This window comes from Grampus griseus, assembly GCF_964374135.1.
Source record: "Grampus griseus genome assembly, chromosome: 19".
In the NCBI taxonomy this organism is placed as follows: domain Eukaryota; kingdom Metazoa; phylum Chordata; class Mammalia; order Artiodactyla; family Delphinidae; genus Grampus; species Grampus griseus.
The window spans coordinates 49,947,731-50,019,819 of record NC_139013.1 but is presented as its reverse complement, the minus strand read 5'-3'; positions in this window follow the sequence as shown (position 1 = coordinate 50,019,819).

Here is a 72,089-nt window from a genome sequence, read left to right as displayed (position 1 = left end):
AATTAAAAGCGCCTCAACCAGCTTAAGCATAACTGAGGCATTCCTGAAACCAAGCCCCCAGGCACCAGTCTTCGAGGGGCGGCTGAACTGGATCGTGTTTAATTTCATGTTGTGTCAGGACGGAGTGGGGGGGTGTTCTGGTGCTAGTTCCATTTTCATAGTTGAAGCCGTATATCCGGAATCGGAAAAAAAAAAAGAAAAATCTTTGACATGGGGGAGAAAATGAGTGATAGGACGTGATTCTGCAATTACCAGTGGGACTTCCTAAAGCAGGCTGAGCTGTCGTTAACGTGCCGTGCTGCGGCCGTGATGTTAGGAACAGTTAAACCCCAGCTAAATCCCAACTGCAAGAACACGACTACGTGACTTTACCCCCTGTCCAATGCACACACGCGCGCGCACGTGCACGGAGGGAGAACCTTTCGAAAGGCTTGTAACAGAACAAAGCACGGTTTTTACTATCACAAAATCTTTATGGATTGCCGTCCTTGAGGTGAAGTTATATCCTTTATGGTCACATTTTGGTAGTTTCCTTAAATTATTGAAGGCATTTCGTGGGGCCTGCGCTCTTGGAACGGAGCTGGAAAAGACGCCCCCGTCCCCCATCTGGAGGTGGGTTAATGATGGCACGCCTTGTGCCACGCGTCCAGGACACAGAGGTTAATAAAACCCGTAGCTCTTCTTCATGGGTACCAGGGGATGGTTAATGTTCAAGCCTGTGCAGGACCTCGGCTTAATGTTCCACATGAAGGGTGGTGCTGCCAGACGACACCCTCCCTGGTGCCATATTACTACGTGCTGGAAGCGGGCTGAGCACATCCGGAAGCCTTAGGTGCTGCTCTCTGAGCTGTGTGTGATGAGCCGGCAGCCTGCTCTGTTTGCCGGGAGCACGGACGAAGCGTTGGGAGAGCCTGCACCCGGCCCCTACCAGCCACGGGGTGTCCAGATCTGATGTCTCTCTGTCCTCCGACATCCAGCGAAGGGCATGAGCTGCCTTCTACGCTCCTGGGGTCTGTGCAGAACGAGGTCTGGGGGACTGTAAGCTAATACATCGGTTCTGTGGTTACCAATACAAGCCTCTCGGGGGTCATGGGAAACTTGCATCAGATCTGGGTCACCCTTACCCCTGTACGCCTTGGGTGAGTTGCCTGACCCCTCTCTCTCGGTTTGGCTTCTGCCAGAAACAAACCCTGAGACAAGGATTTGAAGGCAAGTAGTTTATTTGGGAGGTGATCCCAGGAAGCAACAGGGAAGGGAAGGGTGTCATGAATAGCACATCGTCAAGCAAGTTTCTGGGAGGTGGCGAAGGATACGGACCTCAGAGCCTTCCCAGCTGAGCGGCAAGGGAGCTGGGGTATTTATACACCACCTTCTGCCGGTCATTGGCTGAAGGCGGCCCCAGCGGCCCCTGGCCTGCCATGCCTGTTCACCAAGTGGGCTCCTACAATCAGGGCAAGCCTCAGGCACAGAGATCCAGCTGGTGGCTGGAAGTGTGGATGGCATGCGCTGAAATGGTAAGGCTCCGGGCAGAGATGAGAGGGAAAGACTCACCGTCCCTCCTCTCCAAAATGAGGCCAGCACCTCCTACCTACTAGCATTGTCATGAAGATTAAATGAGATAATGCAAGAGCCCAATAACTGTTAGTTGTGATTTACTGTGACCCTGAAGGGCAGGTACATTTATTGCCATGAAGGCCATAAACTAGACCTGGGTGAATTGCCCACAGTTGAAAGCTTCCTTCAGGACTTAACTCTTTTGGTATTTGGGAAAATAAACTTGACTGTATGTTTGGTATCAAAGGGAGTGGATGGGGTAAACGAGGTAGGTCAAAGGATGTGCTTTTCCTTCCTGAGACCAGGAAGCGAGGGAAGGAGTAACTTCCACGTTTACGAGGAGAAGGAAAGGGACCGTGTCGCCCCAGGTGGGGTAAGCGACTTCATCCACTCCTGAGCGTCGGCCATGCGGTCTGTTTGTTGTCACCCCGAGTTGCTGCGCATACATCCTTCGTTTCCTAGAACATTTGCAGCGTTGCTTCTGCAGTGCAGTGGGTCAGCGGGATTTCTTCATCAGACCGTGAAGCAATGTCCCTGCGTATGTGCCCAGAGCCTCTTGCTTAAACATCACTGGGAAGTGGGGAGACATGCCAGAGTGTTCGTCTCTCAGAATGGCCCCTCCATGCCTCAGTCTTTGCCCCCTCCCGTGGGGTCCCAGGATACATTCCTTGGAGGGACAGTCAGTTCTTAGCGTGGACTCCCTGCTTTGACACGGATGGGGCACCTCCGCACAGCTGTGTTGGGGACCTTTGTGTCCACAGGGTCACCCTCTCTCAGGAGGGACTCCACAGCAGGTGTCCACGACTCTGCATCTAACCTCCCCATTGCCCAGTGATGCTGTCGCCCCTGTGAGGTGTGTTTATATAGTCACGGATGAGCCGACGGTGTCTGCAGTCTGTAGATGCTACTCCCTAAGTCCATGTTGGCTGAGTGAATGAATGAAACAAGGAATGTGGACATGCACAGGGAGGTGGGTGGGGGGCATTTCTCATGGGAAAAATAGGTTTGGGGATTTGCAGCTTCCTTTCCTGCTTCCCTCCACGGTTGCGCTAGCCACCAGGAAGCCAGGCTGACATTCCATGTAAATCGGAGACTTCCCTTTTCGGTTTCGCAAATTCGTTTCTTGCCTTGCTGTCATCCACTGGGGAGATGTCCCCAGTCTGACTCACAGTTAAACATAAATAGTGCTCAGGCTGCTAAAAAAAAAAAAAAGAAGGAAAGAAAAAGAAAGAGGGAGATTGCAGCGCATCTGATTGCAATGTACATCATAATTGACTCCGCGGGGTTGGGGGGATCTGCTGAAGGCACCGGGCATAAATTGGTCCCTTCTCCCTGCGACCTTCTGCCGGCTCTCAAAGGGGAAGATTCTCTTTTAAAGCAATCCAGACACTACAGTGCGTTTCAAGAGCCCTCACGAATCAGACATCTTCACGATGGGGTTTAACAAATAATGGAAACAGATCCAGGTGGAAAGTGCTTCAGAACAAGCTCAAGTGTTTCTGGAAGCACACGGGGCTTGTGTGGTCCGCACTGCATGCATGGCACTGAGTTTGTTTTCACGATTCTTCCACCTCCACTCGGCCCCAACTCGTGAGTTTTTCAGGTGAGAAGCATCAGGGAATGAAAACTCCCTGCTCATCCTCTCCAGGAACCCAGGCCACCACGAGAGACATCCTGGCAAGTCTGTCTGACCCACCAGGGTCCTGAACCTCTGATGTCTATGGTGGCATTTGGTGTCTGACTCACCCTCTTGTTATTTTGTTCAGAAATATATACACCAAGTGCTTATTCCATGTTAGGGCCTGTTTTCTGTGATGTCCCCGCCCCAGAGATTTCTTGTTTCGTAAAGATGAAGTAAAAGATCTCAACGGGGTGCGACTCTGGTGAGACTCTAGAGGCCGGTGAGCACCTTGTCCAGCCTGATGGGTTAGGCGCGGCTCCCTGAGGAGCAGGAATCTGGGTGAAAACCTAGAACAGCCTTCAGGGAGGCGAAGCTGGGGGCAGGCACGGCCAGGAAGGGTGTTCTTGGCAATGAACACACGCACAGGTCGGGAGGTGAGAGTCTGGCTCGAGACCAGGACCATCCTGATTCCCTGGACAGCAGAGCAGTCTTGAGGCTGAGCCCTTCAAATCCGATGTCATCTGGGGACTCAGAGCTTCCTTCCTTCTCAGTCCACTCATCCTGAGTGAGAGCTGGTGGTTCCCACCCACACGTTCGCTTAGAAGCACGGAGGCCCTCCTGACTCTGGGGCCTCTCTTAGGTACGGATGATGGGGAACTGAATGAGACTGGGTCCTGGTTTTCAGTGGGGAGCACGGCTGTGTTAGGAAACCCCGATTTTGGAACAAACATGTTAGAATGTGCTGGCTATTCTCCCCCACTCTGGACAACACCTCTGGAGGCATTCACTACAATTATGCCCATTTTACAGAGGAGGAAACTGAGCGCAGGTGAGGTCACCTGCCTCACCGGGCTGGTAACAAAGGCAGCAGGCTCCAGGCCTCCAGACATCCCTGACTCAGACCCATTCCTGGCTTCCAGGCTCATCCTGAGGAGGTGGGTTAAGATGCACATCTCAGAGCTGCTCCCAGGCCTGGACAGTCTTGAGTGTGGGCCCCCAGGGAAGGTGGAGGAAGAGGGGCCACCATCTTGCCTCAGCTCCAATGAGCCTCCTCCCTCTCGATTTAGGAACCTGCCCTGCCAGGCAGCTGGGCCTCTGGCCTTTATCCAACCCCATCCCCGGCACCTCCACCCGTTCCCCTCGTGCCCGGCTGGCCGACCTTGGCCTGTCTCTGGCCTCAGCCCGGGCGCCAGGCCTGCTCCTGGAACCCGGCCAAGCCCTACCCCACAGACAGTCAGGCACTCCAGCTCTCGGGCAGGCCGAGAGCTCACGGGCGGGCCGAGAGCTCACGGGCCAGCCTTACGCCAGGGTCCCCGGTGATGCGCCCTCTGCCCAGCGTGGCCTGCAGGTGTGAGAGGCCCACTTGGAGGTACCTGCCTAAGTCTGAAAGGGGGAAGAGCTGGTCTGAACCTTCCGAGAAAGGATCTCTTCTTCCCCAGCTTTCCCAGGTCAGCTGGCTGCTGCTTCCCCGCTCCCAAAGGCCCCTCCCCAAACAAACACACACACCTCGGGCTTAAACCCTGGAGAACAGCTGCTTTTCACCAGTTGTTTCTGTCTTCCAGGTACTGTGTCAAGCTACCCTCATCGTCCCATTTAATCCTATTTTCCCAAAAGGTCTCACAAAGCAAAGACCCCCACGTCCCCATTTTATAAACACATAAACTGACGCTCCAATTAAAGCAGTTTTGCTCCAAGTCTCAGATAGCTAGTAAGTGAGAGAGTCTGAATTAAATCCAGGTTCTTCTGACTCCACAGCCCATGCTTCTAGACACTCACTAGCTGTGTGACTTTGCGATAGCTCTTGGCCTCAGTTTCCTCATCTGTAAAATGGGTATAACAGTAACGCCCAACTGGTGAGGCTTCTGTGGAGGTTGAATGAACTTACTGATTGGGTGTGTGGAGCACGCTTAGACTAGCTAGCTCCTGGCCCGGGAAAGTCGCTAATAAGTGGTGGGCAACATTGGTGTGTGTACCATTGTCATTGGCCCCGGATAAGCCCATCCTGCTTGGGGGCACCCGTGTCAGCTTCCCAGCTGGTGCCTCAGCATCTTTTGTCCCAGCCTCTGTCCTGTCTTTCTTACCTTACAGCCACGGATTGCTTTGTTTCCCTTCTGTTCTGATTTCACATCCTGAATGCTACAAGCCCCAAAGATTTCTGGGCTGATCTTTACTATTTCTGTGAGGGTACTTGCCAGGATGCCAGAGTGGCCACTTGGCATCGTCGTTTTCCCCCAAAGCTCATCCATACATTTTCCCCAACTAATTTAACGTCTTGCACCAGACTGGCTTATTCTGCAGCAAGGTGGACCCTTCAACGTGAGGAGCTCTCACAACTTCAAGTAAAATAGATGAAGCGCTTTGTCAGAAGAAACTGGATTTAAATGCCAGTCCTACCACTTAGAAGCTGTGTGACTCTGGGCAACTTACTTAACACCTCTGAACTGCATTTCCTTTTTGAATTGGGACCGAAGGATGAGATGTGTAGAATGGTCTTCACAGGGTTTTGGAGAGAGTTCAGTGAGAGACTGGCAAGCAGGGCCCGGCATAGTAGGTGCTCAATAAAATGCTAAGCCAGAATCCAGTTGAAACAGAGTTCAACAGTACAGTTAGTTTTGGTAGAAAGAAAGGAAAGAAAGAAATGCACTTGGCTTGGATAAACCCACTGGGGAAGATGGGGCAATGGACTCGGAGCTGAGGACCCAGTGCCACACTGTGTCCCAAGCAAGGCAGGTCCTTGGGAGATTGAAGAGGGCAAGGTCCAAGGCTCCTTTGGAGCCGACCTCTCAACTTCCTGGTGAAATCTGCAGCTTTCCTTGAAGGCAGGGCCGAGTCTCCTTATCGGTGGGCTCAGAGTCCATGGCACCAGGGCCGGAAGCCTGCGTGCAAGAGGCTGCAAGTGTTTATCAGGCCCCTCCCTGCGACGGGCGGGTCAGATGCCCAGACTTTGGACACGGTTGGACTTGCACGTAACTGCTCTTCCTTCCCCCTGGGGGTGCTCCAGCACTATTCCCAACATTCATTCCCAGTTCAAAAAAAGGGTTGAAAGTTGACTGCTGGGGTTTCACAAACATGTTGGCCAAGGATGAGATTCTGCCTGGGTGTCAGGACTCCTGGCTCTTACTTCCGGCCGTGGGGTCCCCGTCGCATCCCATTGCAGGGGCGATAATGTTGGACCTACTCACTTTGCAGCGTGGTCCTGGATCAGATCCGCATTGACGGATGCTTTAACACAGGTCCCCTCTTTTTCATCCCTAGAGGAAGCCTGCGAGGGGGTGTTACTCTATCCATTTTAGAGTTAAGGAAGCTGAGGCACAAATGCCATGCTCCCTGGGAAAGAGTTTCCCCAAGAGTGCAAACTCTAACCAACGCCTGTGGTGCTTACATACAAGCCCCGGCCCCGTGCTGGGAGCCCAGCATGGTTAGGTTATGTCACTACATCCTCCTGACGTTGGGCCTCTCCTTACTCCACTGGATGAAAAAGAAATGACACTGAGAGAGGTTTAAAATTTGCCCTCCTTTACCCAGCTAGCAAGAGTTGACGTCAGAATTCGAACCTAAACAGTTGGTCTCAGACCCTTCCCACCACTGCCAAACCGTGAAGGGAGGCTCCCTGGCCCACAGTCTCCCAGCTCTGACACTACTGACATTTTGGAATAAGTCATCCTTGCCGTTAAGGCTGGCCTGTGTGTTGTAGATTCTTAGCAGCACCCTAGGGCCTCTACCCATTAGATGTCAATAGCCAACCCTCACCCCAGTTTATGACAACCCAGAATGTCTCTGGACACCATCAGCTGTTGCCCCTGGGAGAACCACTGCTCTAGACTGAGGTCAGGTATTATGATTGTTATACATGATTATGTTATACTTGGGGGTGTGGTGGTGATTATGAGGTCACTGCCAGTGTCCAGTTTGCATGTGGGCAAGGACTGCCTCAGGCAAGCTTCAACACATAATTTAGGGTCCAAACTAGAACACTTTAGAGATGACAGTGGGGGCAATTAATAATGAGGAGAGAATACAGACACCATTGCAGGCAAACGGGGATGAATGTCTGCCCTGCCTTGGCAACCCCCCGTTCTACCTGACTGCCAGGTAAGGTAGCCGGATGTGTGACTCTGTAGCTTCTTTGCTGTTGATGCCCTCATGCAGGGGGCTTTTCCTGGCTCTTAAGGGCCCTGGGAATCTTCGGACTGGCTCCTCCCACCTTCCCCTCCTATCCCTCCCCCGGCCCCAACCCCCGAGAGACCCCGGACCGTGGCACATCCGCAGACTAGCTACTGATTTTCTTAGATTGGTTGAAAAACAGAGGTGACCTCAAGGGGTTGGTGCCAGTTTTCTTTGCTCTCCGGCTGAGTCCTTACTGGTAGGGCTCTCCGTATGTTCACCTAAATTCTGGAGACCTAGGTTCCACTTGAGAGCCACAGTTAGTGGAATGTCTTTCTGGTCAACCCTGCTGAACTTCCTCTCATCCGGAGAAGGCAAGCCGTGCTCCCTCCTTCGGGGGCGTGTGATGGTGATGGTGATGGTGGTGGTGATGATGAGTTAATGATGACTGAGCGTTTGCTGTGCGCTCGGTTTTGTCACGAGCGCTTTACATGGATTATTCCATTGCACCCTTCCTATAGGTCATGATGCTATCTGTGTCGCCATTTTATGCGTATGGAATCTGAGGTTTCAGGAGGATTAGTAACTTGAGCAAAGTCAGACAGTTGTCCAAGGATAGAGGCAGAATTCGAGGGCAGATCAGTGGATTCCAAAGCCCACGGAGTACCACCTCTCAGTGGAGTATAAGTTCGGTGATGTCAGTGGTTAGCTGTCTGTTGAGCGCCTGTTCCAGGCACGATGCTACGGAAGGAAGGATGCAGAGACAGATGAGCGTCTCTCTCCCTGCCCCTCAGGAGCCCACAGGCCGGTCGGTATAAGACACAGACCACTCAGCAGGCGGTGTGTCTTCTCTCAGAGGGGAGTTGGGGAAGAAGGGGGAAGACAGCGCCAGGCGGGGCGTGGGAGCCGGGAGTGGTGGTGGTGCAAGCAGACTGGAACGTTGGAGAGGCGTGGTTCAGGGTGGGGGGAAGGAGGGTCAAGTCCGAGGTTGGGGCCCTAGAAGCCTTGTGACAGTATAGCACGCAACACACCCACACATACACTCACGCTCGCGCGCGCGCGCGCGCACACACACACACACACACACACACACACACACACACGAAATTCAGCCACAAGCTAATCCCATCAGACCCCTCCTAGGACTAAGGTATCAGAGAGTTCTGAATCTGCCACTTGGGAACATTATCTCCATCTTTCCATTTCTCTTCCACTATAGGCAAAGTAACGCCCCTCCTTTTTCACAGATGCCTGCGTCCCTGGGGACTCCGTGAACATGAATTATGGGGATACGGTAGGTTATGAGTGTGTTACAGGGAAGTTAGAGTTGTAGATACAATCAAGGCTCGTAATCACTTGACCTTGAGATGGGGAGATAATTCTGGATTATCTGGGTGGATCCAGTCAGAGAAGGAGATGTGAGGACAGGCAGGGGTTAGAGCCATGTGCTTTGAAGATGGAGGAAGGGCCACAGCCACGGAGTGCGGGTACCTCTAGAGGCGGGAAAAGGCCAGGAAGCAGACTCTGCCCTGGAGCCTCCACAGCCCTGCTGACACCTTGATTGTAGCCCAGTGAGACCCAGGTCAGACTTCTGACCTCCAGAACTGAGAATATATTTGTGTGGTTGTAAGCCACTCAGTGTGTGGTCATTTGTTACAGTAGCCAGAGGGAACTCAGACAGCCTCCTTTCTAGAACCAGTTCTGTTCTTCAGTCTCTGCAAGGTGAACTGCGGTCACTCACAGCCCGGGCAGGTGTACACTGTGGGCGCCCGCCTCCTTTTATGCCAAACTCTTGGGGTCCTAAAGGAAGCCCTCCCTCCACCTGGGCCCCCGGCTGGAGGTGAGACCCAACCCTGGAGCCATCCAGGCCCTAAGGCATGAGAGTACCTCTTATCAGTGGCCGTAGCCACACCCAGGAGAGCTATGATATCCGGGGGCCACAGGCAAAGGAAACAACAGGTCCCAAGGCTCAGGAATTCCACACGTGGGTCCCTCCAGCCAGTCTGCCATGATCTCACCTACCCCCCCAACCCCCTGTTTTTTTTTTTTTTTTTTAACAAAAACGACAATGTTATGTTCAGGCAGCTGGGTTTTTATTATTCATACAGATTTCTAAAAAGGAACATTCTGGCTTTAATTAGAATGAAAGATATGAGTGGTAGAAATACTCGAACATCACACGGCTTCATTATTTACACCATTGATTTCAACAGGCAGATAGACACAGAGTAAGACATGGGCTCAGCACTCTTTCAAGAATAGAGCAGCATTAATCTGCTTCTGACTCTCCACCCATTGACGGGACCCTGCTTTTCCCTCTCCAAGGGCAAGACCACCGCAGTAAAGGCTCGCGACGTGTGGCCTTGCTGTAGCAGGAGAGACAGATTGCAGAAATCGAATGAAAGGAATGATGAATTGGGACAGTACCCTGTATTTAATACCATGTGTCAGATGTTCAGTAAATGTCTCTGCAGCCGTTTGCTCGCTTCATCCTGGCAATTTATCCGAATGACGTGAGTGTCTTAGTCTCCCTTTACAGATAAGTAAACTGACTTAAGAGAGGGGCAGTGACTTGTGCAGCCACAGGGCCACAGGGTGGTAGCTATTTGTATGAGGCTGCCTGGCCCCAGGAGCTGCCGAGTGTGGGCTCGGACAATGTGTATTAAGTGCTTTAGGCCAGTGGTGTCCAAACGAGGCTGCGCGTTAAAATCACCCGGGGAGCTCTCAAAACCCAGTGCCTGGGTCGCGCCCCAGACCTATTAAACCAGAACGTCTCGGGGTGCGAGGCAGGCGTCAGTGCCTTTTAAAGATCCCCAGGTGACCCCAAAGCGCAGCCAGGGTGGGGGGACACTGCTGCTTTCTGCACGTTCCCTCCTCCAAATCCTCTGTGCCCCTGTGAAGAAATTACCGTTGCTGACCCATTTTAAAGATGAGAGACCTGAGCCTCTGAGAGGTCACGTGACCCCCCCCACTGAGTGGGGATGTGAACCAGAAAATTCCAGAACCCTCATTTGTAACCACTACACTAAAACGCCTTCCTAGGGGGAGACTGTTAGTGGGTCAAAAGAGGCTTTTTCCAGGAGAATGCTTTGTGCCTTGGGGATGTGTAAAAATTGAATCAAGGTTTTTCCCATCTTGTGGTTTCCAGTTCTTTGAACAGCCGTGAAAGTTGAAACTCCTTTTGCTGTGAGCATTCCCCCTTTTTCCTCTGGACTTCGAAACCCCTAATTGAATCTGCTTAAACCTATATGTTTTCCTTAACAGTCGCAGCAACTCACAGGTCCGGGGTGGGCCCAGGGGATCCAGGAGGGCTTCTGCTTCCAAGCCCCCAGGAGTGTGGGCTCCTGGTACCTCCAGCCTTGACCTGTGTCCCCGGGGACCCTGTCCTGCAGGATGAACTTCCCCCGCCAGGGTGGCCCAAGTTCTCAGAGCAGTGCCTAGTGATGCCGAAACTCAGCCTCTGTGCACCAGTGCTGAACTGAGTCTTGGAAGCAGAGTTCTGGGTGAAGTAGCAAAGAATAGCTTTGTCGCTTTGCCAGGCAGAGGGGGCACACAGCAGGCTAACGGCCCCAAAACTGTGTGTCCCAATCCGGGGGAATTTGGTGAGGAGTCTTACAGCAATGGTTCAAGGGTGGGACTGCCAGTAAGGATCCGGGTGTGTGCAGGGCCTCCTTTAGTCTGGCCTCAGGTTGTCTTCTGATGAGCTTCTGTGGTTCTCGAGGTTATCACACTATGACCTTCCCTCTGGAATGGAGAACGCTTCATCAAGTAGTTAACATCTTCCATCTATGGGGATTTTAGTTCTGCAGAAGAGCTCAAAGATATTATGTGTGGCCCCTTAGGTGGAACCAGGACCCTGCCCCACGGCGGCACTAGTGTTGCTTGACTACTCCTCCCTTGTCTCTGCGTCCCCTTCCCTGCCTGATTAGCAACTGTTTGAACCTGCCCTTGGGAACTCGGGGCTGAAGCCTATTCCCTACAAACAAGAAACGGGGGCCACAGAAAGGCCTCCGTGCCCAGGATCCCCACAGGGTCATGCTTGGTTTCACTAGCATCCTCCATGCAGAAGAGATGGGGGTCATTTCCTCCTTTAGCTTGTAACTGTGCAGGGGCATGACTGCTATAGACTCCCAGACATTGAGCAAAAGCCTCCCCTCGGTAGCTTGGGGCTGTGGCATCACTCAGTGTGCACACAAGCAGGGAGCACGCACCTCCAGGTCCCCTTTCCCCCTCCCCGCCGCTCCCTTCTCTCCATCCGTCTCCCTCCCTCCCATCATTCCCAGACCACATCCTCTGACTCTGTTCACTTCTTCCTGCTGCTGTAACCCCATGCTTAGTGGCTTCAGACAACACGAATTCATTCTCTCACAGTCCTGGAGACCAGAAGTCCGACCTCAGTGTGTGGGCAGGGTGTGGCGCTTTTTGGAGACTCTGGGGGAGAACTCTGTTCTGTGCCGCTCGCCAAGCTTGGGGTGGTGACTGGTGACCCTTGAGGTTCCTGGGTGTGAGGAAGCATCGCCCCAGTGTCTACGTTCCATCACGCGCTGTTCTCTCTGCCCCGTGTGTCTCTCTGAGTCATGACATGTACTTTATATAATGACACTGCTCTTTGGATTAGGGTCTACCCTAATCCAGTGTGATCTCACTAATTACAATGGCAAAGATCCTGTTTCGAGATAAGCTCACATCTGGAGGTTCCTGTGGACACGAACTTTGGGAGGACGCTGTTGAACCCAGGACACCTCCTTTACGTCTTGCCAAACCCGTGCTGCTCAGCTGTGTGATCTAAAGCACGTGCTGGAGCATGAGTCACCCCACCCTTTGATAACCCTTTCCATTGACCTCAGGGTCCCATCTGACTCCTTAGCCCCCAGGCTCTCATAAGCTCTTTCTCTAGCTGCCTCTTCACCTTCTGCCTGAAGCGTATTTCCCAAGGCCCACCACACTGGCCTCCATCCTGTGCCATGTTCACACCTCCAGGCTCCTGCCCTTCCTGTCCCCTCTGCCCGGAGCACCTGCCCTGCGGCCCTACTCATAGCTGCGTCCTCCTTCTCCAGGCCTCAGCTCAAATGGCATCTCTTTGTAAATTCCTTCCCCGACTACCCCCTCTAAGATAGTCCCCCTTTATCACACTTTGCAGTTTTATTTTCTTCCTAACGCTGATCGCCGTGTGAAATGATCTGGACCTCATCTGTGTCATGTTCGTCGTCTGTCTCCTGGTTTCTCTCTGGTTCATGGCTGTGTCTCCAAGGCACAGTCTAGGAGCCAGGGAAACACTGAACTAATGATAGCATCACCACCTCGAGACTCTGCGTTGAGTTCGCTTCTCCCATCCATCTGCCACTCAGATTCTCTGAGTCCTCACTATGTACTGGGCATTATCCCTGATGCTGGGTGAACGAAGTCACCATTCTCTCTTGTATTCTAGAGAGGGGGCACGAAACACGCACATTGATGTGCGCTCAAGGCTTTCCATAGGGCGTCAAAGATGCTTCCTCTAAGCTTCCAAATCACACTCAGCTCAAACCTTGCTTTTCTATCTTGTGAAACCAGCGAAGTTCCTGGGCTTTTTTCAGTGCCGTTGGCACTGAGCACCTCTGGGATGCTAATTGAAGTCCCCCCCCCCCCCGTCTCCATGGCTTTTGTTTCTTTGGTCCAGGCTCAGCCCCACTGCTGTCATTTTCTCTGGGTAAAGTAGGATCAGAGACGAGACACCATTGTAAGGTCACTGAAGGAGCCCAGCACCTGAAGACTGAGCTTGTGGCTTTCAGGCCAGTGATTCCAAGCAGCTCTGAAAGGTCACCTGCCCTCTCCAGTTTGGCGCCCTCAGCCTCAGATTACATGGATCGAGATGGCCAAGGTCTTTTCCAGCCTGCACTTTATTATTTTTTTTTTGACTAATTACTCATTTGCTGCAGTCACTGTTTTTACTCATTACTAATTTGCTATAATCATGACTAGCTAGCTAATCTTCTGTTCTGCTTAGCATAGTGGTTCTCAAATTTGTCTGCACAGTAGAATCACCTGGACATCTTTCATAAACCCCCCAAACCCAGGCCAGAATAATTGATTCTAAATCCCTAGAGATGAGACACAGTCAATAGTTTGACGTTTTCCAGATGATCCAAATGTGCAGACAACTTTGGGAACCACTGACTTAGACCAGGAGTCAGCAGGTTTTTCTGCAAAGGGCTGAGGGTAAAGATTCTTGGCTTTGTGGGCCGCAAGATCTCTTTCACAACCGTGCAGCTCTGCTAGTATAGCATGAAAGCGGCCATAGAAAGCACGTCAATGAATGAGCGTAACTGTGTTCCAATAAAACTTTATTTATACGAAACAAGCAGAGGGCCATCTTTAAGCAAAGGGCCATATTTGGCTCACGGACCATAGTTTGTATCCCTGTAGCCTAGGACAATTCCTGACACAATATCAGATGGATATTATATCAGATGGATGAATGAATACGTTCAACAAGCGTTTAATAAACAGCTACTGTATATCCGGCTCTGTGCTGCAAGCTGGGATTCAGAGAAGAAGGTGTGTCCTGTCTAGTTGGGGAAAAGGAGCCGTAAACAAATAATCAAAATGCAGTGAGACTGAGGCAGTTAAAGATGTATGAGCTGGCTGCCAGGGAGGCCCAGGGGAGGGAGGAACCAATTTGGCTTGTGGGATAAGGAGGAACTCAGGGAGAGTCTCCCAGCAGAAAAGACATTTAAACAGAGTCTGGGAGGAAGATTTTCAGTCTGACTCCCAGCTGCCAGGAATAGAGATTCCAATCAGGTTACCACAAGGATGGAAGGAGGCTGTTTGCTCTCCCAGGTCACATCTAGATGGGATGGGGTCTGCGGCAGCTCCCAGCCGGGCCAGCTCCGTCTGTGATGTGTCTCCCTTCTGGATTCTTGCTTGCTTTTCCTCTATTGAGAGCTTCATGGGTGACCGTATAGAGAGAGTGATGGTATTATTAAAAAAAAAAAAAAACAGTTGGCTTTAGAAGAAGATGCGCTTGGTAAATTAGTTAATTTCCTTATCTGGGAAAACAGGGAGCGTCGCAAACATACTTCAGAGTGTTTTGGCGAGAAGGTCAAATGAGGTGAAACAAAAAGATGGTTGGGACCGCACGTGGCACCTGTGAGTACTCAAAAACCTTCGTGTTGCCACGATTGTTGTTCCTTTCATTCTTAGCCCTTTCTTCCGTTTGCTGATTGCTTTTGCATCCTTATAAGTTTGCCTGGCCCAGCATCTATCAAGATCCTCTATAAGCACCCCCTTTCTAATTTAGGTCCTGCCAACTGCTGGCTCAGGCTTTTAATGTCCTAGTTCAAATGGCCAGAAAAGAGAGAACCTGGTGAGCCAGCATCCATGTCCCAAGTCCCCAAGTTGCCTCTGGATGGACACCCTTTAGGCCAGGGTCTCCCCTGGGTCTAGTCCCCTGGGGAGGGAGGAGGGAGCTGATACAAATGGAGCTACCTGGGCCCCCGGGCTGGGGCTGGGTCTCTGTCCCAAAGAAAGGGCTGGGAGTGGGCTGCCTCCTGCAATTGGACCAGCACAGAGAGCCAGTTGGGCAGAAGGCCCATTAGGGAATGATGTGCAAAAGATGATGTCTGCGGTCTTCTTGCATTCCCCTGTCCTTCAAGAGGGCCCCGGGGAACAAGGTCGCAAGTCAATCAAAGGAGGCAGAGGGGCTCACTGCCCCGGTGTCTGCAACCTTGCCTCTGGATCCTACCTTCCAGAAACCCAGCCAGCCCTGGGCATTGGCCAGCCATGCAGATTAGCCCCGGTCCACTGGCCCAGCCCTGCAGGGAGGGATAGCCAGCCCCCAGAGAAATCATTTTGGAGTCAAGTGTGAAGGTACAGCCCAAGGACTGTAGAAGCCTTTGTTTGTTCCCATCTGCAAGCCCAGGCTGCCAAAACATATTGGGAGTATAATGAGAAAGAACGGAATCAAAATAATGTAAAGGAAATAAGTGCTGAAGAGGATAATCAACATCCTTTCTGAATAGATTTCCTGCCAGGGAGATGGGAGCAAAGGGAATGTTTTACCCATGGGGCCAAGGCAGACAGTGGTCCTGGAAAGGAGGGGAAAAAAAATTACTTCCTGGAAGAGAGTCTTCTAATTGTTCTTTTGAGAGGGAGGCGGGAGCTGCCGAGGCCCGGAACGAGTCCTCTGTTTGGGGGGTGTCTCCGTCTGTCAGCCACGGGAGCAGCCAGACACCCCTCAACCGTGTGCACGGGCCGTGCAGCAGCGTTTTCCCTGGGAGCATCACTCAGCTTGGCACCAGGCGGGCTGCGTAAGCATCTTAGGTCTCCCACGTGCTGATGGGCTTTGGAGGTAGCCAGATGGACGTCGGCTTGGGTCCCAGCTGTGCCACCTGCCTAGCCTGGGGACGTGTGAGTTTCAGACTTTCTCCAAGTCATACTTTTTTCCCAACAAATTCTCATCCTGCTTTGTTTGCAGAACTCTCATCCGTAAAAACTCTTAGGCACTGTGCTGGCTGACGACAGCTTCAATGAGATAGTATGTGCAAGCCACAGCACATCTTAGGAGGTTCGGGCCAGGTTTATCAACTCTCTCTTGCTTACTCACTTTCGTTCTTTCTCCCCTCTCCCTGTCTCTCCTCCTCCGCTCTCTTTTATCAAGAAGTCTTGCCTCATTCGTGCATATGGGGGTCACGTTTGCTTCTCCATCCTCCCCCTAGGGAAGCAGATATTATGCCTTCGCAATAAGGGGGGAAAACCAGAAAGTCACTGTTTTTGTTTCATTTCATCCTTCTGTTCATTGTTTACTGAGCATCTATAGGATGCTAGGTTTCCACCCGGGAGCTGTCCACAGAGGGGACTTGAGCCTAGAGAGTGAAGGAGCTCCCATCCAGGGCACCCCCATTTTCCTCCCTGCCCTACTTTTCTTTGTGGTCTAACCGCAGATGTTTCTTTCCATCCTACATGGAGAAGGCTGCCCCTGGCTTTCACACCATTTCTGCCAACTCTTCATCATCATCTGAACTGCCAAGAAATAAAACCTTTTCACCTTAATAAAAATGGCAGGAAGGCACCCCTTGTGGATTCCACTGCTTCCCTCATGTCTCTAGCTGTGCTTCAGACCCCAGACCCCTCAGCTCCGTGCCAATGTCTAGGGATAAAAACAAGAAGAAACGGGCTAACGTAATAAAATAACATATTGACATTCTTCTGTGCATTGTACTTGACCCTGTTTCTTTAATTCTCCAGCCATCCTTGAGAGGCATGTGATTGTTAACCCCATTTTGCAGATGAGGAAACTGAGTCACAGAGAAGTTGAGCAACTTGCTCAAGGTCTCAGAGCACTGGGTTTCGGGGCCAGGGTTTGAAGCCACGTGGTCTGGCTCTGTAGTCTGTGTGCTGAACCGTACACTGATGGAATGTGACACTGTCCCCCAATTAGCCCGCAGGTGAGAGCAAGAAGGAGCAGAGTGAACATTCAAGCCTGGCAGTGTGCTGAGAGCCAGAACAGTGTCTAGACAATGCACTCTGTCCTGTAATCACGAGAGTATTTGAGGCTGAAACAGTAGCCCAGAAACCTCCCTGATAAGCATCTCAGGACAAGCAGGTGGCCTTTGAAAGACAGCATAAGATCCCAGGGTCTGAGCAAATCATCCTCCAACAGAAACGACCACCACACATCTAGACCTGGGATGGCCCCTGCGGTCCAGTTATCAGATGATCATACAGCACAAGGACAATTAATTTCTCTGCCCCTATCTTATCTCCCGGATCTCACAAGCCATTTCCAAGTTTAGTTGCCGGTTCCCAGTTCCCAAGCACCGGCGGCCCCATGGCAAGAGTTCAGAAACGTCTAATTCCGAGTGGCAAAAGCACACTCCCAGGCTGAACGCTGACTCCATGCCGGTTTTTCATAATTGGTTTTCAGAGCAGTGGTTCTGTGATGTGTAATTGTTAGCAGTTGTAAAAAGATAACTCACATTTTTAAAAGCTTAAAGCTTGCTCTGTGCAGATAAAAACTGTGACAAATTATGTTCCGAAAAATCATAAAAGTAGAGAGAGACATGTTAATAACCAAAGGTGGCGTTTCATTTAGAGGTCAACCAGAGCTATTAACGTGGTCCGGAATTTCAAGCTTTGGCAGTAGTGATTTGACCATATCACTTATCTCCCTCAGCCCATGCCTAAGTATCTCCCTCGGTTAAAAAAAAATAATCCACAGACAGTAATACGGGAGGTCAGGGGGAACCGGGGAGAAAAGCAGTATTGCCAAAATAAACCCAGCTTTCAAGGAGAGACATTCACATCGGCCAAGGCCATTAAATGCTTTGGTTCCCACAGTTTCACCCCCAGTATTCGAGAACATGCTTACACACGTGACCACCAACACACGTCTTATACACCCACACATCATGTAAAAGAGGCACGTGAAGATTTTCCTGCAAGGAAAAAAAAAAAAGAAAATTGATCTAAAGATTTGATGGCAAACACAACAAACAAGTGTGTGAAATGTCATCTAGTTTTCCCAAACTTAAAAAAAGTTGTTTTTTTTTTTTTTTTTTCTTTTCCTTTATCCGAGATAGAAGCAAATCCAAAAGGTGAATGACCTAAAGCCAGTGGGGGACACTCCAAGGTTTATCCACACAGTGGGAGGGGAAGAGTTGAATGGAGTCTGGCCATTGGCTGTTTTGAAAATGAGAGGTTGCCAAGCCATTGGTTGAATCCGTGCAAATGTGCGCCTCCGCGGCTACCAGGCATGTGTCAGTTTCGCTTGTGATCAATTTCTGAAGCTGAATGATTGTTTCTGAAATCGACCCATATTCCATGCCCGGGAGATTCAGATTGAAAGGGTCTCCTTAAAGGACAGTGGCAAGAAGGCAAGGTAGTAAGACCATTCTAGGACATGGGACCTCGGAAAAAAGCATGAACGGCAAGTCGAGCGAATAGAGTTTTGACTTTCTGACTAATTAGTTGGGCGCTGCTGAGCCCGTCACCTCACTTCTCTGGGTTTTCTCTCCTGTGAAATGGACAGATCCCAGCGCTGGTCCCACTGGGTGTTGTGAGAATGTGCATTGATGGTGTACTCCACGTGGACACTCTATCCCCCCTTCCCAGTTTCTTCAAGATACCCTCAGTTTTCCAGGATGTTTTCATGTCTTGTAGAGGTCGGCAAATTTCAGTCATTTCTCAAATCACTTATTTTTTTTCATGCCATTTTATTACCTCTTGTATCTTGGAAAGAGACAAGGAAAAACAAAGGCTTACAGATGGGGAAAGACCTCTGCTCTGAGAAGCAGATTGGCCCATAGTTGTGTATTTGTTTAAAAAAAAAAAAAAGATTTAATACGCATCCCCCAAAATGACAAAATGGTCTCTCCTTGTTGAAGAAAAATATCATGTGTGTTGTATATGGTGGCAGGTACGTTCACAGTGAGAGTCTTCCACTTGAGGAGGAGATACCGTGGTGAAGAATCCATCTGAGAGCAGACAGCTGGCTTTTTAAACATCTGCCTGACCTTCCTTTACCATAATGTAGAAATCACAGCAGCCAGGACATAGAAACTCAGGTTATAAAAATGCATGTCATTTATCCACAGGCTAGACCATCACATGCAACGTGGGCAGATATATGTAGCTGAGTTTAATGCATTATAAATGAACATAGTTATGCATTTTTTTATTTTCATCCCTCATAGATCTTCCATACCACTTAAGCATTGAGGAAAGAGAAGGAAGTGAAACACAGGAGGATGGATCCTGTAATTGAAGCCCTGAGGCTAAAATGGATTCCTTAACAAAATGCAGTTGAAGGTCTGAGGCCAGAATCACACCACAGTTACAAGCTCGTTGTATTTAGGCCCATTCATAAAGAAGATACCGCTGTGTGTTATTTGTTTCCAATCTGCTGTGTGCTCTGCTCACCGGGGCGTGGCTGAATAAAACTTCTGCCCTCCATAAGAAATTACCTAAATTTCTTTGGGATCTCCACGTGATGGAGACTGTCTTCTCTAATTCTTTACCATTCTTAAGTATTTGGTTTCCTTTTAAGTTACCGGAATTGCTTATTTTTAAGCAAGTATTTTAAACAACACGGTATGAATTGCAAATACTCCTGACAGATTCATTAGAACTTCAGTTTGTTCTCTTTATCCTGTTTAAACATACTGCCCTCCTCAGGGTCTGGGCATATACAGGTGATCAATAGTACCCATTATTACATTACTTATACTAAAGATTGCGTGGGCGCACACAAACACAGCCTCAGCGCGAATGCACTGGTAACCATTGCCTTATCCAACGCTCATTGACTATTCAGGTATAATGATGGACCAGACTAAGAGTCATACCAAGATGACACTAATAACTTCCATTGGGACTCATGCTTTGACCTGGTGGTTTTTGTTTTTCTCCTTTCATAGTGGATGTTGGGATCTTAAGGATGGACTCCCATCTAGCTAGGAAGCATATAAATAGATAGCTAAAAGAGAGCCTCTCTTGGCCCTTTGTGCATTAGAATGACTTTCTATCTCTTATACATGTTTATGGGAAGGGTTAAAAGGGCCGAGATGTGGGATGGCCCATCATATGCAAATGCTTGATAGCATCTCCTGCCCATTCATGGGGCACGTCATCATTCAGCATTTCATAGAAAAGAGAGAGTTCTGCTATTGCTGTGAGCTGCTGGCTTCTGGGATGGTCAGGGGAGAATCTGTTTGCTATCACAGAAGATAATAATAACGAAACCAAAAACAACAGGTGTGACTTTTTTGAGCAGATATTTATTTATTCTGGGAATTCTGCATATAAAGCCGTAGGATATAGTTAACCTTTGAGCAGCTCAGTGGGTGAACTCATGTCCAACTCTAAAGCTAGGTCACCTCTTACTTGGTTAATGTATACTTTGAGAACGTTCATCAGGCTCCCTGAGCCTCAGTTTCCTCTCCTGTACAATGGGCTTATAGTAACCAAACGGAGTTTCTATTTATAATAATTTGTAATAATCTCTCCGGTTGAAACACTGCCTTCTGTTGGCTCTTCAGTGTTTCATGGCTTGTCCTGTGGGGCTCACCTCCTAGTTCTCCTTATCAGAGTGGCATCCACGACCCCCTTAAGGGACAGGTTGTCCTTGTTATTCTCTTTCCCATTCCTGCCCCTTTCTATCATCAAATTTCACAATTAGTGATCCTATATTTTATATACTATAAATTATATCTGTGTATGAAATTGTAGACTTATTTATCTACTTATTTTCTTTCCTCTCAAAGCCCTGAGGGCAGGCTCACAGTTTCAGTCCTTGAGACTAGGCACCTAGAATGTGCTCCAGAAAAAGCTATTAAGTAAATTAATGAACGTTAAAAAACCAAAACAAGAATACAGTGTGTAAGGTATAATCTTATGTTTTTAAGACATAACTAGATACAGGCTTGCATATATTAAAAGGGAAGATTTGGAGTTTTTAATTTCATTTCAACCCTTTCCTCTATTTTTTTTTCTTCCAGAGAGAACATACAGAGTTTAAAATTGAAAAAAAATAAAAAGTAGCAGAATTTTATGCATAAAAATGAAATGAATTTTAAACCTTCACTTGGGCAGAGACAAAATTCATATTAGAATTGACAGTCTGTTAATCACTCTTCTCAGTGTAATCCAGTGAGCGACTCGGTTCCTTTTATAAGTTAAATTGATTCATACGTATTGGCAAGTTAGCTATTTTCCTCAAAGGGAGTTGAATTTATTGGGGCTGTATATTTATATCTTATTATCCTTCTTATGCACCGGTGACACGATCATTATTTCATCTCAGTGTGTTTATTAGAGTAAGTGCTTTTGGAAAGGGAAGTTGAAAAAACCCCACCTGTGCCCAGCAATCTTTCTAGGCAGGTACGTGTAGAATTCTCTGACCCGTGGCTGTAGCAGTTCTCTGCAGATCTTTGCTGACCATGTCCCCAGGGTGTGTTCCCAGCAAGCCGCAGTCAGGACATACTGTTAGAATATGACTCTGGTGTGTTCTTCAGATATGTCTTCTGCCCCTGTGCATGAGAAGGGACTTGCCTTTGAAATTTGCCTGTGGGACCCACTGTCATTGATGAACACCTGGTCAACCCCCTGCTGGAAGTCTGCTGAAATAGTCTTATAAGTGGGTCATGTTTATGTGTTGGAAGTTGGGAGGGTGGACAATGGGAATGGGTTGACCTTGGACAATTGCAACCTGTCACAGATCTACATGAGTTGGATCGCCCTCGTTAGCAACACACTGATCATCAAATTCAGCTAGGTCCCTGCTATGCAGCCAGTGACCAGTGCAAAAGAAAATCCATCTGACCTCAAGAGCCTTGAACAGTAATATGTCTTTACTGAAGCCATTTGAAGAGGAAACCAAGGGAGAATTATTTTACATAGCACAGAGCAAACCCCTGAAAAGGGCTGTCTAACCACCTTACTTTCCCAAAGCCCTCTTGTCATACCAGCTGCCCCATATCCCTTCTCCTCTGCTCCCCCCGGGCACCCTTAGCTCACCTCTTCATGCTATCTCCAGCCTTCAGATCTATCCTGTCCTTCTGTATTCTTTCCATTTTGTGACTTTGCTTTCTTCAATTCTGCATTTACTCTGAGCAGAGAAGCTGAAAATAGAATCCTCCTGGGAAGATGAGGGAAGGGGAGGGGCTGGGCTCGCTCATGCTTGAGCGTCACTGCCCCTCTCGTGATGGTTATAGCTGCCTAGTCCCTGCATTGACTAGTTGGATTCTCCCCACATTACAGATGAAGCTGTAGCAAGAAGTAACTGTCCGAATCACACAGTTGGGGGCTGGGTTGGGGTTAAGCTCCTTCGCCAGTGGTCGCATATGGCCTCTCTCTTTTGTTTTGTTTTTTTTTTTTTTGCGGTACGCGGGCCTCTCACTGCTGTGGCCTCTCCCGTCGCTGAGCACAGGCTCCGGACGCGCAGGCTCAGCGGCCATGGCTCACGGGCCCAGCCGCTCTGCGGCACGTGGGATCTTCCCGGACCGGGGCACGAACCCGCGTCCCCTGCATCGGCAGGCGGGCTCTCAACCACTGCGCCGCCAGGGAAGCCCTGGCCTCTCTTGATGAGGGTAATCAGGAAGAAGGAAATCAGCCTGAATGTGATGCCTCATCAAGGGTTTCAGGCTCATCCTCAACTGCTGCGCAAGTGACTTTGTCCCATGAAGCAGAAGTTAGAATTTGATCTTGAACTGCTGGGAGACGTTCTCAAGCTCCCCAAATCTCCTCTTCAGTGGGTTGAATTCTCAAAAGGCTGGGGCTCCTCTTTGCTTCCAGGGAGGAGATGACATGGATGGATATGAAAGGGTCAACCATGTGGGTATTTTGGAGGTGAGAGACAGGTAAGTCAGTCATCATTTTAAGACAGAAAACCTAAAACTAGAACAAATCCTCTGTTCTTCTGACCCAGACTTCCACTAGCAGGACTTTCTGCTACAAAATACCTACCATGTCTTTCCCTCCAGTGATGGAGGCCTCCCAGCTGTGTGAGAAACTCACACACTACATCATAGTTGAAAACCTTTCACTGTTAGTTTGTAACTTCTTTCCTGAATAGACATCATAGGCTGTTTAGCCTCTAAATATTGGTTCTACCTCTGTTCTCTAGAACCTTTTAACAATAAAAGTCTAGGTACTTCACCAAGTACAAGTTCTCTTGTGAAAGGAAATATTTGACCCTCCTGTATTTTCTCCCCACTTCACCCTCTCTTAGCCAGAGCCTCAAACTATGAGAGGATTCCAAGTTTTTACCAATGAGAATTCAAGGAACAGTAGTCTCCCCGTAGCACAGTGGCTCTCAAACTTTATCGGGCACCAGAATTACCCGGAAAGGTTGGTGACAGTCCAGACTGCTGGACTCCATCCTAGAGTGTCTGATTCATCGGGTCTGGGGTGGGAGAATTTGCATCTCTAGCAAGTTTCCAGGTGGTGTTGATGCTGCAGGTGCCAGGACCACACTCAGAACCACTGCCTTATCAGTTTGAGATCTCATCACATCTTGGTATGCAATTGTTCCCTGTGATCAAGTCCCTTCTACGTGAAAGGTGTGCATAAATTGGAAGACAGAATTAGGTTGAGTAGCTACACATCCACTGATAAGTCTCTCATCCATTTCACATCTCTCTATCTCATCTTTAGGTATTTCTTGAGGGACAGCATCATATGCTTTCTGAGATCAAAACATATTTGTACTGTACCATTCCCTTGAGATACTAGCTTTCCACTTTCCTTTTTCAAAATCACCTTGTTAATAATCCGTTCTTAAGTTGGGCCAATATAATGTCCTCTCTTCATTTTTTCTTTCAAAACCAAGACATTGTAAAACATGATTTTCTTCCTTTCTCCCCGTCTTCCTGATCTGTTGCCTTTCACCTGTGAATTGTTTCATTATCTCAGGATATTAATTATCCAGTTGCATGGATTTAAACTATCTAGAATAATCATCCAGAGTGACTGGATTGTTTCTTAATCTTTTGTCCCCGCTCTGGAGTTTTCATTTGCAATTTAAGTACCCCTTCCAGTTTGAATATTTCTTCCTGGTTGAGAAGACTAAAGAAAACCCCAACATAGGTCACATTTCTCTGGTGGCTTACGGTTCATCAAGTATACTACATACATTATCTACTTAGGCATAATTTATTATTTCTTCTCCTTTTATAGGTGAAGCAACTGAGATATCGTACATGGCATGTAGTAGAGATTTAGTAAATACTGAATGAGCGAATGAATGAACGCTAGAGCATAGACCTTGGGTGCAGAATGCCATGCCCCATCCCATTGGTACTATTTTGCAAAGTTCTCCCACTCTGTCTCGTCTGGTTGCATCCCACTACCTAACCCAGGCGCCAGGCCGGTTCTTCTCTTCTTCTTTGTCATGCTCCAAACCTCAACAGAAATGCACCATTTTATGAATTGAGCATCTCCTACTTTCGCTTTTTCTGAGATATGTTCAGGCCAACAAAAGTAAGGTCATGTGCAACCTGCAGACATGTTACCAGTGTTTGGGGCTGGAGAAAACAGTTGACTAGATAACTGAAATTTTTATATAAAATAAATCTTAACACTTCTTCATCCATAGTACAGTTCAGGGTCTGACCGTTTCTACCAGTCTGTACGGTACATTATCTGCATATCTGTTTAATTTTAAGTTAATTAAAATTAACACAGTATAAAATTCAGTTCTTCAGTTGCAATAGCCACATTTCAATTGTTCAATAGCCCGATGTGGCTAGAGGCTACCATATTGGACAGCCCAGAAATGGAACATTTCCGTCCTTGCAGAAGGCTCTATTGGCCAGATCCAGTGTAAACTCTATGTATATGCGTTCTCTATTAAATCAGTCAAAGGGGGAGAAGGAAGTGGATTTTAGTGTTGCATAGCAGTTGTTTTGAATTTTCCTGGTAGGATTGACCCTAATTTACCAAATGAAATTCCCAGATGAGCCAGAAGAAAAATGATTGAGTTGTGCCCAGAACAATGAAAACCCTCTGACATGTTGATATTCTAGGCCAGCGACTTTGCTTGTGGCATTTTGGAACAAGATTCAGCATCAGGGGCTTCCCTGGCGGCGCAGTGGTTAAGAATCGCCTGCCAATGCAGGGGACACGGGTTCGAGCCCTGGTCCGGGAAGATCCCACATGCTGCGGAGCAAGTAAACCCGTGCGCCACAACTACTGAAGCCCGCGAGCCACAACTACTGAAGCCTGTATGCCTAGAGCCCGTGCTCCACAGCAAGAGAAGCCACGACAATGAGAAGCCTGCGCACCACAATGAGAAGCCCGCGCGCCGCAATGAAGAGTAGCCCCCGCTTGCCGCAACTAGAGAAAGCCCGAGCACAGCGACGAAGACCCAATGCAGCCAAAAATAAAGAAAGAAAATAAATAAATTTATAAAAAAAAAAGATGCAGCATCAGGAAAGCGTCACCCATGTCGAAAGCTCCCCTGTAAGAAATGTCTCCATTTGACGTAAAGTAAATAGAAGAGGCAGGTTACAGGAACAGGAAGCAGTGGAGGATGTCTAAGTGATAAATGGTACCCTGTCATATCACATTTGACGTCTTAACAGGAAAAGGGGGCTGTCGGGCCAGGTGTGGGTTCAGGGAAGACGTTCAAACCTTTTCCTCGTCTTCATTTTGTTTTTCAAGGCGCAGGTTGAGTTCACGAGCTCAGAGCTCAGTCACGGCATATCTATCCTGCCAAATGAGAAGCCGGTCAGGGCAAATATGTTCTCCAAGGCAGCCTCGGCCCTTCCCAAGAGCAAAACGATCGCAGGGCTTCTAAGCTGTTGAGCGAGGGCGCAGCCAAGAGGGATGCTGTCCAAGGGAAGATTGCCATCAGCAGTCACGTCATCTGTGTTGTAACTACAGGGGTAGAGCGTGGGACCCCAGAGAGAGTGCCAGCCACCCTCGAGTCAAGGATGGTCTGCGCCTCCTCGATCAGGCTCTGGGGTCTCCAATCTTCATAGGTTGCGTTTCTCAAAGAAGCACCGAGGAAAAATTCAGTGCTGCATCTTTGAGGGGTCTTCCTTAGCCACGCAGGTTTCGTTTGTCTCCCGTCAGATCTCGCCCGGATCATTTCCTCATCCCCAACACATTTATCTGGGTTGCACATCGGCCTGAACGATTCGGAGTATGGATCTGTTTGTCAGACTGCCCGTCTGGCTGTCTGACCTATGGTTGTTCCCTCTCACAGAAATGCATGATGTTACCCTTGTTAAAAACCACAGTTAGTCTAAACCCTTTACAGGAAATATCGGTTTGGTAAGACCAGAGGTACTGTTAATAGGAAGTCACATGATCCGTAGGGAGCGTGGGTGCACGCAGTTGAATTTACACGATTTCTACTTATTGCTGATCTCTGGCAGCAGCTGCTGGCTACTGACTGCAAAGGTTCGCACGCGGACGGGAGCTCGCCCTCATGCTGTGTCACGAGGCCAGAGCTGGGGGTGCCCTGCCAGCCCTGGAGGCCGGAGGACTTCCAAGGGGCAGCTGGTCCCGGGTACGGGAGGCTTTTGGAAACAGTCTGTGTTCACGGATCCTTCCCATCACATTCCAACGGAAAGGAAAGACCAGACTGTTTGCCAGTCTTAAGGCTGCCCCTAGCCAGCCCAGACTTGGCAGGCAACTTCGGTTATAACAAAAGGAAGTTGCCTCACAGATGGTTAGAGAATTAGAGTCATATAAGAGCTGCAGGGCCAATGGCTGGTAGGTGTGTGGTTTGGGATTGCAACTGGTGGGCGGCTCCGCCATCTACTAGCTTTGAGGCTTTGGCCTCAGTCTCCACATCCGTACAGTGGGGCTGATACTCCTTATAGGGAGTACATTTAGTTATCAGTCTGTAGCAGTGGTGCTACTAATCATGACCAGAGACCATTGATGATTCTGTTCTAGGCACATGACTAAAGCCATAAAATATGACCATAGGAAGAGCACATCATAGCAGTTCCTTCAAGGAGGAGAAATAGTCTAATTTGGCCATGACAACATGTCTTAATCCTTCTGAGTTTTCATTTCTTTCTAAAATATAGATAATACCTCTCCCACATTGCTATGGGAAGAATTAAATGACATAATGGTTAGCACAATTCTTGGTACCTGTGAAACTTGATAGAAGCCACTACTGTTGTTAACATTATTACTATTATAACTATCATCCTCCCTGACGCTGCCTCAACTGCCCTTGAGCTAGGTGGTATTATTTTGTCCTGCAGACAAGAAAACTGAGGCTTCTCAGTCAATTAATAGCTATTATAATTAATATATTTAGAGTGTCAAGTGGAGTGCTACTGGAAAAGCCCAAATGGCGTTCAACCAATACAGAACAGATTTGTGGGAGATGTGAGCCGTGACGAACCACACCGGTTAAGGAGAAAGAAATTTAAGTGTTTGGTTGGTCCGAGGAACGTATGCCTACAAAGTACTCTATGCATTTAAGAGTTTAATTGCGAACCCCTCGACTGCCTGAAGGAGTATACACGTTCTCTAGATCTGGGAGCAAAGTAAGGACATCAGTGCTGTGTTTCATTTTTCTTTGGGTTTTTCTTACAACCTTAGAGAGTCTGTGAGCTGCTCCATCATATGGACTCATTGTGTTCCGGTGGGGTCTCAGGCCCAGTCACTGCGGCCTCATTGAGGGACCTCCCAGCTGATAGGACAAAGGCCAACTCCAGCCCAGAGCTCCTCAGCTGAGAGCAGTTGGTCTTTACATGTAGTTGCGGGCATTATATACATTTAGACCCAAGATGCATCTTCCCTCCTTGCGTTTCTCTCCCTCTCCCCAAAAGCAAAGCAGGAAGTGAAGGGCAAGACTCTCAGTCCCTGGGATTAGCACGTTTCACTATTCCTCACATCTAGGATAAATCATTTGTGTAGTAAAGAGATGCTAAAACTCAGTAAAATATAGGCGGAAAGTAAGAAAAAATGTGATATAATTATAGGATTACCTGACTTGAGCTAGGGTGTTTATATTTTAAAGCAGTTCTTACTAGGGGTGTATGTATATTGTATGTGTGTTTGCGTGTGTTTGTGTGCACTGACACAAGAAACATGCTACTTCTGCAGTCTGATCTCCCGTGCAGGTCTTAGGTATACTTTTGTTAGTTCCGCATTGGCAGCTTGTGCATAGATGGAGTGATAGAACAAGACGTCAGCAAAGTGCACCGTCATGATACTGTAGAAGAGTGCTGGCAAACATATGGCCAGAATATTGACACTCCCATTTCTGCATCATGGCAGGCATCACTAATGGATCAGGACACTCTCGATGCTCCAGCCAGGCACGGCTTCAGATTGCTTCTCAACACAGTTCTCCAGCCAGACATAACCAATCACTTACAGTTGGCAGGCAAGATGAAGGCTGTTTAGCCTCACTGAGAGAAGAGAAACTTCTCATGCCAGCTTCTATGATCCAGAGAAGATGTTACTCAACTTACTTAAAATCATTACCTGAATCTTATTTTGACAAAGCTTATGCCTTCTTTGAAAGGAGAAAATTACATTTTAGGGGACAAAGCTAGGGCAATCATCCTGAGAGAAGGTCTTAGTTTATTTTTACTTGAATCCAAATTAAAACAGATATTCACTTTATAAATAGCATCTAAAAATGTATACCAGTTGACCCAGTAATTACATGTAAATTCCTTGTAAGTAAACGCTCTTCATGTGGCGGTATTTATAATACCAATAACAGTAATCTAAATATTCAAAATAAGCAGAGATAAGTAGTATACACTCATTTGATTTACTCTGTGTAGCAACCGAAATAATGTAATTAGGAGATATATGCATTAAAATTAAATGTAAAAAGAATTGGAGGATGTAAAAATACCTAGAATGATCATCTCTGGTGGTGAGATTATCAGTAAATATTTATTCCTTTGTTCTCCTTATCACTATTTCTGTTCTCAGTAATGTGTGATTATTTTTCATTGAAATCATTATTGGAGTGTAACATACATACAGAAAAGTGCTCAAATCATAAGTGAACAATTTAATGAATTCGAATAGGGTGAATGTACCTTACAAGCTCCGGATCAAGAGGCAGAACAGCTTGGTTGTTGGTTTTGAATTTTATAATAATGGAGTCAAAAGTTGAGTACTTTTTTCTATTGACTTCTTTCCCTTAATATTGCACTCTTGCAGTTCATCCACGTAGTTGCGTTTAGTTATAGAACATTTATTTGCATTGCTGTATAGTGTTCCGTTTTGTGACTGTAGCATTGCATGATTGATGGACTTTTGGGGGCTCTTCCAGTTGCAGTGCTGCTACAAATCTTCTCATACGTGGCTTTTGATCATACGTGAGCATTTCCCTGGGAATATATCTAGGGGTCTGATTCTTTGGTCACAGGACAATAACTTTTCCAATGGAAAAAAAAAATATATATATATATATAAGTTTAAAAAATAACACTATTTAAAACTCCATTTGTCAAAGGCAAAAGCACAAAAGATTCAAGAAATCCAGATCAGGATAGAAGCTACCCTAATTTGTGTGTAATAGATACAAAGAAAAGTTAGAATAAAACTAAAGGAAAGAAGCAAACATAAAAAAACACAGCCAACTAAATTAAACCTAACTAAAACTAAAATCCTAGTACATGTGAAGAAGTAACATTTCTGGTTTTTTGCCATTATTTTTCTCTCCAACAGTACTTGGAGTAATTGCTGCTTTGCTGTTCTCCCAGGCAGTCTCAGTATTTGGAAAGAGGTGTGCTGACCAGTTTCTCAGGATACAGAAACTGAACTATAGCCTGACTTGTCTTCCATTCTGAAGGAGGCATCGTTAACCCACTCATCTTCCAGCGTGGTATTCCATATATTCTGACTCTACCCGTGTTTCCATTATTGCCTTCGAAGTTCTTCATCCTCTGCCATTATTTTGTGCTTCCCAGAACGTGTTGGGTTCAGAGGCTGGAAACCATGGGGGAGTAGACTGGGATTTGCCAAAATGTAGGAGGGCAGAGAAAGGGGTGATCCTTTGATTGGGTGTAAATTACAGTACATTTTGTGTGTGTGTCTGCAAGCTTCAGTGTCCCCATTTGTGATGAGGTGCTAAGAGTGTCTTTTTTGCTGGGTTGCCACTCTGCTGTCTAGGGCAGTGCCTGGTATCTAGTAAGTGTGTGCAAGTGGCAGCTATCACATCACACCATCACCACCACCACCACCACCACCACCACCATCGTCCCATCTGGGGAAGAATATCGAGTCAATATGGAATCATTCATTGAGCCCAGTCGCTCTCTCTTCTGCAGAGAGCCAGGCCTCTGTACAAACCAGCTGGGCACCTGGGGTCTGCATGATGGGGCATAAGCATGTGGACTTCAGGAGAGGAGGAGGGATTGTCTCTTCTCAGCCAGATAGAATCCACACCTTGAACCCTCTTATGCAGGTGCAACTCTAGAGATTCCTGCCTTCGGGTCACTAGGAATTTTCTACTCAACTCTAATCAAATTCTAATCAACACTCTCCTGCTGATGTAGGTTGATTCTTCTGAAAATACTCATGACTTTTCACGCGAGGTCAATCATTGCTTTATGCATGCATGCATTCATTCATGCATGCATGCACTCGTGCATTCCATAAATGCTAAGAACTTACTCTGTCCCAGCCCTGTGTTACATGCTGGAAGTTTGAGGATAACAAGGTTTCTGGAACTCTGCAACCTGCACCCAGTGTGGAGACGGGTGAGCTTGTGTGTATACACACGTGTGCACACTAAGAAGTCAGCCCTTGAAGGGGTGATTAAGCATCATGTTCATCTTCGTATACCCACCCCCATAGTGTCTAATATATCTTGTTTATCTGGTCCGTCACCAGATAGTGTGTTTTATGAATGAATGAATGAGACAGACAGAGCCAGAGCAGAAGGAAGGAAGGGAGGGAGGGAGGCAATACATGACCTCTTCCAAACTCCCCTGTTCCCTGTTCATCCTTCTCAGATAGCAGTCACTCCCTTCGCCTTGGAATTCCACCATTGGCTATGTACCTGTCTCTTCTGGGAGGTCACGTGCAGCCTTCTATGCCCAGTGCCTTCACAGTGGCTTTCCTGTAATAGCATCATCAATAAACACTTGCTGAATGGATGCTTTGTAACTGAGAAATATCACCAGGTGTCACTGGAAAAAGGATACCGGCAGGGGTTACTGTCAGAAGTGAGTAGGGAGGCCGTGGTGGCAATTGCGGCCATTCAGGAAAGAAATGTAGGGGAGTAAACTGAAGCCGAGGCAGAGGCTGGAGAGGAAAGAGCAAATCATGGAGAGGGTGGGGGGAAAATTCAGCAGAACTCATCGGCCAGTCGGCAGCGGAAGGTGAGAGAAGAGGTGAGAACCGAGGAGGACACTGAAGTTCTGAGCTTAGGCAGCTGGGGGGAAAATAGCGCCATTCATTCCAGCAGGTTTGGGAGGAAAGTCAGTGAGGATGATTGACGGATAAAGAGCTGTCAAGGGACCAGATGGGGGCGTGAGAGAATAAGCACCTAAAGTCACCTTTAGGTCAAAGGTCCTGGTGCAGTTTTTACATGTTATACTTTTTTCCCTTCCTTTATTTTTTTACTGAAGTATAGTTGGTTTACAGTGTTGTATTAATTTCTGCTGTGCATCAAAGCGATTCAGTTATACACATATATACATTCTTTTTTTTTACATTCTTTTCCATTATGGTTTATGAATATAGTTCTCTGTGCTGTACAGTAGGACCCCGTTGTTCCTCCATCCTGTATGTGAAAGCTCACATATGCTCCCCCCAACCTCCCGCTCCATCCCTCCCCCAACCCCCTCCCCCTTGGAAACCACCAGTCTATTCTCCGTGTACGTGAGTCTGTTTCTGTTTCATAGATAGGTTCAGTTGTGTCATATTTTAGATTCCACATATAAGTGATATCATATGGTATTTGTCTTTCTCTTTCTGACTTACTTCACTTAGTATAATAATCTCCAGTTGCATCCATCTTGCTGCAAATGGCATTATTTCATTCTTTTTTATGGCTGAGTAGTATTCCGTTGTATATATGTACCACATCTTCTTTATCCATTCCTCTGTCGATGGACGTTTAGGTTGTTTCCACGTCTTGGCTATTGCGAATAGTGCTGCTGTGGACCTAGGGGTGCCTGCGTACTTTTTTCCCTTCCTTGTTGTGTTTTCACTGATAAGCCAGTGAGGAGAGTGAACATTTCTTTGGCAATTCAAACCAGTAAGGTTAATCAAACATTGCAACGAATCCCTCCACCAAGTCTCAGGATCAGGAGGTTGAACTTGATTTTCTTACTGTGTTGGGCAATTTTTCTGGATTCATTCACCTGTTCACAGTTATTTCTTGGTTCCCTAGTCTACTAGAGGCTGTGGAGGCACTGATGAGTGAAAAGAGATGCAATCCCTGCCCTTACAGGGTTTGTAAGGGAAGCTAGAGATGTCCCATAACCGCCCGTATCCATGTAGAGCGGCTAACGCGAAAACAGCAAAGGAGAGCTAGTGGAGATCCTACGTGGAACTTGAAGGGTCTGGGGGTGCTCCAGAGGAAGCAGCTCTCCAGCAGAGACCTAGAACAGGAGAAGGCAACTAAAGGAGATGAGGGGGGAGGAAAGAATGTCCTAGAAAGAGGCAAGGATGTCTAGAAAAGGCACTGAAGTTTCTGCGGCAGGAGGGAACTTACTTACCTGTAAGTATGAGAGTCTGAAAAAGCATCCACGGGGCAGTTGCTGAGAAGGGGAGCCTGGTGGGAGAAGAGGCTAGGGGGAGGGGCCAGAGCCAAACCAATTTGGCCTTGAGGGGGGTCACACAAGAGGTCGCAGAACCTCCTAGAGGTAGTGAATCACGGCTCCTGAGGTCAGATACGAAATTTCTCAGTAATTCTGATTCACACGAACGGAGCCTGTCAGGGGTTTGCCCGCCAGACCACAGCCTGCCCCGTCGGAGTGGATTGCGAGGTGCCCCAGTAGGTCGCCATGGCTAAGACATTACAGCATCTCTCCTCATTCTTTCCAGTCTGATGTAATCTTTCCAAAGACTGGCAGTACTTGCAAGAACACTGTTTCAGATATCTATTAATATTTTAACATGCTTTTAAGAAAATTTGGCCTTTTGTCAAGCTGGTCTCAGAGCAGACATATATCACAGTTCATGATCGACATTACACTTATCCCTATTCACTGGGTCTGTTTCTCTTGTTTGGATTCATTTTTAAACATCTATTATTAAAAAAATCTTTCTTGCCAGTTATGTGTTTGCTCCTGCAGTTCCTAAGCTTGTTTACTCTGATCAAGTTACCCCTTCCTCACCTTCCCCATGAGAAATGGCATGCAGTGAATTTTCTGACCTGGACAAGCAGAAATGACCACTGTCAAATGAAGCAAAAACAAAAAACAACCAACAAAAAAACATCTGGAACTCAGAGACTAAACCAGAATGTCTAGTAACAAGGAAATGATAGTCTGCAATTGGCCTTGTACTCGGGGAAAAAACCCTTTCTCTCTCTTTTAACAAAGATCTATTGAAACTTTGCTATGCATCTGTGCTCCGTACCAGGCTTACACGTGGGCAATCTCATTCTTTTTTCTTATGACAGCCCTTGGAGGTGAATGTTGCTTATCCGTGTTTAACAGGTGCGAAAAGTAAAGCATTTTTTGGGGGGGGGGGAGGGGGGAAGTGCGGTGGTAAATAACACAGCAGTAGGCAGCACTTAAACTCATCTTCGTCCGAGAACAAGGTCTGTTCTCCCTTCCTAGCGCCATGTATTGTGTTGGCCAAAGAGTTCGTTCGGGCTTTTTCTGTACCATCTTATGGAACCCAAGTCCTGGCTCTTTCTTTCCATCTCTAAAGGGAAGCTGTTGACCATCTAGAACGTTCTAGTCTGGATGCCTTCCACGGTTGTGGGCTGAGTTCAGGGGCTCACTGGGAGAATGTGCTGGTGAGGGCCATCCGTCTAAAGCGGACACAAGAGCTCAGTCCTCACTAACAAGGGGAGCCCGCGTGGGAAGCTTTTGAGGAAGGGTGTTTCAGACGAGTGGAGTTCTGAGGTGAAAAGGAAGAGTTTGGTTTGTTTGTGGTTCAGGCAGGAGTCCCATGTGGCTGGAGGGTGAAGTGGAAGAAAGGAAATGGTGTAAGGCGGTCAGGGGCCGGTCATGAGGGCCTCGTTGGTCAGCCAAGAAAGTGGATGTCTTTCTGAGTGTGGCTGTGTGGCCAGTTAAAGACGGCTACACATTCCTGGCCACTCTTATTACCCCTGAGGGCTGGCATCTGCATCCCCTTCTTTTGAATCTGGGAGGTGCTCTGTCACCTTTGGGCAATGCATTGTGGTGGAAGTGATGCGGTGCCAGCTTCTACTCCCTGGCCTCAGGGAGGGGCAGCTTCTGCTTCTTGTTTTCAAACCGTGTCTGGGAGTCCTAAGCCACTGTGGAAGAAGCCAGATGACCTTAAGACTGGAGGCTTGGAGCGATGACACTCCAGTCAGCAGTCCCATCTGAGCCCAGCCCGCTAGCTACCACCACCAAAGCACCAAATTGTGTGAGTGAAGCCATCCTAGAACCTCCAAGCCAGGCCATCCGCCAGCTGCATACCCTCGAGTGACCTCACTTGACTCGGTATAAAGCAAAAAAACCATCCAGCAGAGCCCCATCTGGAATTGAGAGCTACGATAAAATCGTGGTGGTTTTCAACCACTGCCTTTGGGGGTAGACTGTGATACAGTGGGTACCCAGAACAGACAAGAAGTCCCTGGAGGGATGTCAGGGAGTTGTGACTTAGTGAATACCCTGTAGGAAGGTAACTGTGGCCGCTACGTAGAGGCTGAATTACGGGGAAGGAGGGTGGGGGGGGGGCTTGGAATGGGCGAGATGGATTTAGGAGTTGATTTTCCGTTGTCCAGGCAAGACAGCGAGGAATAACAGCAGGGAAGTAGTGAACCTGATAGATGCTTTGCAGAAAACAAACACGTAAAACAGAACTCACTGATGGATTGAAGCTGAGATGGTAAAGTGACCCCCCACCACGTACCCTAAGATCCTGGAGAGATGGTACTGCCTTTCCATGACAACAGAAGGACATCGGCCCTGCTTGCATCTCATGCCTTTTACAGATGCTCCGGTCTTTAGGGAGGACGGATGTGAGCCCTTGCAAGGGGCCCAAGAACAGTCTGGCCACCACTGAACAGACTTCATCGTGGGCAGGATGAGATCCACGCGGGACCTCTGTGTGTCCAAAAGTATCATCGCCAGTGGACCACCTTGCATAACAAATGCTCCAGAGCTGGGGCATTGTAAAGGCTCTGGTCTCTGACACCAGCTCACTCTGCCCATCCCTCCTTGTCCACCGTAACTATCACCAGGTAATCTGCAGTCTCGGTCTAGAGAGGAAGTACTCAGAAATAACCAACTTTCAACGTTATTTTCTCACCTGTTCCTAGCCCCGAGGATACGTCTCAATACCATTCCTTTTTCCACGTAGAAAAGCATATTGCCGAATATGCTTTTGCCAGGTAGCCCCCTGGGGAAGGAAACTTTGGGAAGACAGAGACTTCCCAGTGACCCAGTAACTTAATCGTGCGGGTAAGTCAAGCTCCTCTTATCAGCATTTTATTTCGGGTTCGCAGCCGAGTCACCCCCATGCCATTTCCAGGGAGTCCTCATGAGAGAACAGCTTCAGGAGGTCGGGAGAGGTCGCCTGTGGAGGAGGCCATCTTTGAGGACCTGGAGGCCCGGCATTTGCTGAATTTCACTTCCCTTTCAAGTTATTGCTTCACTCCAGCTGGGGCTCAGGTCAGAGCAATCTGCTCGTGTCCGAAGCTTTCACAATTTGAGATTAGCCGGGTGCCGTGTGCCAAGCCTCAAATCCATCGTGGAGGGTGGATGCGTTTGCAGTGGCTGAGATCTGTCGGCTTGCCCTCTGGCCTTAGATTTGAGGCTGCTTTCGGAATGACTGCTTTTCCAAATGTCAGTGGGAGGCCGGGCTGCAGTTTCTCCAAAGTCATTTCCATCTACACAGACTCGCCAGTTTTGGGTGTCAGCATCCCTGAGGCCACTGCAGGAAAAATAAAGAAAAGGCTTGCAGACGCATCAATGAGCTAAACATGGAAATGCGCCTCCTCCCTTTTTTCAGGATGTGTGATGACAGCGTATCCTCCTGTCTTCAGGAAGAAACAGAGCTAGTCCTCTGGAATGCAATCATATTTGCCCGCACACAGGAGGCAGTGTCACACAGTGGGAAAACATGGCCTGGGGGTGAGACAGACTTGAACTTGACTCCTGAGAACCACTGGAGTCGCTAGAACGTTCGTTCCATACAGACAGGGCTCTCACGTGTCTTGTTCATTCCTGTAGCCCAGCGCCCAGTATAGCGCAAATGCTCAACAATTATCTGTTGGAGAAATTCTGGAATGAATGTTTCCTTCTTAGTTCTCCTTCTTCATCACCTGCTCTAAGCTCGAGTTGCCTCATTTGTAAAGCTGCAAAGAGTTAATAATGAGGATTAAAGGAGAGAGAATTCATGCATTTAACAAACATTTCTTGAGCTCCTACTACGTGCCCAGCCTTGTTCGAGGTGCTGATGACATAGCAGAGAACAAAGCAGGGAAGACTCCCAGACTTTGTGGATTCTGTTTTCCAGCAGCGGAAACAGACAGTAAATAAACCAACCAAAAAAAGTATGGTGCATTAAAAAGTGAGATGTCCAATGTAGAAATGTAAACAGGATATGGGATAGAAAGTGAGAGGTGAGGGGTTCCCATTTTAAATTGGGAGAGAAGGTCAAAGAAGGCTTGTTCTTTGGGAACTGGGAAGTTGACAGGTGAGCAGAGGCTAAAGATGTAAGGAGTCGATCATGTGGCTATGAGAGAGAAGAGCATGTGCAAAGGTCCTGAGGTAGGAGCCTGAGTGGCATGGTCCAGAAGCATCAGCTAGCCATTGTGACTGGAGTGAGCAGAGGGAAGGAGAAAAAGTAAGAGATGAAGACAAAGGGTAGCAGGGGCCATATCGGTGGCATTTGGAAAAGGACTTTAGCATCTACTCTGAGAAGGGGTGTAATGCTTCCAGTAACCTGCCTGGTACTTAGTAGGTACTTCACAGATACCTCTGTGTCTCCTTTGGGAAAGCGGACCAAGATGACTTTCCTCACAGTCATGTGCTGAAAAGCATTGCTCTCAGATGCATCGCTCTGTGAGATGCACAGTCCTAGACTTGCGAGCGCGAAGGGGAAAAAAAAACTCTAAAAAAGGTCTAGAGACCTTGTCTCCGTTGTTCAAAATTAGATCGCATCCTGCTCTCTACTCCTAACGCATGCCATTCTCTTCTCTTACGGGTGCTTTTAAGCAGGCAAAACCTGGAGCCTCAAGAGCTCGGTTTATTCCGGAGTTGTTATAAAATGAGCTTTGGCGAAATGATCAAGTCCGCTCCCAGACAAGACAGAAGCCAGCGTGGCCCTCCAAACGGTTCCCAGCCTGAGTGATCTCTGCGCTCCATTCTGGAGCCAAAGCTCTCCTCCCTCCGCTGCCTCTTTGGGAGGGCAGGGAGCAGCGTGAAGGCTGGGAAGCCTCCTGCCTCGCAGCAGGCCCGCGGGCAGACACAGTGTTTCTGCAGTTGTCACTCGTTGGACAAATGTGGACACACAGCATCGCAGTTTGGCCTGGGCTAGTGTCTGCTCAAACTCTATCCTTTTCCGAAAGCACCATGTTTCTGGCAAGGCCTGTGAGAGCTGAAGAACCCTAAGAAGTATCTGGTTGTACGAAGGCCTTGCAGAAGCAGCGTGAAAGAAGGAACGAAGGGCTGGGTTATTGAGGGCCTACGACCCACTTGGCTTTTGTGTTCACTAGGTCTGTGCTGTCCAAGATGGTAGCCACCGGGCGTGTGTGGCTCTTTCCATGTGAATTTAAATTAACTAGGGTTAAATGAAGCTAAAATCCAGTTCCTTGATCACACTGGCCACACTTCAAGTGCTAAGTACCATCTTGGACAGCATAGACATACAGGGTTTCCATTATCACAGGAAGTTCTGTCGGACAGCGCTGCTCTCCGTGCTTGACCCCCCCAGTCTCCCTAAAGGCAGGGCTAGAAACACGTTTGGCAGAAGATAAAGATGACCCTCAGGGCGTAGATCCATAGTAGCAGGGCCAGGAAGAGGTGGAGTTGCTGAGGTCCTTACCTCCTGGCAAGGTCCTGCCTCTGGAAGGTGGGAAAGCCCTTGCGTTTTCAAGGTGTCTCGGAGCCAGTGGAGACTCTGACCGTGAGAGAGGGTGGTGGCAGCCCTTCTGGGGGGCGCACACTTCCAGAAAACTGAACTTTCTGTTTTTTTTATTTTTTTATTTTTTATTTTTTTTGCGGTCCGCGGGCCTCTCACCAACGTGGCCTCTCCCGCTGCGGAGCACAGGCTCCGGACGCGCAGGCTCAGCGGCCATGGCTCACGGGCCCAGCCGCTCCGCGGCACGTGGGATCCTCGTGGACCGGGGCACGAACCCGTGTCCCCTGCATCGGCAGGCGGACTCTCAACCACTGCGCCACCAGGGAAGCCCCAAACTTTCTATTTTAAACACGCTTCCCTCCCCCATTCCCTCCCTCCCTCCCTCCCTCCCTCCCTGCCTTCCTTCCTATTAGGATGACTTTTAATGTTTACCATTGTATCCCGCAATCCCATTTTAAAATGCAAATGTAGAAGCGTTTAACTCCTCTGAACTTGCCAAAGTTACATAGTTCGTATCTCGTAGCTCACACAGGCACGCGGGCTTCATCCTTATTGGACCAATGGACACGCTGTACGAAACTCAACTGTCTTTATCCCACTTCTTGATATGTGCACTCTCCACCAACACTGCCTACCTCCGTCTTACTGATGAGTACAGAGGACTAAATGCAAAAGGAACTCTGGGTTGCCCAATCTTTCCCTTTCCTCCTGTCATCATTTTCAGCCTAAGTGGTTGACTAACACAGGGAAGTAACATGAGTAAGAAAGACAGGATATGCTAGGGGCCCTTGCTCACTCGCGTTTCTTAGAATGCCATGACGTTCTTTCTGTGTTCAAAGCCAGTTCTGGTTTGAATGGAGAGCGTGGCCTGCTGCGGCTGTCGGCTCCCTCACTTGATACTCAGTAGGAGATGTACTTACCTTGTCCTTGGCTTTGAGTCTCCCTGAACCCCCACGCGTGCTGGGCCCCCTGGAATTCTGTGCACTCCGGGCAGTGAAAATGCGATATGCAAACAGGAGGGCAAGCATCAGGGGACACACACACACTGTGCATCTCTTCTGCTCACGTGCAGGCTTCATTGTCCCATGGGACTTCCCTTAGAACAAGTTCAGAGATAAAATTATTAGGCATTTGGGGACAGTGACAGCATGAAACCACACTGAGGATCCTGCTGACTGAGTGTGGGGCTCCGGGTGACTGTACAGGTTGCTTGTTCCTGAAGCCAGCCCTGTAAGCCAGTGATGCCTAAACTCGCCTGGGGAACTTTCTAAAAACTCAGATTCCTGGGCTTCCCTGGTGGCGCAGTGGTTGAGAGTCCGCCTGCCGATGCAGGGGACGCGGGTTCGTGCCCCGGTCCGGGAGGATCCCGCGTGCCGCGGAGCGGCTGGGCCCGTGAGCCATGGCCGCTGAGCCTGCGCATCCGGAGCCTGTGCTCCGCGACGGGAGAGGCCACAGCAGCGAGAGGTCCGCGTACCGCAAAAAAAAAAAAAGAAAAAAAAAAAACTCAGATTCCTGGCCCTGCCGTAGATATCCGGAATCCAAATCTCTTAAGAGGAGCTCGTGGGTTTTGTTTTCTTTTGTTTTTTGGGGTTGGTTGGTTGGTTTTTGCTTTGCTTTTACAAGTTCCCAGATAGTTATTATCATTAGGAAATCTAGAAGAAGTCAAAGCTGGGCACAGCGGATGCGGAATGGCTTTCGAGGTTGATAAGCCTGGGCTGGAACCTTAGCCCTGCTGATCGCTGGTTGGGTGACCTTGGGCTGCTTAGCCCCCTGGAACCTTCAATTTCTTTATTTGTAAAAGGGGCAAAAATTGATAATACATCTCTAGCGGAGTTAGCGTGAGAAGGTCATGAGTTCACGCGTGTACGTTTGGGAAAGGAACTCATACTCGGTCTCAACGGTGCTTAACTTACTTTGCTAAGGAGGGTCACTCTCCTAGGAGATGAGAAACTGTAAGCGTCCTGCTTAGCTGGGGCTTCATATGTGGTGACCCCCCTCCTCCTTTCCTGTGTGTTGACCCCTGGACTGTCTCTATGGATGTCACATCTTTTCAGTCTAAGACTTCTTCGCGTGCTTACACGTTAGAGGTAAAGTAAGACTTTCTAAAGCGCTAGCTTGGCTGCAAGACCTAGACCCCAGCGAGTCTGTTCTGATTGCAGACAGGCGGCCCCTAGCTTGGCTTTCTCGCTGCCCTTGGCCCTCCAGGTGGTAAGTGCAGTCTTCCGAGTCAAGGAAGGGAGGGCCCCCCCCGGCCTCCCCCAGCACTGCTAGGAGACAAGGCACAATGACAAGGTGATCATCCGAGTGAGCAGCAGGCTGGGGAGCTGCCCTCCCCAGGGAGGTCGGCACTCAGCAAAGCACCCACAGAATTGACAGCAAGAGCAGAACTCTTCCACATGCAGGAGAAACCTGATTCACAGTGCAGGAGATGGCAGACCTGGCTGCTCTCTGCTCTCGGGGAGAATCAAAGCGCAGATGAGAATGAATGATTAGGGGGAAATTTTTCTCCATCAGATAGAGGAGGAACGTTCTTGAGTATTTCGTTGCATTTTTGTGCACGTGAATTTAAATTAACTAGAATTATTTCCCCGTCTTCACGATGACGTCATCCTGCCTAGAGACCAGTTATCTCACAGGGGAGAAGTTTCTTATAACCATGAAACTTTTGATGAGGTACCTGTTCCTCAGGAAAAAGAATAACGGCAACTAATATTTATGGGGCACTTGTTACGTGCCAGGCGCTGTGAGTTGTTCTTTCTACACATGAGCTCAGGAAGTCTTTTTCAGAGTCCGTATAGGCCAGGCCACGCCGACATAACAGACAAGCCCAAATCTCAGTGGCTTAAGTAAACACCGGCTTATTTCTTGCTCACGCTGCTTGGGCAGTGGGTCAGCACGGGGCGGTCTCTGGTTCCACATCTTTCTCACTCCAGGACCCCATCCTCTCACTGGGAACCCCATCTGGAAGTTACCAGTGATGATAGGAGAGGGAAAGAAGACAGGGAAAATTCTGTCCTGATTCTCAGGCTTCCATCAGAAAAGAAACATCCTTTATTTCTACTTATATTTTATTGATCAAAGCAAGTCACATGATTATACCTAACTTCAGGGGACAGGAAAGGACAGTCTCACCACATGTCTAGAACTTCAGGAAAACTCAAAATGTGTGAAAATCCCTAATTGCACATCATCATCAACATTATTATTATCATCATCATTGATCCAATTTTTCTGCTAAAGGAAATAAGACTTAGAAAGTTTCCGAGACTTACCCAAGGTCACAAAAGCCAATAAAAGGTCAACTTGAGATTTGAACGTGGGCAATCTGGCCCTGCCCTGCCTATACTCTTAACTTCTAATTTCTACCTTAAGTTACCGAACGACGTTTGGTGCCATGAGAGTCTGGCCTGCGGTTATTATTATTTTTTTTTTAAGGTTGCCGCTCTTCCAGCTGAATTAAGTTTGCCTAGTCTCCTTCCTTGAGGTACTAATGTCCTGACACTACTCCCAGGCTCTGGCAAAGCCTGTCACCATGAGAATGACAGCTGGTAACCCAGGGGTATTCTTGGCAGCAATAAACAAGTATTTATTTTGCTAAAGGAAAAACACAATAGCACCTTAAATGGTCTTTACAGGGAAACCAGGATGAAAAGGAGATCTCAAAATTAAACATTTGGGCTTCCCTGGTGGCGCAGTGGTTGAGAGTCCGCCTGTCGATGCAGGGGACACGGGTTCGTGCCCCTGTCCTGGAGGATCCCACATGCTGCGGAGCGGCTGGGCCCGTGAGCCATGGCCGCTGAGCCTGCGCGTCCGGAGCCTGTGCTCTGCAGCGGAAGAGGCCACAGCAGTGAGAGGCCCGCGTACCACAAAAAAAAAAAAAAAAAATTTGTTGGTGGAAATATGTGCATCATAAAGAAAGTTGACTTGGGTAGGGGCAGATCAGGTCACAGTTATTGAAAGAGTCAGTTACTCCCAACAGGTCAAGTCTGCACAGACTGACGAGTCCTTAAACTCAGTCCAGGGGCTTATCTTGAAAAGCACGGCTTTAGTGTTCTTGGTTGGAATTAGTACCCACTGAGTAACTGTGAAGGAACAGGTACCTCATCAAAAGTTTCGTGGTTATAAGAAACTTCTCCCCTGTGAGATAACTGGTCTCTGGGTAGGATGACGTCATTGTGAAGATGGGGCAATAAAGACATTTGGAGCCTCTGTCGGCCAGCTCCCAACCAATCCACAGACATACAATACAAGTGAGCCCGGCTGAGATAACTCATCACAACTCCCCCTGCCAAAGAAAAGAACACCCAAAAACCCAAAACAAAAAACTGTGGTAGAGGCAAAGCCTATAGCGTTTCTAAGAGGAGAGCTCGGGCTCCTGACCTTAAAGTATAATGAAGAGCCGTCCCATCCGTCCTTCCTTTAATAGATATTTACCAAGCTGCATGTCCATCCCAGGCACCACACTAGACTCTGGAAGTCCAGCAGTCAACACGGGAGGTGGTACATGGAACCGTACTGGCCTGCTTGCCATTCCCCAGTTCCTCACACTCTCCTTTCACCCTGCAGGCATTTGTTCTTTCTGTTCCCTGGCTTAGATGCCTTTCCGTCTAGTGAGCTTCTCGTCACCCTGGACAACACGTCTCAAATCTCTTCCCTAGTTTGAAGTCTAGCCCCAGCCTCCCCAGGCAGAGTTAACCCTTCCTTCCGTTACGCTCCCACAGAGTTTACCAGGCTTCCATGTGAGTACCAATCTCACTGTATTATAATTATTTTCATATGTCTCCTCATTGAGCTGAGAATCCTCAAGGGCCCGGCACCCCCTACGCCCTCTCCTGTTGATCTTGGCCTCCCTAATGTCTTATTTTGAGTTGGGAACTTCCTAAGTGACTTACGAGATATTCAGATAAACTCAACTGGCCTCCTCTCCTGCCCTGCATGTTCCCTCTCTTTGAGGAACCCAAACTAGGCCGTAATGGAAGATACAGGAGCATTTCTTGAAGCTGGAATGGGTTCGCAGTGAATACAAAGTCCCTCTGCAAGGCTAACAAGATCAGTTGCTCTAAGCAGGGCTGTGACAGAGACCTGTGTGGGCCTTGGGTACAGCACACCTATAATGCGTCATCTGTAACTTGGAGTTTCACCTTCTTTTTTTTTTTTTTTTAATTGAAGTATAGTTGATTTACAATGTTGTAGTAATTACTGCTGTACTGCAAAGTGATTCAGTTATACATATACATTCCTTTTTTATATATTCTTTTCCATTATGGTTTGTCATAGGATATTGAACATAGTTCTCTGTGCTGTACAGTAGGACCTTGTTGTTTATCCATTCTGTATATAAAAGCTCACATCTGCTCCCCCCAGCCTCCCACTCCATCCCTCCCCCAACCCCTTCCCCCTTGGCAACCACATGTCTGTTGTCTGTGTCCCTGAGTCTGCCCTTGTTTCGCAGCTAGGTTCATTTGTGTCATATTTTAGATTCCACGTAGAAGTGATATCATATGGTATTTGTCTTTCTCTGTCTGACTTACTTTACTCAGTATGATAATCTCTAGCTGCATCCGTGTTGCTGCAAATGGCATTATTTCGTTCTTCTTTACGACTGAGTAATATTCCATTGTATATCTGTACCAGACCTTCTTTAGCCATTCATCTCTTGATGGACATTTAGGTTGTTTCCATGTCTTGGCTGTTGTAAATAGCGCTGCTTTAAACATAGAGATGAATCTATCTTTTTGAATTATAGTTCTACTTTTTCTTTAAAGAGGAGAACTTAAGGGCATGCAGTCCAGAACCTCATTGGTGGTTTTTACAGTCTGACTCACTGCATCTACTTGACCACCTCCTCTGCCTTTGTCCAGTCTTCCAGAACATTCTGTTTCCACTCTGCCAACCTGCCTTGTACGTCCATAGTTCACCCCAAACTTTCTAAATCTCGGTTTCTTCGTGATAAGACTGTTTCTAACGATGACTAATAGCAGTCACGTGCTGAGACCTTTGCACGCACCGGGTGCCGAGCCAAACACCTAAAGGATCTTAATTTAAACCTTCTAACAAAAAAAATCCATTGAGGTGAGCACGGTTACCTCCCTCTGGAAAGTGGAGAGCCTCACGTCGCAAGGTGAGAATTCATCGGAGCGAAGGTTTCAGTAAAAGAGCCTGAAAACTAGTCACTAGATACTACCCTCCAAAACAGGCCCGCACGTATGGGCCACTTACTGTGTTCCAGGCACTTAGCTAAATACTTAAATTGGATTCGCTCATTGAATTCTCTCAGTGACTTGATGATGACGTAAGCACTGTTACTATCACCATTTCAAAGAGGAGAAAACTGAAGCCTAGGGTCACCGGTAGAAAGTGGCCTCCAAGCCCAGCCGAGATTATAAACCCAGGGAGTGCATTTCCAGGGCCCGCCATTTTCAGTGGAATCATCTGCGAATGGGATTAACAACCCCTGTCTTGCAGAGTTTTGGGGACAGGGTTAAACAAAATAGTGATTATCCCACTCAAATGCTTGCTACCCCCTAGTTCCAGTACACACGTCCCTTCCATTCCATTCCTTGCCTTGCCACACACAACAGAGACATTTGGCAATGACTGTATTTTTCTCCATCCTTCCATAGTCTCTCTAAGATTAAAAATCTAAACAATGTCTGCTTAGGGGGGATTAAGCACCCAACTTCAAAAAAAAAAAAAAAAAAAAGTCCATCTTCCGAGCAGACACAATTTCTCTTGAAAGGTGACACAGTCCTTTAAAAATAGCCATGGGCTCCATTGTGCAAAGGCAGTGACAGAGACGGACAGCTTTTAGAGAGGTGTAATGTTCCCAGGCAGCCGGCTAGCAAGGCTCGCCCAGATAGAGATCAGTAATTCGATCGGGGGAGAGTGCTAAATGTTAGAGGTTAAGATGCTATGTTCTTATTACTAATCAAACTTCAGCACCGTGCCTGGGCTCCTCCGGTCCCTATAAGGAAATGGTAAATTAGGGAGAGGCTCCAGCCAGGCTCCTGGCTTCAGCGGTGCTGCCTGTTCCCGGTCACGGGTACGTCCTGCCTTCTTCTGGGTACACCCCGAGGAGGGGTTCCAAGTACTGTCTCACGATGCTGGTAGTTGAAGGTTAAGTGACTACCGGGGCAGGCACCGTGTGCTTCTCGAGTGAGCAGACAGCAGAGAGAGACACACAGATCCTTGGTGCAAACTCGGCCGGGCAAGTTCTTTGTTCACAGCAGCACGAGACAGAGGCTCCCGTAGGGTCTGGGGAATCACCAGCACCACTGATTCTTTTTCCTTGGGAACGCGAAGGTTTTTGAAGGTGAATCACATGACTTGGGTCTTTCTTTTCCGACTGTTGATGGCAGGGCTGTGCTGGAGCAATGTTTCCTTACCCGGTCTCGGTGGGTGGAGGGGCCCTAACGGGGAGCTTCTGCCAGTTGCCATGGTGTAAATGCTTCCACCACAGCTCATTTCAGGCTAACGACGTGACATTACCGAATGCACAGTTTGAAAGAGATTCGCTGTCATGGCGTGAGCCACTCCAGCACACCTCTGGGTAAAGGGCAGGTGGATGTTCCAGACCCGTCCCTGCTGGGCTGGCTATGCTCGCCTGTCCAGGGCGGTCCAAGCTCTCCTCCCTCCAGGCCTCCTTAAAGCCGATCCGGCTCCTTTCTGCAATTTGATAGAAATGCCCACAGCACTTGTAAAACAAGCAGAAAAGGCAAAACTTGCCCTACTCTGGTCTCCCAAGGTTGGGTCAGCGTGGCCCCCAAGCTCCTGGCTACAAAGAAAAAGAATCTGGTCCAATTGGTTCATTGCTGTTTCAGAAAAATGAAAGCAGATCATTCCCCAGAGCCTGTGGCCATCCACCCGTGATCTCATCTCATGCCTCACAAAGTCCTAGCGGGTTCGTGTCATCCACTCCCTGCCTCCATTTTACAGAGGAGGAAACAGACTCAGAGAAGCCATTTGTACAGGGCCACGGGGCTAAAGAGTGCTGAAGCCAAGATTTGATCTCGTATTGGTCTTCCTCTGGAGCCCATGCTTTTAGCCACTTCCGTGTCTCAACCAATCCCAGAAGAGCATCATCTAAGGACATTTGGGAGGCTGCAGATGGGAGACAAGGTCAGGTGGGGTTCCCCAGGAAAGCTGACAGAGGAACATTGAGGTACGGAGGAGGCAAGCAGGTTCCAGAGGATGGGCTGAGCCATCTCAGCGGATGGACCAGCCTTCTCAGTGGAGCTGATCACAAGCATGGGGGCAGGGTGGCCATAGAGGCAGAAACAAGACCAGGTGTGTCTTCTAGGTGTGGCTGTTCCTGTCCTGAGGCAACCATTCTAGGAGTTAGGAGTCAGAAGTTCCTCATGTGAATCTGAGGGTCACTCCCGCTCTCTTCCACCCACCTTCAGTCTCCTCCCTCTGGTTCCACTAAGAATGACACTGCCCATTTCCCTCCCCCATCCATAGCAACCCTTCACCCATCCTAAGATGGCGACCCAACATCCCAGCATCTTCCCTTCTCCAGGCTGAGGTCCTTCTCCTTGGCAGCTGTCCCACGTGTGGAACAGGTGTCGGATCCAGCAGCATCCTGGCCACCTGTTTCTTGAGTGATTCCTGAGTATCACTGTCTCTTCTTAAGATGCCCTGTGAGAACTGGGCACCTGGGTTATCGGTGTGGCCTCGCTCTGGAGCCCTCATCCCAGGAGCAAGGTGGGGTTGCTTTGGGTGATCATTTAATTGCCATCTGAATCCTCTTCCTTGGCTGGATGCATTCCAAGGACGACAATTGTGGTGTTGTCTCCCAGGATCACCCCTCCCGCGAGCTCAGGAAGCATGAGCTCCAGGTGGCTGAATGGAGGGTCTGGTGAACTTGGAGGACGGTGAACCGGGTGTAGAATCCTCTCTTCTACAAGATTCTTCAGCAAGGATGGCCTCAAAACACCGGTGTCCTATCAAAGACACTTCTTGGTGTGCCCCAGAACTTCCTGTTAAGTCACTATTAGCAAATACCACTGTCTGTAAGCTGCTCGAATTGATACCACCATCACTTCCTGAGCCCTCACGCGAAGATTTAGCACCGTGCCCTTTGGGGTGTAGGGCAACAAGATGACCTGGTTTAGGAAAGAAAGTGATGGTGTTAACACAATCTGCTGACCCTCCATTTCTAGGGCGGTGACGGCAGCCAGGGGTGATGGGTACTAGAAGATGTATGGAGGGAGAAGGGTCAGGAATCTGGAGGCTTGTTCTACTTCCAGACTCATGCCGGCCTCTCAGTGTACCTGGCTCGGTCTCCCGCCAGCTTCCGGGGACACGTGTGGGCCTAGAGCCCTGGCTCCGTTCCTGCCTCGCCTCTGCTTTATTCAGGCTTCCCTGAAAAAGTGCATGTTGTCAAAGCCTTCAGCAGCGGGAGGTAGCCTGTCCTGGTGCTCGTGGCAGTGACCGGTCCTGCTGGGAAAATCCCCCTTGCCTCAGAGCAGCCTCTGGGTCGTCCTGGCAACAAACAGACAGGCCGGTGGCTGATTCTTGGACTGCCGAGATCTTGGACTCCCCAGAACTGGGTTCCAGAGCAAAAACTCTGAGAATCTAGGAGCTGACGTGGGCTTTATCATTAGAGAGGCTCTCTTGTTTCACGGCGAACCAGACCACTTAAAAGTTCACGGCAGCGGCATCTGCTGCTTCTGTGTACCAGGCATATATACACCCTCCATCTACATTATCTCCTTTCATTTTCACAAAAATGTGAAGTCACTTGTCCAGGTTTTATGAGCGCCCGTCGAGGTGGGATTCATGTGACCCCAATACTCCCGTATCTAGGCTGCCTCATGAGATGCCCAGGCCCGGCCAAGATCTTTGGAGTGGGATGGGATCACGTAGCTGTGTTGGGCTGCCTTCTCCCCGTGAACGTCATCAAAATTAAAAAGAATCCCAGCTTGGTATCAGTGAGCAGGGAGGGGTCAAGGGTCGAGCTGCCTGTCGCGTTCTCATCACTTGGAGCTCTGACCGATGAACCTGGTACCCCCGCCTGTGGGAACACGGGCTGCCCCTGGCGAATGTCCCCCTGCAGCCTGCCGGGAGGGTGGCCACCCTGACGGCCCCCGCACCCGGGGTCCAAGCAGGCGGGCGGGATCCTCCGCCTCCAGAAGCCCAGCTCTCATCACGTGGCAGGGACTTGAAAAGCACAGTTTAGCTGTGGGCAGACAGGGCTCCCGGGCACTGGTCTTGCTGCCCCTTCCCACGTGGGCGGGAGCTGTAAACTGAGGCAGCTGTGCCCTGGAATGGCCACTCCAGTTCCTTCCACATACCCGAGAGGTGTCGCTGGTGCTGAGGTGACGGTGTCTGCACACTGGCCATTTGCATTCCTGCCTGTGGTGTCCAAGAGCGATGCTTTGGAGCGTGTCTGTACTCAGACCGCGTGTCCTGCTCAGCAGCTCCAGCCCAGGGCGGGTCGGCCGTTCAGGAGCTGGGCATGCTGACCCCCACTGAGGCCAGCAGGGCTCCGTACGAGGGGGACGCATCCAACCCCCTGTATGTGGAGCTTGTCAGACCCCGGGAGGAGAGGAGAGCGTTTCCCTGCCCGCTCACGCACGGCTCAGCGTCTGGTAGAGGGAGTGCCAGCGCATCCTACGCCCCTCCAACAGCTATTTCCTGGGTGCTCACCGGGGGAACCACTGGGCCTCGCTAGCTGCTGCGGAGTCGATCGTGTGGTGACAGATGTGGCCCCGCTCCTCATGGTGTGATGACGGAGACTGACGTCAATTAGGAAAATCACTCTCTTAACCATAAACTTTCGCCTATGCCAAGCTCAGAGAAGGGTGGCCCAGCAGTGCCAACATATCGGTCAGAAACTGGAAGCCCAGTGCCGACGAGAATTCTAGAGGCCCGTGAACATGTTTGGATTTTAAAAGTTTCTTTTAAAAGCAAGAGAAAGAAATGTGTTTAATGATTACATAATAATGAATCCAGCCTGGATCACATTTACCTGTATACCAATTTTAAATCTATTTAAAAATGTTTTTCGGTAAAGGGATTCACAGATGCCGGAGCACCCAGGGCCCAAGAACACTGTGATGTGGCCTTGGACCCAGCAGCAGTCAGGACTTTTATGAGGGTGAAATGATTAAGTCCTGAGGTTCAGGGAGACTTCCCTGCAAAGGTAATCATTAAACTGAGAACCGATGGAAAGCAAGGTTATCAGCAGGGGAAAGGGAGTGTTCCAGACAGAGGGAACCTCATGTGCAAAGGCCCTGTGGGGTTAGGAGGAACTAAAACAACACTGCAAAGAGTGGGAGGGCGCGTGGTGTGGGTCAGGGTTGCCGAGGTAGAAAATGGTCTTAGTATATAACATCAGAGCCATGGGAAATCAGCAGTGTGGATGATAGAAGTGGGGTCGTGGGGGAGGGTGGTTAAGGGCAGGTCGACCAAGCCGTCACCTTAATAATTTCGAAAACTTGCCCTGGCTGCTGTGAGAGGGTGGAACTACAGGAAACAGGCCAAGTGATTGGGAGTCTACCGCAAGAGGCCAGGCACAAGATGGTGGCTTAGACTAGGAGAATGGTGATGGAGATGGAGAGAAGGGGAAATATGAGAGCGACGTAGGAGGTGACAGGCTTAGGACTGCAGGCGATCGGAGGTGATGAAGGAGGGAGAGGGAGGGGTCAAGAGTGGCCCCCAGGGATCGCCTTATGCTCTTGGCAGGTGGAGCTGCCCTCTGGCATGTAGGGAACACTGAAGAAGCACCAGGGTCAGGGGCGAAAAACACGAGTTGGTTTGTAGTAGTGGAGGTAAGAGGAATCCTTAAGAAGTGACTGCCTTTACCTGGGCAGGGAGAGGAGTCATCATGGGAGCCTTTCAAGAAGAAGTGAGGTTTGAAGCTAAGCCACAAAGAGCTGTGAGTTTGAGGGCAGTGATAGCTCTGTATCCGCTCTTCCCGTATCCCCTGCTGCACACCTACACCCAGCTCAGAATCTGGCATGTGGGAGGCACTCAGTGAATGACTGTCCAGCAAATGCTGCAGGAATAAGGCATAGCTTGCCCGTTGGACAAGGAAGAGGCAGAAAAACAGACTCAGAGGCATGGAGGTGTGATTCCCTGGGAAATGTGGCCCCAGGCTGAGAAAACATGAGGCACAAGGTTGAGGATGTGGGAAGCAGGCGAGGCGGGTAGGGAGCAAGCCTCAGGTATCCTTCCAATTAAGTTACGAAGGTTCCACAGCAGAAGAGTTAGTGAAAGATTTATGCCCATTAAGGCCACTTGCATTGACTGCTTCTAAACCAGCAAGCGGTCGGGCTGGGTCAGACATCTGAAAAGATGATGGTGTGACCTGACGATTTCCTGCTCCTCAGTTAAAACTGAGAGTTTGCAAGAAGATTTGGGTTCTGGAGAGACATGCTGTGTGTGTGTGTGTGTGTGTGTGTGTGTGTGCGCGCGCGCGCGCGTGCGTGCTTGGGTGTGCGTGCACGTGTGAAAGTGTTAGTTTGTGTGCACAGCTGAGTGTGTTGCATGTGACTGGTGGATGCAGGCATTTGTGAGCGTATAGTGAGTGTGCGTGTGTATGTGAATGATTCCGTGCTCATACATATGTGCGAGTGTGTAGGTGATCGTGTATTGGAGTGCCATTGTGTGTGTGTGTGTGTGTGTGTGTGTGTGCATGCCTGGTTGTGTACGTGTATGTTCTGTACATATGTGCATGTGTATGAATGTGTGTGTGTGGAGGCATGGGTCCAAGGAGAAAGGAGCGGGGCATGGAGAATTCCCTAGAAATAGTAGCTGTGGCAAAGAACATTAAGAAGCTAGTTGCTTGGGATTCTTCTTTGATACTCATGTGATTTCGATCCAGAACTTCATCTCTCTTTGGGAATATGAACAGAGCGACTGGTTGCTCAAGACGCAGGACCTCAGCCACTACTGGGGACCCCACCCCTCCATTGCCGCTTCGACGGAGGCAACATAATTGTCTCCCCTGAATTTTGGCTCTCCCTGCCAAATTCCAGAGTGCAGCGTGGGCTGCCACGGGGGGAAACAGTGCCAAAATCTTTGGCATGATTTTTCCAACTACTTCCTCTTGGGAGCTAGAAACACTTCAATTTAGAGTGACAAATCATATTTGAGTCCCTACTGTGTGCTTTTCTCATTAAACTATCAAAATGTTCAAGGAGCTAGGACTTAGTTCAGTGAGGACGAGGCCAGACAGGATGGCAGATCTGGGGCTCCAAGTCATGTCCTCCAGCACCGAATTCCAGGCGCGCTTCTCTTGCGGCCCTGCGGTGTCAGAGTTCCATAGCCCTGGAAGGATCTGGAACCACCCCCTTGAACCCGTGGGGGGCTCTCATTGGCCTCCCCTGGGCTCTGCCTTTCCCACTGGGACGGGACTCCCCTAAATGTGGAGGCTTCTAAGGGTTTAAAAGAACTGAGAGGCCAGAAGGAAGGTGATGGTTGGACACGTCCCCTCCCGCTGTCCCTTTTCTCCCCCATCTCTGGGGATACCCAGATCCCAGCCCTAGCAGGGCCTTGGCTAAGCCCCCCTTGCCTTCTTCGTGCCCAGAATTCAACTCTCTGCCCCACCAACTACTCCAGCCAGAGATTGGATTCTATTTTCAGAACGTGGGATGTGTTTTCCAGGAGGAAAGGTTGTGAAATATTGGGGAGACAGCTCCAAGCACCGCCAGCGCCTGCAGGAGTTTTAATAAGGATCCTTCAAGAAGACAGACTTTGGATTAACTGTCCTAAAGTAAAGATTATTTTAGCGCTGTCGAAATGGTTGCGGGGGAGAAGGTAATCTTATCGAGAAAAGAGAAATCTTTTATATTAGAGCCAACTTTGGTTTTAAAATGTTATGAAACAATTTCTGACGGTTTCCCAAATAGGATTTTTTTCCCTTTCCCCAGAGCTCTGTCAGCTCCTGGGCTCTCTCCTCCACTGTTCGTTCCCCCCGCCAACCCCCGCCCCGCCAATCTGACACTTTCTGGATTTCTATCCACATGGTTTGTTTTGTAGGGTTTTCCCCTTTCCTTGTTTTTTTTACCCCAGAAGAAATTTAATTCCTCTTACTTTTGAGACAGCTTTGTCTTTCCCACGGGTCCAGGCACTAGGATGGTGTAGAAATCCCACTCAAAGTGGAAGAGACCGGATAAAAATGCCCCAGAGAGAGGACACTGTTTCCAAGGACCGTTTTTCCTTGGACAGATGTGCATAAAATGGGGCATTGCAGCTGCTACTTACCCTCCCCGCCTCCCAACCCCGTTTGCTCCTGCGAAGAGAAGGAAGCTGTCAGAATGCTTGTTAATTCCTCCCTCTCTCCCAGACCTGGCTTTTATGCCTCTTGGTTTGTTTGCTGGCCACAGCTTCCCTACTCCTCTCTCTCGAGCCTCAGAGCTTTTCACCCTTCAGAACTCAGTCACCATTCCCTCTCCTGCGAAATATCCCTGACCTGCTCCTACCCACCTCCCGCCTTGGCCAAAAGATGCCACTTGCACGTGTGACCTTCACCCAGCACGCATAACAGCCACACGTGCATCCCGGGACCCCTGCACCTTGTCTTTCGCCCCCAGGCTCCTCTTGTGCTCCTGCGTTGCACGCTCCACCTTGCACTGAGATGATCTGTGTGCATCTTTTTACCCTCACGCGCCTCTGGCTTTCTTGAAGGCCGTGGCACCCTAAAAGGTATACAAGGATCCTTTAGATTTTTCTAGACCTTGCAGGTCTAGAAAACCGAAGGATGGCCGAGGATGTGAACAAATGACCACTCCCATCCACGAGATGCGATAAGTAAGAGCTGGAGGCCAACTTCTTTTTCCCTTTGGGGGCCCCAGGAGTTAGGACCGTTGTCTGAAAGATTCTGATTTCCACCCTGGCTCTGCCACAGACTGACTGAATAATCTCAGATGAGTTCCTCGCCCTCCCAGAAGCTCGGTTGCCCCCTCTGGAAAGGGAGAGAGATGAGGGCCCACCTTACAGGGCTCTTGGAAGGACCAAGAGAAGGCAGGGCTCCCGGCAGGACCCGATGTACGACAGACGCAGACGACCCCCCACCCCCGTTGGCATCTGTCATCTCCAGTTTTATCAGTTTGGGCATCACTTTCTGTAGTAAGATTCGTGCCGTCGAGTAACAGTTATGCACACAACACTGCCAGTCTCATAACCTCAACATGCTTTGAAAAATTTCTCTGTGAGTTTGCATGTTTTATTATTTCCACTTAGATGTTGCTATATGATCCTTAGATTTTTAGGTTAGATGGGGTCAGAGAAGCCTGACATTTGCTTTCTCTTCTCTCTCTCTCCCTCTCTCTCTCTCAATCAATCTCTCTCTCTCTCCCTCTCTCCCTCTCTCTCTCTAAATCAATCTCTCTCTCTCTCTCTCTCTCTCTCTCTCTCTCTCATCCTTGACATTAGTTATAGGGCAAGGGTTCCACATTTTGCCTTATAATCATGGCATATCTTAATACCCCACATTTGAGACACTGTATCTTTATACCCATATCCCATCCGATTCTCTCTTTCTGTGTTTTTCAAATTATTGTACTCCACAGCCGGACATATGGCAATGTGAGATAATATGTTTGGTTGTCACACCTGGATGGGAGGTGTGTGCTGCGGGCATCTAGCTAAACACCCTACAGTGCTGGGCGACACTTGGAGCAAATCGGTAAGGACGTCAAATCGGAAAGGACATCAGGGGTTCGTAGAATGGCATAGGGTATCGGGAGCGCAACCTCAGATCCCTCTTAGGAGCCTGATCTGGGCATGATGAGTGGGAGAGAGCATGCGTTTCAGATTCAGGCAGACCTGGGTTGGAATCCCAGCTCTGCCCCTTTCAAGCTGTGTGTTCTTGGACAAGACGCAGGACCTCTCTGAGCCTCCTTTTCCTGGTCCATAAGCTGGGGTTAATAACCTCGCCACTACAATTATTATGAGGATTAAGTGAGAGACTACCTCTTATGCAGAGCATAGTGAGTGCTCAGTACAGGTTAGGTGTCCTCATTTGCGGGGAAAGGAGGCAGTGATCACGCCTGGGGTGAGAGCGATGGTTCCGCTCCACCGGGGGGACGCACAGGAGAGTCACCCAAATCGACAGCAGTGAAGTGGAAGTGGATCAGAATATCTGGCCTGATTCACTTGGGGTCCGTGTGAGAGCATCATCAGAATGTCCCATCCGAATCATCAGACTCGCTTTCAAAACAACACTCATTTCCTGGCGGAGGTGAATCAGTTGTCCCCGAAACCCGCCCCAGTCATCCAGCTCTGGCGGTGACTGTCACCGGCCCAATGGGTGCTTTTGTTTTCTCTGTCGTTCAAGTTCGGCCTGATATTATCGGGACCCTTTGAATTCTTCAAAGAGTGATTCCCGCTTACCTTTTTTGCCCCTTTTCCCCTTCAGGTTCAACCCCTTTTATCACACACTCAAGTTCCAATCAATATTGCGAGATAGATGTTACATCTTAGCTTTTTATAACGTGACTCGTCCCAGAAGGGATACTGTATCTTTAAGGAAATGGACCCCGTATCCTGTTTCTGAAGGATTAAAACCCTTTAAAGAGACAGAAGAGGCTGTAAACCCCGATCATATTCTTATTCTCTCTTCATTATCCTGTCCACTATCTATCCCTGCTGAGTAAATCTGCTTGTGTGTTTCTCCAAAGTGGTCATAAGAAGAAATTTATTTACTCCTCTTTGCACTGGAGGGGCATTACCGAGCTTCAAGACTCTCTGAAGTCATAAAGATTTTGCAGTGTGTGCAAAAGGAACAGGAATTCAGAACTTCTTTCCCCCTCTGAGGTCGTTTGGCCATCCAAAGGGGGAGTCACTTCTCATTTTCTGACAGGGTTTATTTCCGTAAGATTTTTCCAATTAGCAGGAAAAGGTCACGCTAATGTTGGTGCTGGGGAGAGGAAAAAGGATCAAACTATGCAAATAGAGACATCCTTGAGAGGACAATATGAAAAAGAAATAAAGGGTGGATTTCCTTCATTTCCTGATCTCAAAATTATATATCTATGCACATGGCTTTTTGCTCCAGTGCGAAGGAAAAGGGTGATTGCATTTGACCCGGAGTTCTTGCCTGGGATGCAAGAACCATTGTTCACTGGTGGATGACGGTGGCCCGCTTGGGAGCGGAAGATAGGAAGTTAAGAGAGGAGATTCCCCAAACTCTTGGCCCGGGAAGTTCGGGGACATGGGGTGCAGGGCGAGCAGAACTGGAGTTTCAGCTGCTGATGCAACCTCTGTGGACCTTTCTAATGGCCAGCCTGTCCCCAGCCCGGCAGAGCTGACTGCCAGCAACATATCATTTTTAAACCTGGCTCACATGTTTCTCTGACACTTCCCCTGCCGCCTTTGTTCCCTGCTCGGTGCGTGTGAAGCGCAAGAACTTTTCCCGATAATAGGGAAGGCTGGGAGCAGTGTCACGGAAGATGTACTCCAGCCACGCAAGGACAAAAGTCACCGATGCCCATTAAAACGGATCCAGGGGACCACTTCGCTCTGGGCTTGGAGCTGATGCTCCTTGACAACTCTCACATGCTATGCAAATGTGACGAGCAGCATTCCTGGCTTGCAGTTCACGTCTGCCGGCTGGGACGGGGGTGAGCTCTCTGGAAGGCAGAGCCCTGCCAGAGGGAGCCTGGGGCTCTGCACACCCCTCACACTTATTCCTGCACACCCAGACGGTTGTCCACGTAGCTGCAGTCAAAATGGAAGGGGACAGACCTCTAGCAAGGACCCGTCTTCCACATGGAGGTTCCATGTGGCTGCAGGTAGCTCAGCCAGTGATGTAACCTGGCCAGTTTGTGACGATAGCAGGCACCGTTTGTCGAGAGCTCTGTCAGAGTCAGATCCCATACCGGGTGCTGGGTTTAGAACCTGCTTGAGGTCACACAGCTGCTACGTGGCGGAGTCTGGATTCATCCAGGTGCGTGCGCCTCTGAGAGCTTCACTGAGTCGTGCTTTGGTCTTATTTCATTTGTGAGCTTTAAAAAAAAAAAAAAAAAAAAGCTAGTGGGATTATTTTGACAGCAGGTTAATAAGTCTTGTCAGATACTAAGAGCATCATTTGTCATTTCTTCCTAGGACGTAAACTGTGCAAAAGTACGGAATTTGGGTGTTTAAACATCAGAAATGTGCCACATTGTTTTCAGGCTCTGTCTACTATAAATATATAGTATTATAACTATATACTATTCATATGGGGTAATAGGACACACACAGGAAGAAGGCACATGTCCTCTAGTTTAGATCTGCTGTGACTTTTTTTTTTTTTGGCCACATAGTATAAGACAGAAACAGTACATCCTGTTTAAAAATCTTTCTACCTTCCTTGAAGTTGAACACTAAAGCCTGAGAAGGCATTACTTGGAGAAAGCCTTTATATAGCTCTTTGCCATTAAACAAAGAGTGACCCATTTTTTTATTCCATTTTCAGAGTATTATTGTTTTTTTTATTGTTGAGCAAGTATTCATTTTAGCCAATTCTTGGCCCTGTGTTTCCTTCGAACCGATTGGGGTGGGAAAGAGAGTTACAGCGGATGAGACCTGAGTCACAGCAGTGGGTGGGGGATGAGTTGCTTACTTATGTTTCAGACTCCAGTCCTAACTGAATTAAATTTACCAAATTCAAAATCTTTCTCTTGGTTTTATTTAGGGAAAATTATCACAGCTAATCAAAACAAACAAACAAGTCAACAAATAATGATCGTATCCAAACACCAAGGCCACCTAAATATCCAACAATAGATAATTGGTTAAGTAAAGTATTCCAGTGGCGTATTATACAGCCATTATAAAGCATGTTGAAGAAATCTTTTAAACGATGGCCTTTTCTGTTTCAGGATGCCAAGTCTTACAATTTTTCAGCACATCATTATTTTAGCAAATTCTTATCCCTTTTGCATTTTAGGACAAAGTCAGATGGAATAGGAAAAATTACACAAAATTGGTTTTGAGCAGAGTGGCCATAGGTATAGCCAGGTGTCAGGTGGCCGTATAGTGGTTAAGCCTTGGAAAACATATTATATTGTAATCAGATAAAGTAATTATCTATGTAATGAGAAAAAGAGACTATAAAAATTGCAGAGCAGGTTGGGAAAAATCAAGTACAGGTAAAAATCATAACGGCGGTTTACATTCAGTGAGCTCTTTCTGTATGCTAAGCATGATCGTAAGTAAGTTATATGCTAGCCAATTGAATCGGGATATTCCTACTGCTACTCCTTTTGTAAAGGTGAGTCAAATAGGGCGCAGGGAAGTAAAAGAAGTTGCCCCGAGGTCACAGAACAGCCAGGGGGTGGCAGAGGGTTTTCCTTCTTTCTGCTTCCGTTCTTCACAAAAATATAACACATTTTTTAAAAGAGTGAAGTTGATTTTCCTCTCTCCCCATATGTGACAAAACGGAAGCCTACATTTCAGAATCAGTCCCTATTTGTTGATAACGACTATTTAATTTAGCAAGAATATTAGAAACCCTTGTTAAAAAGGCAAAGTTCTGTGCCCCATACCAGACATACCAAATGTAAATACACAGGGGCGGTAGGCCCCCCAAATAGTATTTTAATAAGCTCTGTAGATGATTCTGAAGTAGGCTACCACAATTCAGGGACCACTTTGTAACAACCAACGTCATCTGGGAAGCTTATGAAACGGACAGTGTCCAAGTCCCTTCATTAGAGATTTGATTCAGTGGGTCGAGGACACAGAATTTTACCTTTTTAACTCCAGTCACTTTATGTCCTGGTTGTCTGGGATGTGTGATATGGTGAACATGACTATGAAGAGCACCCCCTTTCTCATTCAAAATCATCCCAGTCTGGATAATGCATCATATGCTTAACCAGGGTCTGGGGTGATTCATATCAAAAGGACACTTTGGTGAGCACGGCTCTGAAGGATGTCAGTGACCTGGGTCCAGTCTCCCTCCGCCAAGACTACTGTGCATGTAGCCTTGGGTGAGTTATTTAACCTCACTGTGCCTTCAGTTTTCTCACCTGCAAAATAGGGAAAAGGATTCCCACCTCCCGGGTCATTGAAAAGTGAAAACACATGATTCATCCCTTCTGAAGAAGCTAGCTAAGTGGTTAGAAGGCATTCGGCAAACAGCAGCTTCCTTCTAAAAGGAATGTCAGGGAATTTCTCCCATCAGCCCTCAGAAACATCGTCAAGGTCATGGGTACCGTGCTTCTGTTGAACGTGCATTCCTCTTGGGTGGGCAGGCGACCCTGGGCCAGGGTCTAGTGAGCATATACGAATATGACAGCGTTTTCAGGGAACCTGTAAATGCAAGCATCAGATGGATTTCACCGTGGAGGTACAGTTTTCTTTTTAACTGTCAGAACCATACCCTGAGGTTGTCTTACATGTCACTAGACCAGCCTTTTAAGAAAAAAAAAAAAAAAAAAGTGTGTGCTGGGGAAGGTGGTAGCAGCAAGACCTCGATAAACCACGTAGAAACTTTCAGACCTCTTGCCAGAGACAGGCGACTCTGCCATCCTGTTTGCAGCAGGAAAAAATTCTCATAAATAATCCAAAGAGAGACATAATCCAGATGGCATTTGAAAGATTATTGATTGAAAAGTCAAGAGTTTGCTAATATAAATGGCTTCTACCGCAAAATTTGCATTCACAACAGTCCCTTTATGCATGTCTCTAAGCCAAAGAAAGTATCGATGCAACTGACACAAATAATGATACAGACCAGGCCATCTGTTTTCAAGCACAATGAAAAAAGAAAATGTTTCCACTTATGGTTATGGTTGGCTGGGTGGAGTGTGTACTTTTTCGAGACTCTGCGGAACATCTGAAGGGTAATCTACACATATGTGGGTTTCAACAATTTGACACAATTGCGGGTTCCCGATATGTTTGTTCCATCCGTTCTAAAGAGACCATTCGGCCAAGATAATCAAGTCAGATGCTGTCGTTCGGGGTTCTGAAAGTTGTCTGTCCGATTCTGTGAACCACTCGTGGCAAATGATAAGAATAGGAACACATGAATAGGGTCGTTGTTTTTTCCCAGCTGATCAGAGCCCACGGGCAGAGTCTGTCATACTCTTAGATTTGTGGCCCTGGGACACGTTGCCTTGATGGGTGGCATGATGTCACCCAGAGGGACCTGAGCGGATCTCCATTTCTATACCACTGACTCTGATAAGCCTTGACTATTTTTCTTGTTAATCCAACTCAGTTTTCACCTGGCTGCAGTGGCTGACTTGTCCTCAAGGTAGGAGCAAAGCAGGGTATCAAAAGGGTTTTTTTTTCTGTAAGCACCTCGTATTCCCACCATTGATGAAAGCATACCCGCGGGACGTTTGCATATCTTAGTGTTTTTAAGCAACCCGTGTCGTACAGCGGAATTTAATTGTAAGAACAAGTATTTTGGAGCCCGAGAATACCATGGACTCTTACGGGTTTGAATTCTGGCTCTGCCCTTTCCTGGCCACGGGATCTGAGCAACTTCTTTCATCTTTTCTAAGCCTCGGTTCCTTCATTTCTGTTTTCTTGATAACGTGACCCACCTCAGAGTTAGGCTGATGGGGTAAGACACTTGTACGATACCTATTGCCTTGTTAGCAATTCACCAATATATGTTCATGTATTTCTATGTATTCATGTCCATAAATGTTAGCTCTGTCGTGATGATGATGGTGTTGGTGATGATAATTATCTGCCCCGGGGAATTTAGAGCCACCTCCTTAAATCCTTATAAAACCTGCCAAGGAAAGAGCCTCAAAGTTGTGGGGAAGTGGTGGGCAGCGAGAGAGCCAAGAGTGAGGCCCCTTTACCCTGCTCGTGCTGCATCCTCTCCTGGATTTCCTTACTTGCGAACTACTGTGAGGAACACAACTGGACATCCACCCCAGAGATACCCCAGAAGCAAGGAGGCCCCTCTTCCATGGCCAGGTGCACTGATAGAGCAGCTTCAGGGTGGAGAGGAAGTGCGGCGGGCTGGAGGTGGGCGTGGGCGTCCAAGTCAGAGCTGACAGAGACCCTGGATGTGGCCCCGGCCCCCTGGTGGCTTCCGGCAAGTCCCTGAACTCCTCCGAGCCTCAGTGTCACACCTACAACGCGGAGCTCGGAGCTCGATCTAATTATAGTCCCCTCACAGCAGGCTTAGAGAAGATCAGAGAAACAGTTGCAAGTTGTCTGTCCTTAACAAATGTATGCAAATAGGAAAGCTACTGAAACATACATTCATAGAGAAGTATGATTTCGCTGTGGCTGCTGCTAGTAATAATCGAAATACAGAGATCACATCACATTCCTTCTGCCTACTCAGTCCAGAAACCTCACCCCGATTCTGTGCATCTGTCCCGTCCAGTCCACCAGCGAGCCCACCCCCTCTTATCTGCAGGACATGTCTCACATCAGACCCTGATCTCCAAGTCCACTGTCACTGCCTGGTCTCAATGACCATCCATCTCTTGGTTCTCTTACTACCATGGCCACCCAGCTGTTCTCCCTACTTCTTCCCCTGCCCCCCACCTCTCAGTCTGTTCTCTACTGAGTAGTCAGTTGACATTTTAAAAACCTAAATCCAGTCGTGCGCCTCCTAGGTTCAAAACCCTTCAGTAGCCAAACCTAATAATACTAACTAATAACCAGGGGTGAGCAGATAGACCCTTACTATTGGCACCTCGGGGCGGGGGCGGAGGCGGGGGAAGGAGAAACCCTGATTCCTAGCATTTGCCAATTTCTGCGGCATAAATACTCCCGTCATGGCCAATGTCAAGCTCCCAAAGTGCCGTAAGTAGCGAAGAAATGTGGGCGGTCCGCTCTTGTTGGCGGATTTTAGGTAGCTGTACCTTCCCCCCGGGCAGCCCGTGAGAGGTTACTCTGCACCAGGCATGCACGGCCTCAGTCACTCCTCACCACGGCTCCACCAGACGGGTGCTTTCCTGTGTCTCCATTTCACAGACGGGGAAACGGAGACCCGGGCCGTCTGGCTCCAGCACCTGACCACACCATCCTGCCTCTTTTAGTCGTGCTTTAGGTAAAACCCAAACTCCTTACCTCTTCTGCAGCTCTTCACGCACCCGATCCAGCGTCGTCTTGAGCGGCAGCTTACATGTCGCCTTCCCGGGCCGCCCATCTGCCTCTATCTCACTATGCTGTTTGCATCCTTCCCAGCCTGTATCACAACCAGTAGTTACCTATGTATTTGTGTAACTGTGGAGCAGTGGTTCTCAATGGGGGTTAGAGGCCGAGGGGGTGAGTTTCCCCCCAGGGGACAGCTGATAATGTCTTGAGACATTTTTGGTTGTCACAACTCAAGGAGGCTACTACTGGCAGCTAGTGGGTGGAGGCAGGGGATGCAGCCCAGCATCCTACAATCCCAGGACTGCCCCCACCACGAGGAATGATCTGGTCCCAAGGGCCAATCATGTTGGGATTGAAAAATAGTGCGTCCTATTTGTCTCTCCCCATAGGATGCTAAAGAGGGACATAGCCTCGACCGCTGTGTCCTCTGCTGTATTCTCAGCTCCAAGCACAGTGCCTGGCACAGAGTAGGTGCCTTCGAAGTAGTTGTTAAATGATTAAATAAAAAATAACATCACTACTGGGCTCCCCTGGTGGCGTAGTGGTTAAGAATCCGCCTGCCAATGCAGGGGACACGGGTTCGAGCCCTGGTCTGGGAAGATCCCACATGCTGCGGAGCAACTAAGCCCATGTGCCACACCTACTGAGCCTGCGCTCTAGAGCCCACAAGCCACAACTACTGAGCCCACGTGCCACAACTACTGAAGCACGTGCGCCTAGAGCCCTTGCTCTGCAACAAGAGAAGCCACCGCAACGAGAAGCCCGTGCACCGCAATGAAGAGTAGCCCCGGCTCACCACCCCTAGGGAAAGCCCGTGGGCAGCAATGAAGACCCAAGGCAGCAAAAATAAATAAATAAATTTAAATAAATAAATAACATCACTACTGATGACAGTGATGATGATGATAATAACATCAAGCCATAAAAAAGAATGAAATAAAGTCATTTGCAGCCACGTGGACGGACCTAGAGATGATCGTACTAAGCGAAGTAAGTCAGAGAAAGACAAATACCGTATGATGTCACTTACATGTGGAATCTTAAAAAATGATACAAATGAACTTATTTACAAAACAGAAATAGACTCACAAACAGAGAAAACCAATTTATGGTTACCAAAGGGGAAGTGTGGAGGGAGGGATAAATTAGGAGTTTGGGATTAACAGATACACATTACTATACATAAAATAGATAATCAACAAGGACCTACTGTATAGCACAGGGAACTATATACAATATCTTGTAGTAATCTAGAAGGAAAAAGAATCTGAAAAAGAATAGTTATATATGTCTAACTGAACCACTTTGCTGTACACCTGAAACTAACACAACCTTGTAAATCAACTATAGTTCAATTAAAAAATTATATATATATACATATATATATATGTATATATATATATATATATATAAACCAAAAAGAAAAAAACCCCACTGAGACACCATTTTAAAAAGTCACACCTACATTTTCATGCCAAGCAGGAAAGGAGCCCGCGGGTGTGCTCTGCTGTCTCTAGGAGCAGCATTCTTTTTGGCCTGAGGACAGGGAAGGAGGGGCAGGCGTTTGATACAATCCCCCCCCCCCCACCTCCCCAGCAGCCATCCACTAAGTGTTGGCCTTGGCCAGAGCTCCCCGTAGTAATTTGGTTAATTGGATGAACAGGCACTTCAGCGACAGAGACTGGATTTCCACACTGCAGTCCATCAAAACTAATCAGTTGGCCCTGTTCCATTTCTCAGCAACTGACAGCTTTGCCAGGATGGTGAGTAGATGGTAACTTTTTAAATGAAAGAACTTACTAAATAATGGCAGTTAGATCCTGGCAGGATGCTTTTAAGGGGGAGACAGGGAAGAAAGAAACTTGGCCTTGGCTTTGTCCCCCCCTCCCCCCTCCCCGCCCACCCCCTCTGTCCCCACTAAGATAATCCTGTTAGGGCCTGCTCCGTGCAAATGTTCTTCCAAAGACACTGGTGGGAAAACAATCATCTGGAAATTGGACCTTGTTTCTTTTCCTTAAAAAGAAAATTCTGAAAGCAGGTGTACTGCATTTTGCCTTCTGTGGTGCCTTTTAAATGCATGTTATTTATTATATATGCCTGCTGTTAGCATACCGTATGAGGACAGCGTTAGCTGCTGTAACAAAGAAGCTCTACAGTTTTGGTGGCTCAACTCCCTCCTGTAAGAGTCCATTCAGAGTCCTCAGTGGAGGGTGGCTCTCTTCCATGCAGTGACTCGGGGACTCAGGCTTCTCTTATCTTGTGGTACCTCAGTGTCATCTACCCTCAACCAGCAAAAGGGGAAGGAGGGCATGGAGCACACACGCTCCGTTTAAAAACCTTGGCCTGTATGTGACCCAGAATACTTCCACTCACATCCCTTTGTCGGGGAGCTAGTCACATGGCCCTACCTGGCTGGAAGAGAGATAGTGGACCTATGTTTTCCTAGTGGTAGCTCCACACAATGGAAGGGAGAGCAGGGGTCTTGATGGACAGTTGGCCACTCTGAACATCTAGTCCGTACCGACCCTATGAGAAATAGTTAGGCTTGCCCCTTTGTAAAAATAAGATACCCAAGGCTCAGATGGAGGCAGCTGACCCAGGTGTATGCAGTTGGCAATGGGCAAAGTAGAGATTTGCATCCATACAGGTTACGTACCTGTATCTCCCACTCTTTCTCTCTTTCCTAGCTCTCCTGTTTCTCCCTCCCTTCTTCTTTCCCTCCCTCTCTTCTTTCTTTTGCTTCTTCCCTGCTTCCTTTCTAAAGCTCCACAGTTTCTAGAGTACAAACATTGTGCTTCTGTAACTTTGTATGTTTTCCACGAGATTGTTCTCTGGGGCTGGAAAATCATCCCCATTTAATAATCTCTATCCTAGAGATTTGTCTGAAGCATATCTTATAGTTGTGGGAACATTCGTTTTGCTCTCAAAAGCATAGGGAGCTTAAAAAGGAAAGTGATGTACCACAATGTTCATTGCAGCACTATTGACAATAGCCAGGACATGGCAGCAACCTAAGTGTCCATCGACAGATGATTGGATAAAGAAGATGTGGCACATATATACAATGGAATAGTACTCAGCCATAAAAGGAAACGAAATTGAGTTATTTTGTAGTGAGGCGGATGGACCTAGAGTCTGTCATACAGAGTGAAGTAAGTCAGAAAGAGAAAAACAAATACCGTATGCTAACACATATATATAGAATCTAAAAAAAAAATAAATAAAGATGGTCTGATGAACCTAGGGGCAGGACAGGAATAAAGACGCAGATGTAGACAATGGAGTTAAGGACACGAGGAGGGGGAAGGGTAAGCTGGGACAAAGTGAGAGAGTGTCATGGACATATATACACTACCAAATGTAAAACAGATAGCTAGTGGGAAGCAGCCGCATAGCACAGGGAGATCAGGTCAGTGCTCTGTGACTACCTAGAGGGGTGGGATAGGGAGGGTGGGAGGGAGGGTCTCGCAAGAGGGAGGAGATATGGGGATATATGTATGCGTATAGCTGATTCACTATGTTATACAGCAGAAACTAACAACATTGTAAAGCAATTATACTCCAATAAAGATGTATAAAAAAAAAATAAAAGGAAAGTGATAGAAAAGAGAGGTTTCTAAAAGACAAGTCGGATATTGTCACTCCCTGACGTAATAATCCTTGACGCCTCCTTCTCGCTTTAGGGAGAGAGTTCACACTCCATGGCCTACTGTGTAAAGGCATCTGTGATCTAGCCCCGAAATTCCTTCCTGCCCTTCACTCAGCCTTCCGGAAGTCTCTGGGCCAAACTAAAAGTCTTCCACATACCTTGTGTGTTCCCCTGGCTGGCTGGCTTCTGCTACCATATGCTTGTCCCCTATCTGGAATGTTCTTGCTCTGTCTGTCTTCATTGAGTTAAGGGTGATTCCACCTTCAAACTTCTGCTTAGTTACTTCTGCTGGCAATCCCACTCCAGTGAAGGCTCCCCGATCTGTGATAGCAGAGCCCAAGGCAGACCTGATTGAACAAAGACTCCCCCGCTGTATTAGGGTGCCTGACTTACACGGAGTTTCCCCTGTTACACTGTGGGCTCCTTGAGGACAGAACATGTCCTGTTTATGTTCACCTTCCCCATGCCGAGCGGTGCCTGATGCCCAGGTGATGCTCATTCAGTATTGAGTAAAGAAAGAAGTGGATTCTGCTACTGAGCTGCAAGATATACAGGAGTGAGTAGTTTCACATCCACTAGACTTATTTTTTAAATTTATTTTTCCATTTTATCTCCACTGATTCTTTTTGTTGTTATTGTTGTTAAACTTGTAAAAATCGAAGTAGAGTTGATTTTCAGTTATTCAGGTGAACAGCGAAGTGATTCAGTTATACGTACGTATCCGTTCTCAGTTTCTTTTCCCTTGTAGATTATTAGAAGATATTGAATGTAGTTCCCTGTGTTATACAGTAGATCCTTGTTGTTTATCTGTTTTATATATAGTAGTGTGTATCTGTTAATCCCAAGCTCCCAGTTTATCCCTCCCCCTTCTTTCCCCTTTGGTAGCCATAAGTTTGTTTCCTATGTATGTGAGTCTGTTTCTGTTTTGTAAATAAGTGTATTTGGATCATTCTTTTTAAACTATGACATAGAAGTGATATATAGTATTTGTCTTTGTCTGACTTAGTTTACTTAGTATGACGATCTCTAGGTCCATCCATGCTGCTGCAGATGGCGTTATTTCATTCTTTTTTATGGCTGAGTAATACTCCATGGTATCTTTGTATCCCACATCTTCTTTTAAATCGAGGAGAAGCAGCAAATCCATTTGGTTTGAGCTCACAATAGGATTTGCCATACTTTGAACAACGGGAAGCAGCTTTGTGTCTGCACAGAAGGGTTTTATAGTTTCCAGGGAGATCTCATGCCAGATCTTCTATAACCCTCCCCCACCCATGCTGAGGAGGAGGCCCGGGTGGCACACGTATTTGTGTGTGTGTGTGCATGTGCACGTGTGCTTGAAGCTCCCCAGCCTTCCCTTCCAACAATTCTGTTCTCAGCACCTTTAAAGATGGCATAGAGGTTGTTTCTGGGTTGGGTCAGTCAGTGACATTGCAACTGTCAGTGTTTTACACCTCCATTTCTTTTTTCTCTCTTTTTTTTTTTTGCGGTACGCGGGCCTCTCACTGTTGTGGCCTCTCCCGTTGCGGAGCACAGGCTCCGGACGCGCAGGCTCAGTGGCCATGGCTCACGGGCCCAGCCTCTCCGCGGCATGTGGGATCTTCCCGGACCGGGGCACGAACCCGTGTCCCCTAGCATCGTTAGGCGGACTCTCAACCACTGCGCCACCAGGGAAGCCCCCCTCCATTTCTTTATCTTGCTGGTTTGAAGAAGATGTTAGTCTGAGTAGGGAGAATGAGAAGGAGACCACAATATTCCCAAACTCCAAAACATGGATGACTCCAGGACCTCTGACCCACTCACTCGTGTTAACCAATGTTCCTAGCGCCATGCGGAGACCAGCCCTGCTTCCAAGTTGCACAATTTGGGGGTTTCGTATGAAGCTTTGCAGGGAGCACGCCAGAGCCTGTTTCTAAACAGTCCAGTGATTTATTTGATGCCTTTGGGTATTTAAGTAGTCTGTAGTATACACCAAGTGTCTGTAATGTTTATTTTTTCCTTGCCTTAATGTGTGGGACTGCTCACAATGCCTTGTACACCCCAGGCCCTCAATAAATATGATTTATGGAAGATGTAAATATATCCAAACCAAGATGAGGTCCACGTTCATTAATTTGTAGCTCCGGAAGCAGCCCTCCTTGCCAAAGTTGAAGAAGAGAAAAATGCTCACCAAATGACCAAAGAAAAGGAAATTCGAAAGAAGTGACACGGGAGCCCCAGTAGAAAGTCATGAGTCTCCCTGGGGTAGAATGTGAAATGCTTGATTATGTTCTCAGCTTCAGTATATACATGCTGTGTGACCTTGGGCTAATTACTTAACCTTTCTGGGTTGTCCCTTCTTAATTAAATTCTGAGCTGGAGTGGTTAAATGATGTCACAGCACCACTGAGCTGCAGAGGAAAGGAAGAAAATAGGATGGGGTTAAATTTGAGTACCAGCCACCTTGTAGGCCATTTTGCTTAGGATTTCTCACTCTTGCCCTCCCTATATCCCTGAAGAGGATAGGGGAGCGGTTAGGAACACAGATTCTGCAGCCAAGATGCCTGGGTTTAAACCTCAGCTCAGCTCTTTACTGGCGCTGTGACCTTGGGCAACAAGGTCACAGAGCCTTGCTTAACCTCGCTGTGCCTTAGTTCACTTACTTGCAAAATGAAGATGATATCAGTACCCCCTTGTGAATTGGTTGTTAAGCTCATATGAGGTCATGTGTATAATGCCTTTATGTAATGCTGCTACGTGACAAGTAATGGTTTTCATTTGCTATGATTCTGAGTCGGGGATGAGACCACTGAAGCTTAGAGACTTATGTACCATGCCTTGAGGTTCTGCTGCCCTTGACCTTGGGTGGGGGTGGGAGGGGTTAATTAATGGGGGAGGAGTATGAAATCGGACCCTAGTTCTGAAGCTCCAAAGCCCTAGCTTCTGCCCCCATGTCCCAGGGTGCCCCTGCAGTGTGGGTGACCCGTCATTCCTCTGCACCTCTGAAAGCCGGGCTCTGTGCCTGTTTGGACTGTGGGAATTGTCTCTTTCTAAACATGCTCAGGGCAAGAATCTTGGTCACATCAGGAAAGGGTCCCATCCTTCCTAGCTGCCCTGCTCCTTTTGAAGCCCAACTGAATTAAATACAAATATAAATTGCTAATGTACATTTCAGCTTGCTTTAGCCCTTCTTTGAATAAGCCGGTCTGATGAGTTTTGGAAGGCTGTCTGGCCAGGGCACCAGGAAATGAGCCCTGTTGAGTCGAACAGAAAATACGCAGAGGAAAGATTTGGGGCAACGTCCTTTTTAAAAATCACTCCCTTCCCCAACAGCCCCCCAAAATCACAATTTCTTTCCTTCCGATTTTATACGTTTGGTTTTGCTTTTTTATTAAAGTATAACTACAGTGAGTAAAGTGTACTAACAAAAGACCCCTCAGTTTGCACTGGATCTTGCAAGTGATGTCGCCGGCCCTGAGATCAGTTATAGCCTATGTCTACACCCTTGCGACCACCTTCTTGATCCAAATATAGATCGTTTCCAGCCCCAGCATTCTCTCCTGCCCCTTCCCAGGCAGCGCCCCCTAGTGGTGACCACCGTTCTGACTCTGTCGCTGTTGCTGTCCTAGAGCTGCTGGCAGAGGGAGTTGGTACAGTGTGTGTCCCTTTGCTTCTAGCTCCTTTGGTGCTGCAGTGTCTGGATTCCTCGACCACGATGCTGCACGACTCAGCAGCTCTTTCATTGCTATTGCTCTGTAGTCATCCATTGCACGACTCTGCCCCACTTTGTGTATTTTGTTCGCCTCTTGATGGGCACTTGGATGGCTTTCTGATCTCTATTTATGACTAAAGCAGCTACAAACAATTCGTGCACGTGTCTTTGAGGGGACACATGCACTGATTTCTCTTGGGTACGTTGCTGTGTCAGAGGTAAGTCTCCTGTTCAGCATTAGTCCTAACTGTGTTCATTTCCTGGGGACTAGGGATGTGTCGTTTAGACAGTGTGATCACTGATGGGAAAGCACACCCCTAATGAAGATACTAGGCTGGATTCTGGATGTGGTGATGTCGCCAGCTCTCACTGAGTTGTTGGGAGCCAGCCTTAGACCATCTATTTTATCACTCTGGCCTCTAATGCATAAAAACTTCCATTTTTAAAAGCGTAACTGGACGTTAAGTTGAGATAAAATTTTTCTGTATCTTCCCCCCGTCTAACCTGTGGAAGCTGAGTGACATAAATGCCTCCTGGGGTGTTGGCTGGTCTTGGTGGTACATCCTGTTCATCTCAGGACCGGTGGTAGCATCTGCTGCATCGTTTTGGCTTGTTGACCTGTTGTTTCTGGTTTGCCCCCCTGTTTTTTTTTTTTTTACAGACTTGCCGCCGGCAGAGTCTGTCTTAGTCTCCTGATGCTTCTAGTGGGCAGGGAGTGTAGGCACAGAGTTAGAAACAAGTACCCATCAGGCGTGTTCAGATTAAACAGCCCCTGAGGTCTGAGATCATATGGGGTCAGATCAGCAAAGAAAAACAGGCCTGGTCCAAAGGGACTAGAAGCTGAACCCCAAGTGATGAATGTGCGTTCTCCTGCTCTAGGGACAATGCAGACCAGGTCCCTGGACCACCGTCTCCCACTGGACGAAAGTGCATGCATGGAAGCATGCCCTGACCCTCTTCAGTTCATCCCCGACCCATCTGCCCAACGGGGGAGCACCTGCTGTGGGTCAGGCCATCGGCCGGGGGTTCAGGGGATGTACCGGGGGGGCACAGTGCAAAGAGCACCTTGGACTTTGAAGCTGGCAACATCTGGATGTGAACGCCAGCTTAGAAAACTCTGACCTCGGGCAAGTCGTTTCCCCTCCAGCTGGTCAAGCAGGGTAGTGAATAGCATTGGCTCTGGAGACATGCTTAGATGCCTTGAAGCCTGACTTCACTGATTTCCTGTTGTGTGGGCTGTTTTTGTCATCAGTAACCTCAGTTTACTCATCTGTGAAATGGAACTTGCAATAGTACTGGCTTCACAGAGTTGCCATCTGGCATGAAGCAGGTGCTTGATAAATATTACCTATTATAATTATGATTGTCATCGTTCTTCACTGTCTTATCTAAGAGCATTGTTGCAAGGATTCAGTGAGGTGAGAGGCACAAGCAAATGGAGAAATAACGAGTCGGTTCTGTGCCAAGTAAATCACACGTGCTCAATAAATAGCGGCAGGATTGGAGCAAGGGTATTTTAGTTACTGTTTTTATTATTATCTAATAATTCATTTGATAAATATTTATTCAGTCCCTGGCATGTGCTAAGAACTCCTTGAGGTGTTGGAAATATCACAGTGAATAAAATTAAGTTTCTGCCCTCATGTTCCAGACACAGGCAATCAACAAATTAACATACGTATCTATAATTCAAAACGTGACATTATTTTAAGAAAAATAAACTGGGGTAAATACTAGAAACTGGGAGGGTGGTCAGGGAAGGCCTCTGATGGGGACGTGTTTGGAATGAAGAGCTAGCTGTACGAGGGAAGGAGGGAGCAAAGTGGGTCCCTGAGCGGGGGCATTCCAGGCAGAAGGCTAGGGAGTGCTGTTGAGGCCCAGACGGAAGAAATGAGGGTAGGAGTGGGGAGATGGGGGAAGAAAGAAAGCTGGGCAAACACCGGAGGCTCGGGCCGTGGCGATCTGGATTCTACTCTAGGACAGATGGAGAGCTGTAATGTGACTTAGATATTTAAAGGGTATCTCCGGCTTCTGTATGGACCAGAGAAGACGTAGCATGAGAAGAAACACGGAGACAGTCAGGAGACCGTCATCATGGTCCGGGCCAGAGATGATGGTGGCTCACACAAGCTGAGTGGTGGGCATCTCAGAAACACTCTGCTCTGTGTTGCGCTGAAATGTTAAATGGACGCTATTTCTACTTACAAGAAACTCTCGTCTCGCAGTCTCTGTTTATCCCTTCAAGTCTTTGAGGATCTTCTCGCTGGTGCTGGGCGTTGAAGGCACCACAGAGGAGAAAATACGGCCCTACTCTGTGTAAATGCAATGTTGAAAATCAGAATCTCATTTAAGATCAATGAGACGTCCACGGCAGGGACCACATTCTCAGTGCCCATGTTTACTGGGCCCAGAAAGCTCAGAGGAAATAAACACCCAGCCATGGTACCAACTGGAGGCCCTTGGGGACTCTAAAAACAATGATGGAGGAAGGCCCAGAAGGAAGAGAAGGACAGGATATTTGGGCAAAATGTGGAAAATGGTGTCCTCGGCTCAGGCCGTCAGAGACCAGCCTGGTTGCTACTGATCAGGGACAAAGCCAGCTGATGACTTGATGTTAATGAAGGTGAACGTGGAACAAGGCAGAGAAACCATGGGGCTACATTTCCTTGGCACAGGGGAGATCTCACACATTTTTCATTGCAACACAAAATTCCCTGATACGAGGAATAAAGAACGTGTTGGAATACTTACTTTGCAGCAAGCACCCTGCTAACCACTATTTCATTTAATCTCACGGTGACCCTGTGAAGTAGCTCCTGTTATCACCCTTGTTTTTAAAAAAGAGAACTGACGCAGTGGTGGCGCAGTGGTTAAGAATCCGCCTGCCAGTGCAGGGGACGTGGGTTCGAGTCCTGGTCCGTGGAAGATCCCACATGCCGTGGGGCAACTAAGCCCGTGCGCCACAAGTACTGAGCCTGAGCTCTAGAGCCCGTGAGCTGCAACTACTGAGCCCTCGTGCCAGAACTACTGAAGCCCGCGCGCCTAGAGCCCATGGTCCACAGCAAGAGAAGCCACCGCGGTGGGAAGCCCGCGCACCGCAATGAAGAGTAGCCTCCGGTCGCCGGAACTAGAGAAAGCCTGTGTGCAGCAACGAAGACCCAACGCAGGCAAAAATAAATAAATAAATAAATTAATTATTAAAAAAAGAACAGTGAGATTTAAGTGGGACTCAGCTAGTTAGTGGCAGAACTAGTACTCTAGTCACCTGACTTCAGTATCCAAGCTCATAACCACTACCCTGGTCCATTCAGTAACCTGTGGTCTTCGATCACCGGCTCTGTGCCAGCTGATCCATTGATGTACATAATAGACAAACACACAGTTCAAATCCTCCCTAAAGTGATGCTCTCAACTCGGCCAGGGAGACGGTGGGAAAGGAGGGTTCAAACTAAGAACCGATAGAACTAATCATAGCTGACCACTAGTTAGAACTAATCATACCTGGACAAATTACAGTGGTTCGGTTCCTGAGAACCTATCCAAGGAAGTGGTCCAATCTGGCATGAACCAGAAAACCTCGTAGGGAGAAAACAGGCGAGTGAGTAGCATGATGTTTTTTAAATAATCCATGAAGACAGAGAGTGTGCAGGGGAAGTGCACGGCAGGCTCAATCCTCACAACATCCCTATGCGGCACACGTGCTTACTGCCCCATTTTGCAGATGAAAGTAAGTCCACAGCGTCAAGGAAGAACAACCACATTTCAGAGCTGGTAGATGGAGAACAGAACCACGAAGGGTGGGG